The sequence below is a fragment of the Lactuca virosa genome, chromosome 2 (assembly GCF_052849685.1).
Source record: "Lactuca virosa cultivar CGN04683 chromosome 2, Lactuca_virosa_CGN04683_v6, whole genome shotgun sequence".
Taxonomy (NCBI): Eukaryota; Viridiplantae; Streptophyta; class Magnoliopsida; order Asterales; family Asteraceae; genus Lactuca; species Lactuca virosa.
The window spans coordinates 224637556-224709644 of record NC_136427.1 but is presented as its reverse complement, the minus strand read 5'-3'; the positions used below and the strand labels follow the sequence as shown (position 1 = coordinate 224709644).

The window sequence follows — 72089 nt, the reverse complement described above, 5'->3', positions numbered from 1 at the left end:
ATTTTAATCAAATTTAGTCAAAAGATATATATGGATGTTATGTTGAAAAGATTCAACATAAGGGAATTCTATATATGACAATATTATAGCAAGAAATTGGTAAAGTATCACGTTTTTCATGAATCGTGTCCCATACGCTTCTGGTATAGGATCGATTGCATATGTTGTAATATTCGATCGTTCTAAACTTTCCAAGTGCCTAGGGCATTAAGAGGAAAAAGGACTAAAACCGGAAATGACTAAAATAATTAAACAACTATCGAGGACAATCTAAGGTTCGCTAAGGGTTGGTCCTTGTGGCCAGTTGGAAGTATAGTAATGGATGGACCATATTGACATTATTATGAATAGATAGGACTCTATTTAGAATGAGTTGTAATATGGCAAATATGGAAATGTTTCCATAAATCGGAGTTGGATATCAAGAATCTATGTCTAGATTAGAAACTTTTATGCAAGAATGATGTTCAAAGGAATGTACTTTGAATGTGAGACTTCATATCTATGGAATTGACTTGTAACAATCTCCAATAGAGCACTTTATAATATCATTGGCAAAGTCTTGGTGGCTTTGGTGCTGTGACATTACGAAAGGATCGTTGCATAAAATGTTAGAATCTAACATATTCTAATAGTGGCAAGAATTTGGTATTCTTACACTTATGATAAGGATTAGGAGTTGTGAAATGAGTATCGTTGGAAATGTGTCCAATTGATCTATTTCACAAAGTATGGACCATAGGTAAACATAGTGTACATGCTTGGAGCATGTGACAACTGTTGTTATAATTCAAGTAATAAGTTGATTATCCGAAACATTATACAATGAATAATGAGTAATTAATATGGTGATTAAATAAAAGGTGTTTTATTTATACTCAAGAGTTTGGGATCATATACGATTAGTATTTATCTTGTGTTTCACTTTGCATGTTTTGACTTCCAGAATAACTAGGTTATTCAAACATCCACAGTCGATCATACGTTGGAAGTAAGTATTGAGGCAAGACTGTCATGAATCCGTCTGTAGATTGTCTAAAGTGTTTAGACATAGCACAAGTCTGCTACAGAGTTCATGAGTACTTCTGTAATAAGATTAGAGTATTGGATTAAAACCACGCTCACTTGAATCACTTCATGGGTTTTTATCACTAGTGATTAGTGAGACGATAATATCTTATATTCTTGAAACCAAGAGATATGAGTTGCAGTTTACAAGTCGGTTGCGCATTGATAATACGTAAACGCACCAGTAACTTGGTGTTATAAAACGTATTGTTGTGTGTGATTTGATGAGTAAATAGAGCAAGCATATGAGTCGAAGTTTATCCATTCCTTTTACCCAATGTGGGATAAAAGCGATATATGTGGGGCCCTCGATGACTTAGTGATGACACCCCAAAGCGCTTGGCCAAGCCTGGACTGATTTGATCTGTTCAATTAGTCAGTCGTCATAAATTGGAAATCGGGAAACAACACATGAACAGAGAGAATGGTTATAATCCATGTCTCAGTTCATACGATATCTTGTAGAATGGAGGAATATATGATCCCTTATCTAAAGGACGCGCTTCTAATAAGATCAGAGTTGACAGCGGATTTTGAAAGCAACGATTGCTAATTAGGTTCTGAAGTCGTACTTGCAAAATAGTTATTAGACTTATCCAAGTGGGAGACTGTTGGATTAGGTGTCTAAGCCCATAACTATTTTGGTATGTAATTGACCCGATTATGAGCATGGTCCTTTTGGGTTGCCTTCACTCATGCAACTTGATAGGATGATGAGAGGAGAGAGAGTAGAATTTATTATATGAATAATAAATTCGCACTAAAAATGGTTTTATTAATATGTTACAAGATTAATATATTATTTGGAAATCATATTATTTAATTAGTATTGATCAGAAATTAATTTGGTGGTCAAAAGAGACTGATTAAATAACTGGGGACTGTTATGCAAATCATTGATAGTTGTATAAATGGGCTGATGGACTCCATAGAGTGGAGTGGACGAAATTTATGGGGAAGCCCATAAGATTTCGTCCAAGGGCTCTAAGGAAGGAGTCCATGGGCTGCTTGTTTCCTAAGTTAGGTATTAGGGTTTCCACCTGAAAACCCTAGCAGCCACAACTATAAAAAGGACCCCATACAAGGGGATTTTCGTCGATGCCTTTGAAGAAACCCTAAGTGGAAAAAATCCTCCTCTCTCCTACTTCATCCTTTGCATTGAGTGTGTATGATTCCATTAGAGGTGCAACACTTGGGGCACTAAGCTTTTAGAGGTCAAGGATATTCAAGGAGTTCTTGTTATTGCTACATAACAAGTAAGGTAAGATTCCAAAGCCTTATTTACATATGATTTTCGAGATTAGTATGTTAGATTAGGGTTTATGCTTTGGAAGATTGTTTTCATGTATAACATGAGAAAAACCTAGATCCAAAGCATTAGGGTTACATGTACACCATAGGAATGATGTTATGCTCAAAACCCATCAATAGTATCCATTGGAATTACGAACAGTATTGCGAAATCAGAGCCCATATATGTATTCAACTTTCGCAAGCGCATTGAGATTTTCATCATGAAATAGAACCCAAAGTTTTGAAAAATCAGAGATTTCAGTGCAAATGTGTGCCAAATGAAAAGATAGAAGCAAATTAAAGAAAATTTGGATAAGTAGTGATATCAAAGAATCTTTAATATAAAAGCAGTTACATCCTGGGCACATATTCTCTTCCTTTAATAGTCAAAAGAGACTAAGAAGTGTTTGTGTGGTTTCCCGTTGAATGACGATCGTCAACTTGTTAAGTAGTTACAAAAGGCATCTTTTCATAAGTTTCACGGGCAGGCTCATTTCCGATCATAGAAGCAACTTAACATAAGTGCAAAAACACGAAAGGAAAAACTTGATTGACCATTGTAGCCAAGATCAAGTTCAACAAAAAAAATTGCTATGGTAATTGGAAAGTAACATCGAGATAAGAAAAATGTTCATACGAAAATCTCATAATTTGAAAAATAAAATTGGACAATATTGGGAAGAAATTAATCGAGAATTAATTAATCTCATGAAGATCTCGCAAACGAAAATTAAGAGATTTTGAACATTAAAAGATATGACATTGCGAAATGTAAGAATTCCAACCATCAATTCATTTGTTTCATGTTAGAACAAAAATGTTCACCGTCAATTTATTTTTGGAAATGGTTGTTGGGTTTCACCAAGATCATGTTAATAATGACTAAGAGATCATAAACAAAGAATTTTTGCACACTTACATCCTAGTTGTTTTAGACTAGAGATGTTTCGGGATATGTGTCATAGTGTACGCATGGTTTAAGAAAGGTAAGATTGGAAAAGAAGAGCGAGTTTTTCACATTCTCACGTTAATAATGAAAATGATCATAAAAACAATTATTGAGAAACCTAACTCCGAGTTGGTATAAACTCGAAAGATCAAGGGTTAATCAAACATTATTGTTGAAAATCCGTCAATTCATTAGGATTTAGATAGGAACCCTATGTTTGGATTTGTATATATCCAAGACATCATCGGTTTCCAAGATTGATTAAAAGAAATATAGTACCTCTTCTATGAAAGATTGACCAAGCAGAAATCTCGAAACTCCAAAATGAGTAGAGATAGGTAGCTCGATGATTTTTGTTAATACGACCTATTGGGAAGAAATTCTTAGAAGAAGAAATTTCATTAATGCCTTTTCGCAAACAAAGAATCGTTAAGACTTTGGACAACATGATGCAACATGCTTCTAGGGACACCTAACTAATTCAAACAAGAATAAAAACCAATCCCTAAGAAAATAGACATGACAACAAATACATCTTCAAAAAAAAAATCTATTTGGATTTTTGAATATTTTTGAAAAACTAAAGAAAAAAAATAAGAAAAATCTTTTTGGATTTTTGAATATTTTTAAAAAACTAAAGACAAAAATAAGAAAAATCTTTTTGTATTTTTTTTTTAAATTTTTTGAAAAACTAAAGACAAAAATAAAAAAAATATAAATAAATACCTAGAGCACTAGCCTATGAAAGATCACACCTTCTCGCAATTAAGTATGTTGTGTGAAACCAAAATGCAAAAGGGTGCGAAATTCACAACGCATCACAAGTGAACAGTAATCTTTTCATGAGATCAAGGATTTGACTTCGGAACTGATTCAATATCAATCATTCCAAGTCCTTGAAAAATCCTATTAAATGTGATTTTTGTTAAAGCTTTCTCGAAAATATCATCCATTTGATTCGTTGATCGTACAAAATGTACTTCAACATTACCTTTTATAAAACGATAATGTAACGCGATGTGATTTGTTTTTTAATGTTGAACATGATTATGACAGATATGTATGACACTTTTGGAATCACAGTGTAAAGGAATATTTTTCATGTTAATGCCATAGTCTCTAAGCTGACTTTGTATCCAGATTATTTGCGAAGTGAACGAGGCTACTGCAATATATTCAACTTCAACAGTTGATAAAGATACGTAGGTTTGTTTCTTTGATTTCCAGTTGACCAATTTTCCATCCAAGAACTGACATCCACCATATGTACTTTTGCGATCAATACCGCAACCTCCGAGATCAACATCAGAATATGCATGAACAAAAAATCCAGAGTTAGATGGATACCATAATCCAAGAGAAGTAGTCTAACAAAGATATCGGAAAATATTCTTTAAAACCATCATGTGTGGATCGCGAGGATTCGCTTGAAATTTCGCATAGTAGCCAACTGGAAACATAATGTCAGGACGACTAGATGTTAGATACAATAAAGAACCAATCATCTGCCTATATAACGTAAGATATGTCGTATGTTTATCAAGTGAAGGAGTGAGCTTTGTTCCAAACATCATCGAAACTTTAACCTTTGAGTCACCATTCATATCAAACTAAGCAAGTAAAGTCTTTGTGAAAGCTTCTTGATTGATAAATATGCCCTCCGAACTCTGTCTAATATTTAGACCAAGGAAAAAGTTAATTGGACCCATAACACTCATTTCAAATTTTGTTTCCATCAATTTACGAAATTCACCAGTCAATTAAGGACTAGTTGAACTGAAAATGATGTCATCAACATAAATTTGAACGATCATTAAATGATTACCCAATTTCTTACGAAAGAAGGTAGGGTCAACAAAACCTTGTTCAAATTTTGATTGTTTTAAGAATTTAGTTAGAGTTTCATACCATGCACATGGAGCTTGCTTTAGACCATACATTGCTTTATCTAGAACATAACAATGATTAGGAAATTTCTCATTTATGAAACCTGGAGGTTGTTCAACATAAACCCTTTCTTCCAGTTCTCCATTGAGAAATGCACACTTCACATCCATCTGAAACACTTCAAAATTTTTGTGAGCAGCATAAGCAAAAAATATGCGAACTGACTCCAGTCTTGCTACATGAGCAAATGTTTCTTCGTAATCAATTCCTTCTTGTTTACAATATCCTTTGACTACAAGTTGTGCTTTATTTCAAATCACATTACCTTCTTTGTCCATTTTGTTGTGAAATACCCACTTTAAACCAACAACTGATGCATTTTATGGAGTTGGAATTAATCTCCAGACATTGTTGCGCTCAAATTCATTTAGCTCATTTTGCATAACCTTTACCCAATCTGCACGATCAAAAGCCATTTTAACAGTTTTAGGTTCGATTTTAGATAAAAAAGAATTAAACATGCAAAATTCTTAATTAGCATTCAAAGATGTTTGTTTCTCTTTCTATTGTGAATGAGTCAAAACCCCTGAAAAAGTATCACTAATGACTTGAGTTCATAGATGATCTCGATTCCATTTTGTCAAAGGTTGAAATTTTAGATCGTAATCAGGAGTTAACTCAGCATTCATTTCCTCATCATCTGATTGAGCATCAGATTCGATTTTTAAAATTTCTTCATCTTGAGAAGTTGGAATTGAACTCTCCCCGTGCAAATTTGGATTTGAACCCTCCCCCTACACAAAACCATTAATATTTCTTTCATTCGATTGTGCAATATTTTCAATTATTGGAGAATTAAAATTTTCTCTACTCTCCCTCTCAACAGGACAAAAAGTAGAATCAACATTTTCTTCTGAATTTTGCACATTTTGAAATGTTTCATCAATTAATTTTAGCAATTCATCATCACGATTATCAGTTGCTTTGTTTTCAGAAGATATTGCCTTTTAAGGTTCATCAAACAGATTCAAAAATTCCTTATAAAGATTTGAAAGATAAATTGTTTTCTTGCAAGATTGAGGAAAAAATTATCCTATTTGAACGACTTCTTTTGGAATGGATTTCACATATTTGTCATCAAAAGTAACATAATATGTTTCTTCTATTTTCTTTGACTTCTTATTTAAAACACGATATGCTTTAGAGCTTAGAGAATATCCCAAAAATATTGCATCATCTGCTTTCGTGTCGAATTTGTTGTGATGTTCTTTGGAGTTAAAGATGAAACACCTAGAACCAAAAATATGAAAGAATTTCACATTAGTCTTTCTATTGTTCAAGATTTCGGAAGGAGTTATCAAAAAGCGTTTATTGATGTAAGAACAGTTTTTAGTAAAGCAAGCAGTTGCGATTGCATCAGTCTAAAAATATAATGGCAATTTTGCAAAATATAACATAGTTCTCGCAGCTTCACATATGGAACGATTTCTCCTTCTAACTACACCATTCTGCTATGGAGTGTGTGGAGAAGAAAAGTTGTGACTGATTCCTTTGCTAGTTAATAATTCATCAAAGACATGATTCTTGAACTCTGTTCTATTGTCACTTCGTATCTTCCGAACAAGATTTCGCAATTGAAGCTCAATTTGCTTGATAAAATCAATCATCTTCTTCGTGGTTTCTAATTTCTGTTTAAAAAAGAATACCCAAGTGAAACGAGAAAAAATCATCAACAATAACTAAAATGTATTTGTTACCGCCAATGCTTTAATCGAAGATGGACCACAAAGATCTATATGTATTAATTCCAGTGGCTCTATTATCTTGGTATTCATGATCGTAGAATGACTTTTTCTGCTGTGCTTTCCGAGTTCGTAATCAACACACAAATATTCTTTATCATATTTGAGTAAAGGTAGACCTTTGACCAAATCTCTGAGAACAAGTTTATTAATGTATTTGAAGTTAAGATGCGGAAGTCTCCTATGCCACAACCAACTATCATCTGATGATGCTTTTGCAAGCAGACACAAAGAAGGTTTTCCTTGAATAGGTTTCAAGTTGAGTGGAAACATTTCGCCTTTTCTTTTTTACTTCAAAATATTTTTCTTTGATTCTTTATGTATGATTTTTGAACCTTCTTCGTTAAAAGAAACTTTAAAATATGTACCTACAACAAGTTGAGAAACACTAATGAGATTGTGTTGTAAACCTTCTACAGAGGCTACCTTACGAATTGTGAATTCACCATTTGTAATAATTTTGTATCCTTTTATTTCTCCAGTTGCATTATTCCCATACTTCATTCTTCCTCCATCCTTCAAAGTACGATATTCTCTTAGTTGTGATTTCCTTGGAGTCATATGACGAGAACAACCACTATCAATGTACCATTCGAAATTGAACTGATCGTCACGAATCACCTACCAAATTAAACAGATTTAGGAACCCAAGCCATCTTGGGACCTGATGACAACAACTTATTATACCAATGGTCTAAGCTCCTCGAATCTCTCAACAGGTTCAAACGTTACTATCTTTGTACTTTCATGTCGCCGCCTAATACAAAGAAGTTGAGTGGGTCGGGCTTGGGAGCCTGGTGAGCACATAGGGTTTTCAACCCACACTATTATAATCTTTTAAATATATATTTCATAGCAATCAAATAACCTAATTACCCATTCCAGTTATCCTCACTTCCTGATCCTAAAATGATGATCTGGAGGGACCTATCCTAAAGGATATTTGTAAGCAATGAGTATACAATACTGCATTGGGGATTCCGTTAGCAATATGTGTCAATAAGACAATCATGTGGGGATGGAGTACGACGATTGAACGGATAATTCATTAACACCTACAGGTAATGAGCCTGCCAGTATTCCGCATGATAGTCTAGAATAGTCAGTGGTCGTCATCTATACTCTCCTAGATGACTAGGCACAACAGTACGATAATACTATGGTCACAACTTCTCATTATTATTTCGCACAACCCTTCACTACTCAATAACATTTTTAGTTATGATAAAATAAATATACGGTTTAATCAAGTAATAAATATATCATGTTGCAAATATATTTTAAACACAACCAAAGAGCACACATAGCATTTAAATCCAACCAAACGCATGAATTCGAGGGAATTGGAATCCTTTTCCCTCGAATTCCATTCATTTCCTGCCAACCAAACACACCCTTAGAATATTTGTATCTATGTGTAAGTGAAAAGTAACTAAGCACTCATTTGTAAAAAGTGGATGACTTATGATTAGGACAGAGCTTTGCCTAACACATTGGTTTTTCCTTTTGAAAGACCTAGATATAATTAGTAAGTCTTAGTCTTTGTTTCATAATTTTAGCGACTATAATAACGATAGTCTAGATTTTTCAATAATCCCAATGAATATTGATCTATACTTGATAAGGAATAACCAGGTAAGATCATATTGGAGGTAGTGTCCGTTTGGTATATAGAGTATACTGTATGGAAATCCCACTTTAAACACCTCACTAAATCTAGCATAGACATCACTCCCGTAAGTAGATCAATTAGTATTATGACATGGAATCACTGATAAATCTTATTTATATATTCATAATAATGATTATGAATATAAATACAAGTTACACTTAAATCATAATAAGTGCAACTTAACTTACAAAATTTTCCTAACAAAAGTCTGAAAAGTTTGCAGTCAGAACTCCGACCCGAAAGCTTCTATTTGTTTGACTCTCTGACGACCCAGAACCCCACTAAAACACTCCAAAAGACTAGGGAAATCAGACTCAAGAAAGGAGATTACTCTAAGAGAAAGAGACTTGAAGATATGTGGGAAATAACTGAAATTCAAGTGATATTTATAGATTGAACACGAGGCGCGTTGCGCACCAGCCCAGGGCGCGTCGTGCTCCTGGTCGACGTGTTTGGTTTCGTATGGTGCCACGTGTCAGCGAATTGTCCGTCAAGTCAGACGCCTTCTAGAACTTCGCCATGTGTCCAACTCTTGTGGCGCCACATGTCACATCCTTATTGGTCCACGTCACTCGATCGGCTGGAGGAGTCGGCTACCCTATAAGGCCATGTGGCGCGCTCTCGGGCCGCCACGTCTTCAGGCCAGGCGTTTTCCTAAAATCTTCGAACGGTCATAACTTCCACATACGAGCTCCGTTTTCAACGTTCTTTATATCTTCAGAATCCTCGACGAGCTCTACAACTTTCCTTTAGACCTCAACAGTTAATTCTCACTCTAATTTAAATTCATATTTTTATAGAGATTTGATTGTTAAAGTCTGTGCGAAAAATATAACTCTTTCATACGAACTCCGTTCTCGACTGTCTTTATATTGATAGATTCGTATTCCCGAGATCTTCAACTCTCTTTTACATTGTTTTGGCTAACAATCAGCCGATTTTAATTTCGATTTTTGTGTCGCGTACTACTGTACCGAAACTTCGAAAAATCATAACTTACTCATATGAAGTCAGATTTAGGCGTTCTTTATATGTACACTTTGGCTTTTACGATTGCTACGACTTTCGTTATATTACCTAGGCTAATAAGCAACAGATCTCTAACTCACTTTTTACGACACGCTTTGCCGTATAGGGTTGAACACAAAACTTCGAAGGATTATAATTTCTTTATACAAAGTCAGATTTAAACATTATTTATATCCATGAGATCGTTATTATGATTATTACATCTTTAGTTAAGATTATTTATTCTAAATAACCTTTAATTAAATGTTATTTATCACCCGTAACGCATATAACGAATAATTATCTTATTCGAGAATTTTAACTATAAATAATTATCATTTATTATATTTTGGTACCTCCCGTACCTCTAGCCCAAATCATTAAAGTGATTTTGATTGGAAGAAAGTAACTCTTAATCTCTAAGAGAATTTTCTATTTTGAGTTTGATTATTAGGATGATTCTTTATATTTTGAGTTTGATTATTAGGATGGCAGTTACGTTAACTAGTCAAGTCAAAGAACGATGTGTTACAGATTGTAGAATATACATTACATGCTAGTAGAAACTGCAATGTAATGGTAAATGAGGTATGCAATTTTTGAGAAACGCAGGTTGTAATGTTTGGACATAAATAAATGAAATAGATAGTGCATTCCAACTGCTTTAACCTCCGATCAAAATGTTTTATATAAAATTAACACATGATGCATAAAAATACTCTATCATCTACAAGGCATACATAAAAGACAAATTTTAATGTGATGTCGTCTTGTCATATTTTAGTCATTTGGAATCTAAATTATTTAATGCAAAGATTGAGCTTATGTAAAAAAAATGAAGTTAGAAATATAGATTATTTGATGTTTATATTATAACAAACAAATTCAAGCATTGTATGCCTTCTTTATATGATCAAGAATAAAGAAACTAAAATGTATGCACTAGTCAATATGTTGACGGAGGTGTTGTGTTTTATCCGATTTGTTTAATGTTAGAAAATCGGGGTTAAGAATACTTGGATTACTTAGAGCCGTGAAACACACTTTCAGATTAAAGCATTTCGGTGGTACATATGAAAATTTTTAATCGGATAAAACTAAGTATTCTAGAAAAGAGAATGCAAAAGATGATACAAACTTGTGTACTAGAATTCGTATATGATTAATAAGTTAGAAACAACCACCTTGTCTAAAAAACTACCAAACTGTCATATGGCGGTTTTGTAACCATTACAAAACTATAGCTAAACTGTCTTTAAAAACAGATTCAAATATAGGATCACAAAACCGGCTCGACCCTAGTCTGGGTCTTTGTCCCTTGGATCCCGCTCCCACCTCCCAGGGGTGTTGTCCCCGGATCCTCGTCAGTTTAGGGGTTTCGCCCCTAAATAACCGTATACTTTCAATCATGACAAACTTAAACAAATGTGCACTCTACACCATCCTAACTTGTTCAATATTTATCAAAGTAACATTGATCATCAAATTGATCTCATTACACAAATATACACTATGCACCATCCTAACTTGTTCAATATTTATAAAGGTAACATTGATCAACAAATTGATCTTATTACACTTAAATAATATTAATGATACAAATCACCACACCACACTTTATACATTTATACTTAGGTGGATGACGTTTGAATTATATTTTGTGTAACTACAATTTAACACGTAAATGTTAAACACAGATTCATCACCCGGCCACCACCATTATAAAAAACCTCCGACCACTAAATTTATTGCCCAAAATTCAAGAACTTGAAGCAGCTTTCATTTGCAGCTCTGCTAATCCCCACTTGATCTCCTCCATCACCGTCATTAAATGCACGACCATCACAACTTCTCCGGCTCCATCTCCAGCTAGCTATAAGTAATCAATTTAAAACTTAATCTCCTCCTTTTCTTTGTAAATTACAATAATTTTTATAGGATTTGAGTTGAATGATTAGGTACATTACCGAAGGTATTACTACCCCACCTTCATCCACCACACCAGTATCATGTATGAAAAATTGAAAACCATAATGTTCCAAAAATCTAGATAGCCATGTTCAAATTCACAATAGAATCAACTAAAAACAAGAAACAATCCAAAAAAAAAAAACAGAAAAAAAAGCAGAAGAAATAAAAAACAAATAAAAAAAAAGCAGAAGAAATAAAAAACAAATAAAAAAAGAATTGAAAAAATAAAATGAAAAAAAAAAGACAAAATTTAAAAGTTAAGTATTAGAAATGTCTTCTGCCTTTAGAAACTGCTTTTTACGTATTCTATAAATAATAACTTTTATGTCTTTTGTTTTCTTTTTAAAAAAACAAAACATTTTTTTACATATGATTATCTAACATCCATAAAGATAAATAATAAAAAGACAAAACTGCAAAAATGTCTATGTGATATGTATTTTTTTCGGGTTTTAGTCTAAACCTAAATTTTTTAGATTGGTGATCCTTTTGAACTGGTCTGTTTACGAAAGTGGTGTTCAGATAATTATGAATAGTACTGCAAGAAAGTTGTCAGAGGAAGCTGACTCTATGTTAGTTTCATTAGGAAATATCAGAACTGGGTTGCCATGCGATTTGTAGTTGGTAATGTTTAATTTTTACAATTTTAATGAATGCCTTCTACCAGTTTGTTAAAATGCCTCAAAAATGTTTCTTTTTATGTTATACTTTTGTTCAGTTGAAACATGTTTTTCATGTGTCTTTTTGACCAAAGAGAACAAAATTTGTTGAAAGATGGTTATCTTAAGCTCATCTGCAAACATGGTTGTCTTGTGATTTTTCGAACAAGCCTTTTTCGCTTTGATTTTACATGTATTCTCTACTAAAACTCATTTTAATGTTTGTTTTAGGCTATACGGTGTGGGGTGCGGTTTGGAACCGCGATGCAGCCACGTGGACCGCGAACACCGCCCCCAGGGTGCGGTTTCGTGCGGCCAAAACCGCAGTGCGGCTATAGAAGACCGTGTAATCTGATTGGCTGGGTGCTTTCTTCCATGTTTGACCGTTGAACGGTCAAGATTCGTGTAATTTTTTTTTTTTAACCATTACTCCATATATATATATATATATATATATATATATATATATATATATATATATATATATATATATATATATATATATATATATATATATATATATATGTGTGTGTGTGTGTGTTACCATTTACACCACATTCACACCACCTTTACACAAATATTTACACAATCTTTTCATCCAATTTTTTTTTTAAAAATGTTTTCTTCTAAAAGGCCTAGCAAAGAAAAAACACCAGTCAGAAACACCAACACCCAAATACCTATATTTGATCAACCGATTTTCTCACCTCCATATTACCACTACGGCAGTATGCTTCCGTATTTTCCATAACGACCAGCGCAACCACTACCACAAACACCACCACTACCACAACCCGACCCGAATTTCTATTTTTTTTTCAAGTTTTTAATCGTGTGGTGTGTGTGTGTGTGTTTTTTTTTTTTTTTTTTTTTTTTTTTTTTTTTTTAAGTTGTAGGTTTTATGTTTCTAATTTGCTTTTCTAATTTTTTAGGTTTTTTTAATTAATGTATGATATTTGTATTTTTAATTAATGAAATATTATCTTTTTAAAATTATGTTTTTTATTTAAAAAAGAAGTTTTATTAAATTAAAATAGTTAAAAAAAACAAAAAATAAAAAAGAAAATAAAAGTGTGGCACCACTCCCTTGGTGTGGCAAGAGACCACACGTGTGTGGTAAAAAATGACGTGACGCTTATGTGGCGGGGGAGGGAGTGCGGTTTCGATGACACCACTCCCTCCAACCTTAATCTAATTTTGTAGGAAATGGAGAATTTTCTGCATTGGTGGTGGTTGTGGTGTTACCGAAAAAGATGCGGATGTAGAGGAATAATGACGATGAGGAATGGGGTTGGGGTGGAGCACTTTTCTATGCTTTTCGGGAGAGAGAGAGAGAGAGAGAGAGAGAGAGAGAGAGAGAGAGAGAGAGAGAGAGAGAGAGAGAGAGAGATCTTTCGTTTTTTAATTAATAAAATATAAAAATAAGTATTAAAAAATATAAAATTTAAAATAAATGATATTTTATCTTTTTAATTTTTCGAAAGACCAAAAAACCACAAGTAAACCAACTTAAAAAAACCATCAATCGAAAAAAAATTAGGTTTTGAACTAAAGCTAAAAAAAAAATTACAGATCGCAGGAACCATTTTTACAGTTTTATCTAATAAAAATAATATTTTCAAAAAACAAACGCGACAAAAGTTCTTAAAATACGAAAAATGTCACAATACAAAATTTATGATGATACCATAATACATCAACACGAGATTACAAAATTATTTAAATAGGAGTTTTTCTAAGTATAAAGATAAATTAAAGAATTAGTGAACTATGCGTAAAAGTTATGGCACGTTACAAGTGTATAGTTGTTGGAAAGTGATAAATAAACTAATTGGTATGTCATAATAAAATCCAAAAAAGTTTTAAATTTACAACGACACACCTTTGTATAGGTTGATTAAAAACTCAACTAAAACTCTTATATATATAATCAGGGCGGAGTCAAAAAAAAATTTTAGGGTCTTCCTTATAAAAGATTTGATATATATATATATATATATATATATATATATATATATATATATATATATATATATATAGGTTCATTTGAGACCACCTATATTTTGTGAGACATGGGGACAAAATCTTGGCCTTTGATCAAAATTGATCTTGTGGCTAATAAAAAAACGTGATTAACCCTAATTAATCTAATTGATTAGTTAATGAGGGGTAGATTAGTCCCTAGGTAAAATTTAATATGATCAGATATGATATAATGTTAGTGTTATCTTCACGTCATCAAGAAATCATCTGCTTTGATTCTTCTACCAAGATATTCGTTGGATCAACATTCTTTGTTCTTCAATTCAATCTGATCGATCTTCTATCTCATTAAATCTTCTATTCTTTCAACCGATAATTAGTTTGACTTGGACATTGATCGAACAATGCTAAATAATAGCTTTTAAAGTCGCGATTTTTGTGTTTCACGAGTTCATGTTCTTCATTCTTCTGCATCTGCAATTGATAATCTGAGTGATTGAGGTTTATGTTCATCTATCGACACCAACAATTAATTACAAGATTGTTACTGATTTTAGCTCTGTGATGACCGATTTCATCCAAGGTAGAGGTTCAAGTGTTCAGTTGATTTATGCTTATCTTCATCTGCAACAATTGCTAACGATCTTTTAAACTGTGATTTGTATTCTACATCACGATTTCATCAATTGATCAAGGTTTGAGTTTTCTTCCTTGTATTTTCATCGCTTTCATTGTTACTTGCATGTAATTTGTTCAATTGTTAACCTTGTAACATGAACTGATTGAATCATCAAGCTACTAGTGATTTCTCCAATTCATATATGTATGATTTGTGATTTCAGCAATCAAACATCATATTGATTGATTGAAATCAATTATTGTTCTTGAGAAAACTCTCTTAAACTATACATGCATTCTACCTGTTTGATGAAAGTCCTGAATGAATAAAGATTCTTATGTATCACCCCCTCCTTCCCATAAATAAACTCCTCTTTAAGAATGAGTATATACTTCCAAAATATGAGTTAGAATTGGAGTAAAATATTTCAATATTGACTAATCTTATTAAATTTACCTTAGTTTTGTTAAAATTTGTAATTTTCTTTAAACACAAATTGTTAGAGATGCATTTTACCACACTTTTGTTTAAATATGCTCTTGTTAACCTGTAAGAAACAGGTTGTACTAAAAAAATATTAGATGATATTAAATAAATTATGGTTCTTATAAAGGTAGTATATGTTAACAGTGGGTTATTTTATGGCTAATTTCATAAGAATGTATATTGTTCTGATTGTATCTATTGGATACATACCATCAATGATATGTTAGTACATGATGTGATTCTCTAATAGTGTATATTATTCTGATTAGACTACCTTAATTCTAACATTGAAATGTTATGAATATAGTTTTCTAAATCTTTATCCATGTGAAGTTTGAATCACTTGTTAAAACATAGTATTTATTTTAATCCATATCGATTCTAAAATTCATTCATTTTTGTTGCAGAGAAATTTAGTTAATGAAGCCCAACTCGAAAGGAACTCAAATTAGAAGTTCTTACGACATATGTTGAGATTAAAGAACATGTAATATCTTAGTGAAAAGTTCATGTTAGTCATAGCCCTCCTTGTCAGTTGCATGTTAAGTAAAAGATGCATTGACTAGTTTTGTATGAAGTAGAACAGGTTCAGGTTAGTCATAATCCTCATTGTCATGTAATTTTTTACTCTATTCATTAAAACTTGACCGAACCTATAGTGTTGACATGATACCATATGTTAAATATATCCTACAGTACTAACCATAACTAGAATATTATGCTACAAACTAGAACATTACACCACGAAGTAGAATTTATGACTTTGTTTCAATAATAATTGACATCGTTACTATGTTTAATGTTATACGTTTGTCTTTTATCTGGTTTTCTATTGAAACCAACTCTTTAATACAATGACATGATTATTTTTTTAATATTTTATTTCAAACACAAAAGATTGGAGATGGTTTTTTAGCATAAATTTGTTTATATATATATATATATATATATATATATATATATATATATATATATATATATATATATATAGCACTACATATTTTCATAATTAGAACAATACTATGTTTAGTGTTTTATGTTAAGTATTGGTGATTCAGATATTCTCCATAATGAGGAAAATCAATCGGAAACCCAAGGTAGATTTTTTTATCAATATCAGTTATTCTTATAGACTATTGATCGTAGATTTATTAATTCCAATTATTAACATCATGTTGCTGATTAATTCATGTTACCGTATATTATTCTTATTGAATATTGAGCATACATTTATGATTAAATTCATATGAATGCACATTATTTTTATTATATGTTGATGTGGTGGTATATTATTTTTATTATATGTTGATGTGGTGGTATATTGAGCAGCACAATATGGCTCTTGCAAACAATTCATTTGACCTGATTGTTATTTCTTTTGGATTCTAGAGGTTGAAAGGAACTTGAATATTTGAATCTAGACTTTTTCAACTATAAGTATCGAGATTCATGGATATGTAATAGATTTTATTTGTCACAAACATGTAATAGACTTTTTATGGTTGTTGGTGCATTGTTATCTAACTATAACTTGATAAGAGTTTTTGAGATTCATATTCATCCCTTTGTCTAACAAGGTAACCATATGATGACGATTTATGATACTATGTTGAAATTTTGTTTTCAAAATATCAATGGTTTTCTAATTACTGAGATTCTTTGTTTTAGTTTCATCGACTTTTGGCTTTTGATTTTTCCATTTAATCAATTCATGTACATAAACAAAATTAATATAAATACTCAAGATTCAAAAATATTATGAAAAATATGCCTTTATAAACAACACATTAATAATTAAACTAACAACATTCTTGTAACATTAACTCTTAATTTTATCATATTACATATTCTAAAATCAGAATATGACACACAATTTTAGAATATGACACATAATTTTAGAATATTTTACATTACCTCATTATTAATCAAGTGCTATCACAATACTTTACAAAGAGGTTCAAAACAAATTGTTTCGAACGAAAAGCAAAATGTATAAAATCATATATTACATATTATTTAACAAAAAGTTTGAAGCAACTTGTTTCCAACAAAATCATAATGTCTAAAATGATAATATGACACCTAATTTCAGAATATTTCACATTACTTCAGAATATTGCACACAATTTCAGAATATTACATCTTAACAACATAATATTAAATATTGAATATTTAGCATTACTAGAATAATAACATATCAAAGAGTTTTAAACAAGCCTAAATTTAATTAAACATTATTCTATTAGAATATTCAACATGAATATCCTACACCATTATTATATTAGAAGATTATGCATATAACTTTTGAAAATAAATAACATATAATATTATTCTAGTAGAATATACACATTATTTTCAAGTAATTAATCAAATTATTCTATTAAAAACATAAACATTATTTAATTAGAATAGTTTAGATATACACTTTAAAAAAACAAACAACATATAATATTATTGTATTAGAATATTATACATTTACTTATTATGACATAAAACATAAAATATCACTTTAATAGAGTATTATGGACACAAACTTTAATTTAAACTCATATGATATGTGAATGATATTACTAACATTACATGAGATAAACTATAACGTTAGATGTATTATTCTTTAAAATACATAACACAAATTGAATATCAACATTTATAGATCTTATATACAAAAATTACAACTATATTGTCATATATATTTGTTTCGTATTCTGTTGGTCTGTCTTAGATCAGTTGACGATCTATCAGACGAGGTACCGTGACCTACGACTTTTTTTCCTTATCTATTTTTGATGATAAACATTGTTTTACATTCTTTCCTTTAGGACAAAAACTCATTTTGCCCTAAATTTGGTAATTTCGTCATTTCACTGCATCAACAAATAAAACAAGCTTTTGTTAAAACAATAAAACTAGGATATAAAGAAGAAATTTATTCTCAAACAAAATCATTATGTTCCGAACCTAATATAAAATAAAATAATACAACATTTCTAAAATTCTAAGAATTTGAAAGCATGAAAATCATTTAACAAGTAATTTACAATTAAGGAATTGCATGTTGTTATTTCCAGGTACAATCAGAATATTATAGAATACTTCACAAAAGGTTCAAAACATGTTATTTCCAAAAAAAATGTAAAGTCTAAAATCATATATTACACATTACATAACAAAAAGGTTCAAAACAAGTTGTTTCCAACAAAACCAGAATGTCTAAAATCATATATTACACAATACTTAACAAAAAGGTTGAAAGCAAGTTGTTTCCAACAAAATTAGAATGTTTAAAATTAGAATCCGACACACAATTTTAGAATATTTCACATAAGTTGATATTATACCAAATATTATCATAATATTATACATTACTTCACCAAAAAGGTTCAAATAAAGTAGTTTCTAACAAAATCATAATGTCTAGAATACTTCATCCATACTTGGATTGTTTATTAATATTGAATTTATCCGTCGAGCCTTACAATTATCTTTTCGTTAAGCCTTTGGCTATACCTGAATCATTCTTGGTTTCCAAATAGATCAAAATGTCTAGAATATTTATACATCAATACCTATATCACTATATTTTTACGACGTCATTTAATTAAACAACAAAATGTCTCGAAAGTTTAGTAAATAATATCATAATCTTACAAAACCAGAATACATAATGCCTAGAATATTCTAGTAATACTTGTCAAAATGATATTATTGTGTTAAAGTTTGTACCTTTTCCCTGAACTTGGTGTTCGAATGACATGCTATATTTCGAAGTTAAATCCATCTTCTTTGTTGGCTTTTCTTGCTTTTAATTTCTTCATTATTTTACTTTTATCTGCATCAATAAATTATTGTTAATATAAATAATTCCATAATATTAAAAATATAGATTCATATTAAAAGTTACAACTGCACATCAATGAAAACTAAAACAAACTAATATACTATATTGCTAAATCAATTAAAACTAAAGTAAAATATTTGAATACTAAATTAGAAATTAACATTTGACTTATAAAATCAGAATACCTAGAATATCAAGTTATCAAAAACTATTTTACTAAATGTTTTACCAAATCATCTAATTAATCAAACAGAATAACAGTTTGAATCAAATTAGGAAGTAACATCTGACTTATAAATCAAAATATCTAGAATATCAAGTTAGCAAACATTATTTTACGAAAATTTTAATAGATCATCTAATTAATCAAACAAAACAACATATGACTTATCAAAAATAGAATATGTAGAATATCAAGTTATCAAACACAAATGTACTTAATGTTTACTACATCATGTAATTAACCAAACAAAATAATATATAGAAATGAAATTATACTAATCAAAATACTTAGAATACACATATATGATAACCCATTTCACAACATTTGTATTAGTTAATAATTAATCGATTTTGTGGAACTGGGGTTTACACGATTGTTATTGTTTACGTGTTCTTACCGATATTAATATCAACTCCATAAATCGATTATGTTACAAACTATCGTAAACAAGTTTAGAACAACAAACATCAATCACTCATAACATTATCAACTAATTTATTCTACTATAGAGTAATATATTCTGTTTTTAAACTAATGTACTTATTGTAAAGTATCTTAAGTTAACAGTAAAGTTCAAACAATTACAACAAGCTAAAACATTAACAAGTAAATATTCTTTTATAAAATATCTTAAGTTAACAACAAACATTAATCACTTAGAACAACATGTTAAAAATCAAAATAAACCTAGCTGCAGTAAACAAATTTTATAAAAAAACTATAAACCTACCTACAATTAACAAGTTTTAAAAATATTCTATTAGAATAAGATTAATAGAATATAGAAAAACAATAATAGAATATACAATATTTTATTATAATACATAGAATAACATAAACAAATGAGATAAATATTTTATTAGAATAGAATAACTGATGATGTACCTTTTTTTTCTTTTTCTTTTGATGTTGTAGCTGTTAATTCATCGATCGACTTCGATGATTTTCTTTTTTGAACCAACCGTTTGTCTGTTGAAGTTTCAACTTCACTACTTCTACCCAGTGTCATCATTTTTATTTTTGATTTTTTCATTCTTGTTATAATATTAGCTGCATGAAAATAATTAATGTTAAATACATTTTAATTGTTGTCTGTAATAGAAAAACACTTACATTTATTTCAAAATTATATTCTAACTCATCATAATACTTACACCAGGGGATTGTCACCTAATTTCAACTTTCAACAAGGTATAAGTCAAAAATTCTAAAAATCTCTCAAACCAGCCATTTTTGAAACAGGGGTAAAATATTCCCATTATTAGGATCATAATACTTACTCCTACTGGTTTGATTCATAAACCGGATTTATTAATAGAAGCCTAATTTGATGTTATTTTCTACATTTTCTCTTGCTTCTTGAAGGTATGGTGTATCTTGCATCTTATTTCATTTCGTTTCACCTATTTCACTTTATGATCATAATAATGGGACTCACTAAGATACAAGAGCCCAATGCCCTAATTATTAGTATGTAGATATGGAGACTGGAGCAACAATAGAAGGTCAATTCTCGAAGCAACATCGTCGTTTTCAAACGGAAACAAGGATATAAAATGATAATTAATAGAACTATTGAAATACCTGGAATTTCTTGAGAAGTTTTGGTAATAATGACATTTAGATGATCTGATGGTGTAGATTCTGAAGCACGTGTTGATTTAGCCATTTTCGTTGATAGAAATACTCGATAAGAATGAAATTAAGTAAGTTTAGGGTTTTATCGAGGGATTAAAGACCAGAATATGAATCAAAAAGTTTAAAATCGATATGACAAGGTTTTTAGGGTTTTTATCGATGTTTTCAAGTGAAAATCTGATTCACAACATCGAAAAATGAAATCGATCCAAGGAGAAATCGAAGATGACGAGTTCAAGAGCACAAGAAGTTAGGGTTTTGATGGAGTGTTTAAAATCGAGAATGATAAGAAGTTTGGAAGAGGGTTTTGAGAATACAGATGAAGAAATTGAGTTTTTTGATTTTAATGTTCTTCCCTCGTGAATAAGGAATCCAAAACAATGATCTAGATTTGGAAGCAGAACGATGATCGAGATTTGGATCAAATGGGTTTTAGTGTTCGTATCTAGGGTTTTTAGGAAGAATACCGGGTGTTTTTGTGTGTTGAACGAAAAAGAATGCAAAATTCCATTCCTGCCCCTCCGTGTCTTGATTTAATCCCAAAGTTCCATTAATTTACAAAATTGCCACCGCCTATTTTATGGTTTAATCTAAATTAATATCAGCCTTTGATTATTCAAGATGAGTGGTCAAAATTTGGTCTCCCCGTCTCACAAAATCTAGTGGTCTCACATGAACCTAACCCTATATATATATATATATATATATATATATATATATATATATATATATATATAAAAGACGGGTCCGTTGATTTTGAAAGCCATATGGGAAAAGTGAAAATGAAACTGTGAATACAACTTTTTTTATATAGAATAAATTTAAAAAAGAAAAACTAAAAACTAAATTAAATTAGATAAAAATGTAATTATGCAAATTTATAAAATTTTAGTTGTGAAATATGTAAATTTTGAAAACTAACTTGCTAAAATAATTTAACTTCTAAATATGAAGGGCCAAAGTGTAACTTAAAAAATGAATTATTTAAAAAATAACACAGGTAACGGTATTGACCTGGTAATGTATGGAAAAGTGGTATAATTCCTTATTCCTTGTCAAGTGAACTACAAATGGTTTTTAAATAACTGGCACTAAAATATATCTTATTTCTAAATGCCAAAAAAAAATTGAAAGTTTGAGGGTGGGCCTGGGCCTACCCTGGTCCTAAGGTGGCTTCGCCCATGTATATAATTATCTTTTATAAATGCATATGTCTCAAGATCATTTAACTTTTATAACAACTAGAAGATAATTTTGCTTTGCGGCGGTTCGAGTAAATTTTTTTTTTTATGTTTACATATTTCAGTGTTTCTTTGGTTTTTTTTCTCGTTTTTTGTTTGACTTGTTTCTATTTTGTGTGTGTATTTTTTTTTAGGAAAGTAGGTTAGTGAAGTAAAATATCGAAGGTGGGGGACCAAAAGTGCCAACTCCACAAACTAATGCGGAAAAAATTTGACGTGACACATTTGGTAAATGTTAGAGACCAAAAGTGGCAAACTCTTGAAACCTTTGTGGCTAGTATAGAAGAATATCGAAGTTAGGGGACCAAAAGTGCCAACTCGACAAACTAATGTGGCAAAAACTTGAGGGGTAACATTTGTTAAATGTTATCGATCAAAAGTGGCAAACTGTTTGTTTCTATTTTATGTACTTATAATGTTTTTAGGCAAACTGTTTGGTAATAAAACTATGTTATGGACCAAAAGTGGGAAACTCTTGAAACCTTTGTGGATAGCAATGGAGAATATTGAAGAGGGGGGGGGGATCAAAAGTGTCAGCTCCACAAACTAATGTGACAACAACTTAAGGAGTGACATTTGGTAAATGTCAGAAACCAAAAGTAGCAAACTCTTGAAACTTTTGTGACTAAATTCGAAATCACCAAAAAGCTATTGTTCATAAAGGCTATATATATATATATATATATATATATATATATATATATATATATATATATATATATATATATATATATATATATATATATGAGATAGTTCAAATAAAAACAGTAAACATTGTGAGAATGTAAAAACACTATTTTTATGTTATTATTCTACAATGAAATTTTGTATTCACAGTTTTATGTCGTTATTCAGCAATGAATAAATGAATATTCACAGGTTAAAACTAAAATTAGAATTTACTACAAAAATGTATATACATAAATTTATAATAGAATAATAACATTCTAATGAATATATGAATAATCAAATGTTAATATTCATATTAGAATTACTTCAATAATACACATATACAACATTCATTACAGAATAACAACATAAACATAGTGTTTTTACGTTATCACACTATTTACAGGAAGAATAAAATTCCTAAGGCCCTATTTATAACATTGGATCCCTTCCTAGGTTTTGTACTCATTTCCATGTGGGATAGAATACCTAGAACGAATTTCACTCATTTTCCCATGTGGGATGGAGTAATTTTCGTCCTACCCTAATTCCATATGGGTTCTGAAATATTCCTGATCAACCAACTATTGATTAATTGAATATTCAACCCTTTAATTAATTAAACTGTTAATTAACTCCCAAAATATATTTCCAATTAGTTTCTAATTAATTATTAACCATAATAATTAATAAACTAGTTTCTCCTTTATTTATTCTACTTAATTTGGGTCTTGAGGGCAACCCAAAAGGACTCTGTTATTATTAGAAATATCACCAATAGTTAATGACCATGGACACTCTTTCCAATAGGTAAATCATTATAACTTATTCTCAAATAATGGACAAATAGATGTAGGGAACTTGAATAATTGAATACCATGAAGAGTTTAAATAGTATTAAAATATTTTTTTTGCTATTAACAACTGTTGATCAGAAACGCAATTAACGGTCATACCTCTGATTTCTGCTTAATATGATACAGGTTTGAAGAATCAGAAGTTTTAGGCAGAGGGTATGGTGGTCGGGTTGAGCAGAAACTGAGCAGAAACGGACTTAAGATTTCTTTTTATGTAGATTTTATAATAGAGGAATGAAGGAGATATAGGAAACAAATCGGTGTGCATTTATTCAAATTTGAAAGATTAGGATGTTTGATCATATTATCCCGATAAAAATGCCATATTTAATGCTATTCATTTTAAAATAGTAAATGTATCTTGGTTTATTTACAGTAACGATATGTGTACATATTTTGAAATCCTAAATTTAAGTATCACAGTTAAAAATTAATTGTGAAACTGCTGAAAAAAGGGGCAGTATATATTATCGATCTCAAGGGCAATCTTGAAAATTCACATAACTTGTTTGAGCGGGAAAATTCGATTGGGGGGTGCTCAGCAATTGCCACATGGCGTCTAAATACTATTTTATTAGGATATATATATATATATATATATATATATATATATATATATATATATATATATATATATATATATATATATATATATATATATTAATTACAAAGTTGTTATGAATAATATTGTTATGGAGTTTTTTACTTTTGCCACTAAAATTTTTTATTTTGGAGTTTTGCTCCTTTTAATGTTTTTAGTTTTAAAATTTTGCCATAAAGCTTTTACATTTTGGCATATTGTAATTTAGTAAGTATAGAAAAGAGCCCCGTAGAGTTTTTTTTTTCTTCTTTTTTTTACAAAAATATTCTATATGTTTAAGATTTTCGTATGTTGCATGTTTGGCCCTTATATATAAAATAAATAATAAAATTGTCCCCGTACTTTACAGAAAGGTCATTGTGCAGTTTTTTTACAGAAACGGCCCATGTGTTTAAAAAAATACAAAAATAGTCCTACCTAACAGAAAATTTGCAAATTACACCCCTCACACTAGTCCTACCTAACAGAAAATTTGCAAATTACACCCCTCGCACGCACCCGCAATATATTGTCATGTTTCGTCCCTACATTTTTTTGGTTTCACGCTTTTGCCACATAAAACTTCTAAGTATTTCATGTACAATTAGCAAATCATACTAAGTTCTCCAAAGTTCACAACGTACTATTGTAGAGTTCGTAGTTTATGTTGTGTCAAATTGTATTGGTCTTGTTCGTAATGTCTTTACTTTGTGTGGGTCAAGTTGCGATCTCGCACATTTTTGTTACCTTAAGTTCACAGCTTAGCTGTGTGACTTGATATGCATTTCTTATATTACTGTGATGCCTATATAAACGAATATTAGATAGAAGAACGAGTAAGAGTTTTTCATATATAATAGTTCTTTACAGTTGTATCAAATTGTTCTGACCTGCTCGTTAATGAAATTGAAATCTTATTTACATCGTGTATTCTTGTGAATCTTATCTTTGTTTGAATCATGAATCTATATCTTCCTTCAATTGGTATCAGAGCAATTTGATACCAATTGAATCTTCAAAAATCAATTTGTTTGTGTACCCGGGGCGTACATCCTTGTACGCTTAGCGTAATGGTTTCCGTGTGAGTACGTGGTGTGTACTCCAGTACGCAGGGCGTACGTGGCCCATACCAAAACCCTAAGAATTAGAGTTTGTGCACCATTTAAACCTCATTATGGCCCAAGACCCTCCCCTACCTCAGCCTCCATCCCCTTTCTCGACCCTCTTAGTAAACCCTAGTGCATATTGATCTTTTTGGAGCTTTTTGAGTAATAGTGGGTGCTTTCGGTTGTGAAGAAGGTTGTTCAAGAAGGAAGCTTTGCCTTCAAGACTTTGGATCCAACATCTCCTCTTCATTTTGCACCACTAGAAGGTATAAAGCTCCAAACTTGGGTTGTGTTTCATTAAGTTCTATTTTGAGGCTAGTTTCTTCCTTTTGCCCCTAAAGTTTAGATCTTGGTGAGTATGAGCTAATTCTAAGCCTCCAAGTTGTATTTTTAGATGTTTCTAATCGTTTTACATAATAAAGGTGAAAGCTTGAACCTTGTTGAGCCCCCATTCATGTGTTAGAGTGTAGGTTGGGGTGAGATAAGCTAGGTTTTAGAGTTTGGGCTCTTTGTATCCACCCAAAGTTTATGGCCTTAATGGTCTTAAGGGTCCAAATCTGAGTTTTAGTCTGTAACGACCCGAAAATTCTACCATAAACGACGTTAGTTTTTCCGTTAGTCAAAGGACTATTTAAGCAAAATATTTTAGCTTTATGAGGTTAAAATAGAATAAATTAATTAAGAATAGTATTATTTAATATTTAAAAGAATTAGGTAATCATTAAAATGTTAAAGAAAGTGCAAGGGGGTTAAGTCGCAAATATGGCAAAGTATATAAACAAGTCTTATAAAATGCGGGGGTTTGGAATAATTCAAATATAAGTAAAAGGTTATTTGTGAATAAAAGGAGAGAGTCAAGGGTTAACTTTTGTAAATTGGTCACTAAAATGAATTCATATGATTCGTTATGTATCCTCCTGATAAACGCTTTCATACCAAAGTATTGTCACGATAAATATCGACGCTTTGTTGTTCATAATTGACACACCAAAATAATTAATTGGAAATAAGTTGAGGGGTAGGAAATGAAAAGAAAAATACTTAATAAAACCTCAAAATTCATAACTTACGGGAGTAATGGAAAATTGAATTGAAACCTCAATCAATTTCGTGCGTTTCTTTTTCTGCATGCGTTTCTCTTCTACTATGCATTCGGTCAGTCAATAAGCCTCATACCCACTTGTTCGGTATTGCTTGTGGATCAGCAGTAGGAGCCAAGAGAAAACAAAAAAAAAAAAGAATCGATCCTCAATAAGAAAATAGACGTCTATCAGTGTGAGGAAGGAAAAAAAAAACGATTGGCTAGGGAGGAGAAAGAGGGCAGCGAACCGGGAAGATAAGGGGGGAGAGAAGAATTTGTTCTTGTCGATCCTAGGAGGGGTAGAAGCTGCGAAATTAAATCCAATCTTTGGTAAAACTCTACTTCTTTTTCTTGTCAAGTTTACACCTCAATTGCTTGTCAATTGGGTGAGTTTTGGTATCGAATTCCTCCTCATTTGATGTTAATTATTGTGTCTTCTTCTTCCTAGAAACCTTGAAGGTTCATATAGTTCAATTTCACTTTTATTGGGTGTTTATGATGGCTCAATTGCTGTCAAAATTGCTTATGAACACCTTCATTAAGTTTATTACTCAAGTTTATGTTTTGATCAAAGTTTTGGAGTCACAATTATTCTTGTTGATTTCTAAAACTTATGATAAATTCCACCATGAATCAAATGGATATGTTTCTGTGATTAAATCATGCTATTTCTGTTAAGAAGTTAATTTTTACCCTTATAGGTGTTTTTAGTGATGGCTTAATGCGTCAAGTGGTCAAAAAGCCTTTGAAATCCAAAGCTGGGAAATTCAGCAAGAATTACCAATCTGTCCCTGTATTGGAAAAATTATAGAAAAATCACCAGGAATCGAATTGATGATCTGTAAACTCTCAAAGTTTCCATTTTGAGTCTAGTTTATCCTTGAAATTTTCCAGAACCTGTTGTTGCCTCTAACTTAGGTGAAAATCGCCTTTTTCACCAGCTGGTCAGAATTTAGCTGCATTGATAAGCAGTTTTGTAAAAATCATATAAAATTGTAGAAAAATTGTTTGGACCTTCAAAAGTACATTCTGAAAAGATAAAAGTCTAAACTTCTGGAATATGAAATAAAAACGGAAGTTATACAGGTTTCAAGTGTGCTAAATCAGCTCTAAGCAGGTGGCTGTTTTGGGTTCAAAACTGAGAATTTTAATTGTTAGTTGATTTATGTGTTTGGATTATAAATTGGTCATCTTTGGCATTATAGAACTCCAATAACCTTGTTATTTGAAATTTAATAGGGGAAAGGGTGATATTTTAACCAATACTAGATTTGAAGTGTGAGTTGGTCACATCTTTGGCAAAGGTGAGTTAACTTGTGTTTTAAAAGTACATTGTTAGGAGTATCCCATATTTTAGATGGATTGGGATGAACCTAGTTATCTAGAATGCATGTGCCCTTTTGATGATTGATTGTTATGTCATTATTGTTGAAATGTTTTATGTGTAATGATATCTAGGGTGTTGCATGCTAGACTCTTCCTTGTTTGGTGTGAGATGTGAGTTAGGGTCATACTAGATTGAGTGAAGTGTATGAACATTATGTGATGTGAGCATGTTAATTATTGTTTGAAAATATTTGTTTAAAATGTTTTAGGACAAGCATGCTAGTGTTGTTTCAACTTCATTGATGTGTTGTGTATGGAAGTAGTGTGTGATGTAAAATGTAATAACTTCATGAAATTACATGTTTGCATGAAAATAACCCTTAAAGAGGTAATATGTTATTAAAAGAATATTCATAATAATTACATGATTACTTGAAAGGGTAAAAGTGTAACTCCTTATTTAATTAATCATTATTAAATTAAAAAGGGGAACACTAGCGGGGCGAAGGGTAGAAACCTAGACAAAGGTATATATACCCAATCCGAATATTATGATGGCCTAGTGGGTTGAAAGATACATATAGGAAAAAGAGCTTAAGCAAACTTTGACGCCGACTGGTTTTTCTAGACAACCACTCGGGGCATGGTCTTGGTACACCTTGGTATACCGGGACTGGAGTGATGTTGGTCAAGCGGTGGGACCAGCGCAAACATCATGTGGGATTTGGGAGGTGTATCTGTTGGAATTGGCACCGCTCGTACCAATCCTGAACGACAACGCATCTATACACAGTCGGAGTAGCAAACGCAGCGCACCGGGAGCAATGATTACGCGTGAGAGTCGCGCCTCACTTAGTGCATTGGGTCGTGCCGGTCACGTTAGTAGCGAACGAGGTCTAGTTTTGGGGAGGTTTTTGCGGTGAATAGAAAGACCCTAACTAGGAGGTAGTACTTTAATAATTACAGCGGTGAGCGGTGAGTAATTATTAATGTAAAGCGGAGAAACAAAATATTATATAATAATATTCAAGCGGTGAATCGATAAGATTAAATTAGTTACAACGGCGTTGAGGAGAGTAACTAATAAAACAAGCTCTAACTGAAAACCTAAAGTAAAATGAGCTAAACCCGTGTTTGTTATGTGGTGTGATGTTGCATGTCTTGCTAGTGAGTCTTTGACTGTGTGTGGATGTTTTGTGTGATTCTGTCTATGATATGTGTGTTCTCTTGACATTGTACTATATTGACTCACTTAGCTTATGCTAACACTTGTTCTTTGCTTGTTGGCTTTCCTTATGTGTTGGAACAGGTAGCTTGACATGATGCTTTGGTGAGGATGGGAACTTTTGGGTAGTCTTAGTTAGTATCTTTAGTTATGATACCATTTGGACATGTGGAGTTTCATCATTATATTTTTGTGAACTTTAAATTTTGATGGGTGTGTTTTGACACGAAAATAACTTTGGTGATGTTTTTGAAATAAAACTAATAAGTCTTCTGCAACGTATTCTGATAAATAAATGTTTTTAATAAAAAAAAATTGGGTGAAAAATCACGATGTTACATAGTCGTTTGGTCTTAAGTGATTAAGAGGTCTTTGCATGGCTTGCATGGGGGCCACATACACCGTGCGTACTTCCTGTACGCCTTGTGTATTGCCTTATTAGTCGCGATTTCCCGCTTCAGCCTTGTATGCTGCGCGTACCATTATGTACACCGAACGTACGACCCAGATAAGGTTGATTTGTGTTTTGGGCCCAAATAGATGTGCTTGTTTGTTGGGATTAGGCGTTGGACGTTTTTCCGATGGGCCACTCCAGTTGGTTGAATCCATGTGGGCCTTAGTTGATCCTTGGATGGGGCCTAGGATTTTATTGGGCTTTAGGTCTAGTTTGGCCCATCTCACTTTGGACATTAGTCTTATGTTGTAAGTCTTAGTTTGGATTTTGACCCAATTGTTTTGGGACCTTATTGTTTAGTTAGCTTGAGAATTTATCCAACCTAGAAGCCCGAATGTTTGTTTGGGATTTCTGTAGTTGAGGTGAGTCTTCTCACCATGTTCGTGGGTCGAATACACCAATACCGACCCATTTCTTATTACGTAGAATGCTGTTGACTTTTGTGATAATTGTATGGAAGACCATGGGGATAGCCCATGACACTTGAGTGTAAGACTGGGACCTGGCCCTCGACATCATAAGGAAAGACCATGGGGGTAGCCCATGACACTCATATGTAAGACCGGGATTTGGCCCTCAGTATTGTAGGAAAAGACAATGGGGGTAGCCCATAACACTTAAATGTTTTATGTATGTGATATGATTGGGAAACTCACTAAGCTTTTGCTTACAAATTATATTTTGTGGTTTCATGTACTTCCGGTACTAAAGGGGAGGGCACGAATTGATAGCACACCGTTCACTCCTCACTATTTTCCGCATTTTGATATTATACTCTGATGATTTGACATTATTATTATTGGATGGGTTTGGACCAATGTGATGATTGTAACTTTTGTGTTTATTTAAAACGAAAAATTTTATCCTGGTTTTTGGGCTGTTACAAGGGTTAGGGTGTTTTTTAGCTTGAGGACGAAGGAGGCTATAAATGGACCCTAAAATAAGATTTATGGGGTTTAAATACGAAGGAAACTCTAAAAGATCATGGGTTTGGGTTGTAGCGCATCTCACGTCGTGAGGTCATATGGATCACGTCGTGAGCTCAGCTAAATCAACATTTTTCATTTAATCACTTGTCACGTCATGACCTCTCTTTGGTCACGCTGTGACACTTGGTTTTACCAAAAACCATGCCTTTGACTCCTTGAAGCCTTAAACCGATTCGTTCAGTAAATCGGGTGTTACACACGAAGCCCCTTCTTCAAGCTAAGTTTGAAGCTCATGCTCAAGGAATTGGACTTTGTAATTCTAGTGATTTGATTTGATCTTTGTTTTAGTATTGAATGTTGGAACATTGTAAGATGTCAACTAATGTAATGATTGTGATATATGGAATATGATTTTTTACATCAATTACTTGTTGTGTTCTATATTAACATTTTTAATTCTTGAGTAACTTAATCATTCTAAAATCCATAGCCGGTCATTATTATGGGAATAATAATGAAGTAAGACTAATATGAATTGGATTGGTTCACACATCGTTGTAACCAAGTTCATAGGATACGACCTGTTCAATATCACTTCATGGATAGCTACCACGAATGATACTTGGCAAAGTTAATATATTTGTATCCTTAATACATGAGATGCATATTTGGGACTTAAGTATGGGGAATGTTGTGCATTAAAGTAGTCAAATGATGTTCTTTAAACATACATTTATAAAGGTTATTATTAGGTATAATATGAACCATGCAGGAGGCATATATACCCGAGATGGGGTTTATTCATCTTATGTGTTGAGAGTTAGACATTTAAGGCGTCTTACCAAAAGTTGAACACTTAATGAGAATGATTACGATACGTATCTCATGTTCAACATGATGTCTGTAACAAAGGGATAATTGATAACTTACCTTATACATTAATTGTAGCTTTGAACTTTTAGAATTGGATGTTGATGAATGGCACTTCTTCGTGTTTTATTATGGACAGTGAAATGTTGCTAGACGTTCGCCACTGTCTATATCAATTCATAATGACACTTATGCAAGTGGGAGATTGAAAGATCTTTATGCTTAAGAGTCATTATGAAATGATATTTTTTATTAATATATGATCCTATAGGGCCACACCTTAGAACTAGTAAACATTACTTGATTATTTATTAAGTAACTAGGTGTGAGACTCATGTATTACATGAGTTTATTTAAAATAAATTAAATATGAAATTTTAACAATTTGAAAAGTTTGAATTTATAAGAAAAATGAAAAAAAAATTGAATTATTAAAATTAATGAGACTTTAATGTATTGAATACATTACATATATAAACTCTTTCTAATAAATACCTTACATATATATTACCTTACATATTAAATGTAGAATTTTAATTTAATAAAATGAAAAATACAATAAAATGACAAGTGGAAAATAAAAAATTCAAAAATTCTAGAAAATGCCATGTGTCCAAATGAATAAGAAGAGGACATGTGTCAAAAAGTTCTTTATTTATTAGGGAGGATATGATTATTAATAAATACTATCAACACTTGTATTTACGTAAATTATTTAAAAAAATAATAATAAAAGATAGTATAACTATTTATTTATACCATATGGTATGATTAGATAAGTAGTTGTAGCACCCGATTCCTAGTACGTATTTAAATTCAAGAAATGCTGCAATTTACCTTGGGACTCGGCGAGTTGGGGGCCCAACTTGTCGAGTAGACTCGACTGTTGATCGGGGGTTTAAGTGACCTACTCGACGAGTCGGAAGACCAACTCGACGAGTAGGAGCTGTCTGGACAAAACCCTAATATTTAGGGTTTGCACCCTATTTAAACAACTTAACTCGTCCCAAACCAGCCTCCATCGTCCCTCTCACTTCCAGAAAACTCTAACTCGAAACCCTAACCATTATTGAGTGTTCTTGAGCTTGTAGGGCCCTCTTTGTGTGTGTTTGAAGTTGGAGAAGAAGAAGGAAGCTTGGAAGTTCAAGTAGAAGCAAGGAGATCCAGAAGTTTTACTACATTCTCAGCTCATTCAAGGTAAAAAGCTGGAACCTTGACCATTTATCTCTTAGACTTTGTTTTGGGGTTATTTCCACCCTTTTAATGAGTATAGAGAAGCAAAAATCGAATTTTTTGGGTGTGCTTAGAGTTGCACTTCGGATCTGGGGCTATTGGGGGTCTTTATGGCATAAAGGTGCCAACTTTGTTGCCATAAACACCCCATGCATATTGTAGACCTCCTTTTATGGCTTTTTGAGCCAAATGCCCCATGCATGTACATCAAGTTTGAAGCTTTACGTATAAAATGGACCCTAGGAGGCCAGATCTATGGTTTTGACGCGTTAAGATCTATTATAGTCGACATTATAGTTTTGGACAAAGAGGGACTCGGCGAGTCACTTGGGTGACTCGGCGAGTCGGGACGCTTTTCCCCCAAAACGTCTTCTGGAAATGGTTTAGATTGAGTGGGAGGAACACTCAGCCTGCTAGGGGTTTGTCTTGGACCTGGAAATCATAAGACTCGGCGAGTGTATGAATAGACTCGGCGAGTCCAAGGCAATCTCCCAACTCATGAAGACGGACTCGACGAGTTCTTGCTAGACTCGACGAGTAGAGTCGGGGGTTGTATCATTTTGAAAGAATAGGGACTCGACGAGTTGGTGGACCAACTCGGCGAGTCAAGTCAACTGGATGTTGACTTTGACCAGGGTTTGACCTTGACTTTGACTTGGATTTGGGTTGACCCTTGTAAGGGTTATGAGTATGCATTAGTAATCGGAAAAGGTCGTTGTGTAGGGATTGAGGAGTAGAGATGAGTCGATTCCCGTGCCGAGGACTTTGTGGATACTACACGACATCGAGGTGAGTTACCTTCCAGTAGGAGTGGGTCTACGGCCACAATGTCGGCCCACTAGTAGGATTTGTTTGTTAGATGATTGTCTTTGTGACAATTATCTGATGTGGTTATCTGATATGCTTTATGTGCTAGGATGCTATGACATATGTGTTAGTAGTGGTAGGGGTGATATAGCCCTAGTTATCGATTGAAAGATACCGAAGGGGTAGATAGTACCCATGCATACCTAGCAGTATGATCATGATATGTTATAATGCGATCATTATGCTTATGATATGTTATTATGTGATAGTGGTAGGGGTGAAATAGTCCCCGGTTACCGGTTGGAAGATACCGAAGGGGAGGTTAGCTCCCGGTTACCGGTTGAAAGATACCGAGGGGGAGGTTAGTTCCCGGTTACCGGTTGAAAGATACCGAAGGGGAGCCCAGCTCCCAGTTATGCCAGACAGATATCGGTTGAAAGATACCGAGGAATAGGCATTATGTGGTATGTGGTATGATGGGGGAACTCACTAAGCTTCGTGCTTACAGTTTTCAGTTTTGTTTCAGGTACCTCTTCAGCGAAGGGGAAGGAGCCGGCGCGGTAGCGGCACATCACACACACGCAGGATTTCCGCACTATGAGATTTCTTGGGATTGTACTTTGACATTATTACTATTTTTACGATATGATTTTGAGACATGAGATTATGGTTTTATGAAATGATATGACTCAATTATGTTTTCTTATAAATGTTTTCTAAATTGTTATATCAAAAATGAAATTTTTGGTCTTGAAATTTGGGATGTTACACTAGTGTACACCATTTTGGACTTATGAAAGACCACTAGCATATGTTATGTACATTTAAATAATAAGAAGAAGTGTTAGGCACTCCTTTTCTTTCTCTCTCATGAAACCGTCCATACCTAGTACTAGGTATGGTTAATTTCTTGCTTTGACTACTTCTTACATCTCTTAGATTACTTGCAAGTCATGAAGTCATTTTATGAATGTATGGGAGTTCATATGCATGTATAATTATAAATAGAAGAGAAAGGACCAAAGCTAGTTTTGTTGTTCTTCTTCTCTTTATGTAAAAGTTGAGAGCCCCTTCTCTCCCCTCTCCTATTTCTCTTGCAAATTGTTATGAGTTATTGGGCCTTTGAAGACTTATTTAGTACAAGTCTTTGAAGCTTAAGAACAAATATATATAAGTGATAGACTAGCATCTTACAGTGGCTTGGTTACTTGTTAGTGAATACACATAGAGAGATTATACTTTAGATCTTTTCAATCTTCATCAACTTTAAAGTCTCTCCTTGAGGACTTAAAGGACTACAAAGGTTGTTAATCTTTTCCCTTTCTATGGTTGTTGTTTTCTTTCCAAACTTTGCAAATGGATCCTTTGGTGGGAATAAAACTAGTTTATGTTGTTCAAATTTTAAATTCTTATGTTGCTAATCTTGTGTTTTAGAAACAAACTTTTGAATAACATCCCAACACGAGCACGCATTCAGACTCGACTTCTAATCAAGGTTGTGAAAGATCAACTCATCTGGTAATATTGAATTTTAGGATGAATATCGATTACCAAAATCGCATGTGAAACTAGTGAAAATCCAATGAATTTTAGGATAAACAAAGGGGGTGTTTGGGAAGGCGAGGCTTTCTAACTTTTGGAATTTCATTTTCCCGCTATTAGCTACTAAGGAGAAGGATGCGCGTTCCCTAAAAATTTATATAACGACACCTAGTTTTTGGACACACAAAAATGTATGTCGTAGATCCTTCAAAATTTATAAGAGATGTCATTCTTTTAAGACACCCACTTTTGCGTGTCATTAATCCAACACATGTCATCGTTCACGTGTCATTAAAGGTCTTTATTCTAGTAGTGAATTACTTTTTTTTTTTATTGTTTTTAGTGTGCAGTTTGATCTTGGAGATGAAGGACACCAACGATTTCTAGGATATAATGGACACAAATGAAGTTACAAGAGAGGAGATTGTGTTGAGTTATTTAAATTTTACTCTCTTGTAAGCATTTCAAATTCTCAATTACTTGTTATATGTGAGTTTTGTGATTTTGTTTAGTTTTTTCAGGGTGACAAGCTACCTTGCTTCTTACCGAAGGAGACATTGATCTATAGTACTTGATGATAATTTTGTTAACCAAGAAAAAATTAAGAGTGTAAAAGGTATATATAAATTGCATGTAATATATATCTTCCTGAATGTTTTTCTTGTTTCTATTGACATGGTGAAGTGATTTGGGATCTTGATTAATCTTGTATTATACAATCTCTCTTTTTTGGTTAAATACATACTAGTTTTTTGTTTTTTTTCTTAAATTGGATAATGGGTATTTTGATTTTATGATATTCTTTTTTAATAGAGCTTGATTATGGAAAAGACCTGAGGTATCATGATGTTAATATTAATTTTCGTACTTGTATGGAGTTTTGGACCTTTTACTGTCATGACAAGCTAATGCTGGAAAGACACAAAGTTAATTTAAATCAGGAGCTTGAGAGGCTCATACTTGATACTTCCCAGGTGGCATATATATATATATATATATATATATATATATATATATATATATATATATATATATATATATATATATATATATATATATATTCTTTTTCTTATAGAAGTTGGTGCTTCATGTTTCTTATGTTTTCTACATAATAAATGTTAGATGGAAAGTACACAAACAAATCCGCTACCATCGTTGAATGTTGATCAAGATAATGCGATGTTTCCCTTTCCCAAAATAGATACATTATGAAAGTGAGTCATTTGAATCTTATTATTGCATAATGCTAATTGGTTTGAATGAATATGAAGTTAGTGATGATACTAAAAAAATGATTTTGATGTGTCATTTAGATTAGACAATTACTAATTAGTTGTTATGTGATTTTGTTTTGGTTAGGATAAGCCAATACATTGGTTAGTACGCCAGGATAAATTTCATTTTTTGCCATGTAGCCGATCATTTTTCGGAAAATGGAGACAACCCTATGCTATATATGTCTTGACATACTGCATTTAATTTTTTTTTTTATGGTGAAATGATTTAGATCATAATTGTTCATATCTTCTTGGGTGGATGTTTTATTGGTTTATTATGAATGTTATGTTGTGACTCATTATTTTATAATCATGACATGTTAAAAATGTATTTTTATTTTGGGTTGGATCCAGAAAAGGCAAACAAAGTGATGAGAAATGTAGAAATCTTGAAAAACAAAAGTGGTACCTGAAAATTTAGAATGGCAAGTTAGACACATTCATTCATTCTTGTTCTTTATTTGTAATTAAGTCTTGAGATATCTTTCTTTCAAGTCCTTGTGGTTTTTCAATTCCTAGTTTGTGACTACTCTGTTAATAGCACATCCTAACACTCCCATAATCGATGGATGAATGTATGATTGATAGATAGTTTATAAATATTCACTTATATTGAAGCAGCAAGTAAAGCTGATAAGTCTTAACATACACGTATATATAAAATTACAAGTTAACCGTCATTCTAATTTTTTTAGAACGTAAAGACTATATAAATATAACTCATTGCTTTTTATATAGATCTAAGTTTTCTTTTTTGAATTTAATTAATAGGATGCGGATTGCCATAACCATCATCCTAATAATCAAACTTAGAAGAAAAAATATTTAGATATTAAAACAGGGAGTTGTCAGTTATATTGTTTTTGGTAGTGCAACAATGATAAAAAGATTATGAGGAAAATAGCGATAATCATTCATCTACATTATAATCAATGACTCATAGTACATGATGGTGGGAATTAATATGAGATTTCAACTACAACATTTAATCCAAATAGAGACTCACAGTCTCTTCAAGGACAACTTATTTCACACAGTTCCAAGTTTCATTTTCAAAATAACTCATTGTCGATATATATCTAATTTACATTAAATCCGAATTTGGACTGTACAACATTGTTAAGAAGCTCTCTTAAAGGAGAATATAACCATTAAATATTACATAAACCATAAGCAAATCATAAATATCTATATTTATGTGTCCAAAGTCGCCCAAACATATATTTTCTAATAAAAAATATCATCTTGTCCGAACACCATTTTGTCAAAGGTTACAAAGTGCCAAAGCAAGATTTTAGTTGCCATGCCTATATGAAGGACATAGATGTTGACCTTTATGGTATTCCAAAAGCAAAGTAGCCTATATTTTTTAATATCATCTACTTTAGCAAGTGGGTATTCGGTACCGAAACTGGTTCTGACAGGTCCAGGAGCGGTTCCAAAACTCTATGATCCAATGTAATGTGTTCTGGTTCCAACACTAAAAGAATCACCGGTTATGGTTCTAGTAAAATTGGTATAGTACCCACCTATACTCATCCCCAATGATTTCCCACTTAGAGTTAGGATGCACATATGGCACCAAAATCGCCATGGGAAAATGATGTTACCGACATATAATGACACTTCATCACTTTTAAAATGTCAAAACTAGATACATAAAGAATCAAGTATAGCTGACTTTTTGCAAATTTGGTTCCAAAAGGTTTTATCTTTCTTCTGAAGTTGATTTCAAATATGCTTGAAGCTTTGTTAATGGAGGGAAATTGGATGAATGACGGACCTACCATTGGTGATGCTCATGCCTTTAAGCTCGACACACTTCTCAAGCTTGTACACGTGAAGGGTACCGAAGGAAAAACTACACTCCATTTTGTTGTACAGAAGATCATTCAAGCCGAAGGTTTTTGCATTTCGGGGAGGAGGAATTAATTAGAAACCTGAGCTTTCTGATGAGGTAAAGTTTAGGAAATGGGATCTTGATGTCATTTCGAGCCTTGGTGGGGAACTCTCGAATGTTAAGAAGGTTGCAGCCATGGATTCCGACCTCCTTTTTATGGTGGTGCAAAAGTTTTTGTTTTGTTTAAATTCTTTACTTTGATGGTAGTTTTAGGAAGGTTGGTAATGCTGCCCCATTACTTTTGTGCTTGTTGACGTCCGTTTTTAACGAAAAACAAAGGACTTTTATGAAATTGTATTATTTTCATTTTGATCATTTTGATCTTTAAAATATAGTTTTGTAATACCAGTGATGGTAATCGGTACTGGGGAAAGTGATTTCAATTATTTGAATAGAGGTGGTGAGGGAAGGAGTGTGGGGTGGGTGGTAGGCAGATTGGTGGTTTGACGGCGAGATGTCGCCGAAGGATCACAATAGGAGGTAGGCGACGAGATGTCACCGATCGCAAGTGAAATTGTTGGGTCGTGAAAGGAAGACTACGATGTGGGGGGTATTTATTTAATAAATTTTTTTAAAATAGTTTTAATTAAATAAAAATATAAAATAAATTAAAAAGGGTATCAATATCTTTCTATATGTGTGAAATACTAACCATTATGGAAATTCAAACCATATCAACTTTTCTTGAGGACAAAAAAAAAACTAGGAACTAAATCCAAATTTAAAAAAAAAAACCACATGGACCATTTATAAATTAAATATATAAAGTGAATTGAAATTTTAAATTTTAAAAATTACATTTTAAAAGTTTTATTTTTTAGATCATTATATCATACTCATGCAATGCTCTATTGAAACGTAAAGAAAAATATTTTTAAAAATTCATCTACTAAGGTTTGTTTGTTTGTTTGTTTGTTTGTTTTTTTTTTTTTTTTTTTTTTTTGTTTTTGTTTTTTAATTTGACTATGTTTAGAGCCGACAAAAAACTGACAAACCATGTTAACCCGACATAAGATAAAGAGTTTATGCAACAAATTTAAACTTGTTTAATCAAACGAGTAGACATTACACAAGTACTTTAACCTGAAAACTGCTTTTCATATGCAAGTTTCTTTTTTATTGTTTATGTATACTAGATAGAGCCAAAACCAAAACATATATAAAAGAAATTCTTTAGGCTGAACCTTTTTATAACGTGGATGTTGTTTAACCGTTTAGGTTAAGAATTGATTTTCACATTTTCACATTTTCATTTTCTGAAACTCCTATTACTTCCACTTTAACTACTTAACATAGCTTGAATTCCACACTTTCATCTCCCCAACTCGTAGCCCTTCATATTTCAACATGATTCAACATAACATATTTATCTGGTTTAAAACTTTAACCCGCTGAACCGAAAATAAACTTGAAGTACGACCCAATCAATCTCTACCGGTCCACTCTCAATGTAATATTAATAACCCGACAACACCTTAAGTTGATTTGAGAAAGATCTTCATCCCACACGGTCCAAGTACGGCCCAATTAATATCTTCCAGTCCACTGTCGTAGGAATAGCTTGGTCATAATAAAACCCCACCCGCTTTAAGGCCCCTTCCCTAATTTATGTTCTTTCTTTTTTACTCCGCAAAATAGAGTTACAGAGCTATGGCCTATGGATTATTTTGTTTCAAACAATTTATTTACCACTTCCAAGTTCCAACAAATGTTTTAAAAACCGGTTTTTTAGTTGAACCAGTATGATGACCGGTTTCCGGTTCAATACGGTCGAACCGGTTTCTATATTTTTTTTATGTTTTTTCATACTTTTTTTTCTATCTATACATTTTTTTTAAACAACAAATCTAACCTACTCCTAAACTACACCTTAAATCCACATATGTCCACGACGGAACTTGAACCCTCAACCTCAAGAAGGGAGGGCAACACCAGATACTATTGGGCTAGAAGCCCTTTGGTTTCTACACATACATACATATATAAATCATGAATTTGATGTTTACAAGTTCAAACATTAAAAATACACGTAAAAGTAAGTTATAGATGAATCTAAATACATTAAAATAACACATAACCATATATGTTTTGGTGTTTTATATCAATCTATATACGTCAAAAATAAAATAAACTATAATACCGAAACGAAATATAGTTTTAGAGGAATACAAACACATCAAAAAACTTTATAATATTACCATATGTTTTTATTTAGAGAAAACTAAATAGATTTGATAAAAAAAATCATCAATGTTTATTATGTAAATGGTTCATTTTCATGTGTTTTTATTCGGTTTAACCGGTTCAACTGGTTTATTTTGACCGGTTCAACCGGATTTTTCTAAAAACCGGCCGGTTCAATCCGGTTCAAAAATCAATGTAAAACCGGTGATAGTTGAACCGTTCCCTCCCCCAGTTCCCGGTCCAACCGGTTCAAACCGGTTTTTAAAACATTGGTTCCAACAACTACACAACATTAGTTTATTGACAAATGTGTAGTTGTCATAACTTTTACACAAACTTCTCGAATTCTCTCTACTTGAAAAAAATCTCATATTTTCACTATTTTTAAGTATTCCCGTATTCTCATAAATTTTGTATTGTGATATTTTTCTTATTTTAAGAAAACTAATACCTTACTAAATACTAAGTATGGTCATTGGTCAATTCTGTATTCGTCCACAAATTAGGATTGTATTCTAAGTTATGAGAAATTAAATAGGGAAAATGACTCTTCAGAGTAACTAACTGTTGCGTTTGTTTTCATTTGGTCCCTTTCATTTTTTTTTTGTACTCAATATACCATCGAACTTGTTGTTTGTGCTCACCATAACCCTTTTGACCGGCTTTTGACCTGTGATAGCCGGTTAAAGGGTTATGGTGAACACAAACAAGTTCGATGGTATATTGAATACAAAAAAAAAGGAAAGTGACCAAATAAGAACAAACTTAACAGTTGGTTACCATCCTGATGCATTTTCCCCGAAAAGTTAAATGAAATTAAAGTTGCAAAATTATCAAAGATTGCAACCTTCTTGGGCCATAACGTATATGAAGAGCGTTTCGGAAGGGTAACTTCGTTAAAACATGGTCTATGCTATGTTTACTGTGGTTAGCTGCCAACACCTCTCTGCAAAAGGATATGAATGTATATGAGAGGTATATTTATCAACATAAACGTTTACCTCAAGGTATATTATGGTGATGTGTCTGCAAAAGCTGCATGATATTATACATATTAATGTTGTATCTTATCCCATGAATTCGATCTTAAAGCTAAGTAAACTCAAAAATCACAGCACTTGTGATTCCACTCGTTTGTAGACTTGTCTAGAATCCATGATACGATAAATCATTTGATTAGAATTGTAAATATAGTCATGAAATGCACCTGCTTAGTCAAGATTCCCCTAATAAATATTCAAATGCATTACAAAGTTGTACTCGTTTGTAGACTTGTCTAGAATCCATGATACGATAAATCATTTGATTGGAAATGTAAATATAGTCATCAAATGTAAATATGTATGAATAATGTTTTTTCGTAGGTTATGTTTTGAAGAGAAACAAGAATGAATCTCATAAAGTCATTAATATCAGCAGGAGATGACGTGGGATTTGCTGTAAATGAGTAAAGGGAAAATGAATCAGGAGGGTAACCAACTATTGTATTTGTTCTCATTTGGTCCTTTTTCCTTTTTTTGTACTCAATATACCATCAAACTTGTTGTTTGTGTTCATCATAACCCTTTGACCGACTATCAAATGTCAAAAGCCGGTCAAAAGGGTTATGGTGAACACAAACAACAAGTTCGATGGTATATTGAGTACAAAAAAAAGAAAAGGGACCAAATGAAAACAAACACAACAGTTAGTTACCCTCAAAAGTCATTTTCCCAAATTAAATATCCTCCTATTTTTTTCCTACAAATTCTCCTACCCAGTTAAATAGTGACATGCGTAACATTTAATGAAAGTTAATGATATTTTAGTATACTAAAATTGACAATTTGTCGCATGCATTTTATGAAATTATTATTTTTACTTTAACATTTATAGATCCTAAATGTACCACCCAATTAACCCAGAACATAAACTAAAATTATAACAATAATTAAGTTTTAAGATTTAAGGACACTTGTATGTGCCTTTAGTGTTCTTTAGATCATGGTAGCAAGGACACCGAGCTTGCCTTGTCGGCGTAAGGACCCAAAGACACACAACCTTGCATTTTCTCCCACAATATTTATGGCATCTGTCTTTCCAACCAGATTTCAAACACTTGTATGCACATTTCCCATTGCAATATCCCAGTAATGTACTACCTCATCATTCAAATCGATAAAATCCCATAAGTATTAACAGTAAACACCGCATAAATTAACGAAGAAAATGGTGGGGATTGATTTAAGTCAGAAAGTGATTACTTATCGCTGGAGATGGAGTTGGGGAAGCTCCGATGGTTGTGGATTCAATGGTGGCGGTGGAGATCAGGAGTGGAGTGGTGATTACTAGAGCTGCAAATAAAAGTGAAAGGTGGCTCATGTTGTTTGATTATGATTTATGGGCGATAGGTTTGGTGATCATTCAGAGGGTATTTATAGTGGTACTGGTGGTGCATGGCTGACGGTGATTCATGTGAAATTTTGGGTTTCACATGCACTGGACATATTAAATTGTAGTATAACGACTTGTGTTTCAAACGTATTCTCCCGCATCAAATGTGTTCGATCATATGTCCATATTGGTTCACTATTTTAATTTTAAAATAATATATAAATGAAAATAAATGTCTTGAAAAACAATAAAAACATGTATTAATAAAAATTATACTACATCAACTGTTCTTAACATAAATTATATCTTTTTCAACGACATATTTAAACGAAGGAATAACAACTTTTTAACATGGACTAGCTTGGTGCATACCTTAGTCTTAGTTTCTTGATCATGTGAAGGAGCCATATAATTGGGCTTATTCTAGTGGTATTATTTGAAAACTCTTCCTATCCACATGATTTTTTTTAAAGTTCAACGTATGTTATTTTGGTACGTTGTTCAGCGGACCAAATTTGATTAATTACTTGTTAATGCGCTGGAAACTGATTTTTAATAGCCGAGATGTAGGGAACGCATTACAAGAAATGTGCGTGATACCGGCGAAAGTATTAGCGGCGACAAAGACATTACCGGCGACATATTTGATTTGTCGCCGGTAATGTCTCTGTTGCCGCTAATACCGTCGTCGGTAATGATAAAAAAACAAAGATCCGTACAAGAAATAGCAATGTAATTTGGTATATCTTGTATTTAAGGTTCTTTACACAAAAAAGTAGATTATTTAATTTCAAAGTCTCGTGTATCTATATAATGATCAATAACTGCATGTTGATTTGGTAATTGTGTTTATGTTTTAAGTGCAAGAAATATCAATATACTTTTGTTTTTTGTCCATAGTTTAAAAATAGCAATGTACTTTGGCATTAATAAATGCATGTTGATTTGGTAATTGTGTTTTTTCCCAAGTGCAAGAAATAACAATGTATTTTTGGTATTTCTGGTATTTAAGTGCAAGAAATAGCAATTTACTTTCGTATTTCTTGTATTTATGGTTCTTTAGCACAAAAAAAGTCGATTATTTAATTTCAATGTTTCATATATCTATATAATGACCAATAAATGCATATTGATTTGGTATATAATGATCAATAAAGTTTCATGTATCTATATAATGATCAATAAATGTAATTGTGTTTATGTTTTAAGTGTAAGAAATAGCTATGTAATTTAGTTTTTTGTCCATAGTTTAAAAATAACAATGTACTTTGGCATCAATAAATGCATGTTGATTTGGTAGTTTTTGTTTATGTTTGATAATTTAACTTATAAGTTTATATATGTTGTTATTTATTATGTAGTTGGAAAATCTTCGGGCAATGCTCAACGACCCGGCATGTAGGGATGAGCTTTATGCGTTTTTTCAATCAGGGAAAGATCAATGAGTAAACGACGTGAACGGAGGCGATGGTTCATCGGATAATTAGTTTGTGTTTTGTATGTTAGATTTTTCGTGACACTTTGGTACTTGTTGAAATTATAAAACATTCGTTGTTTATTTTGGTATGAAATTATTTATAACACTATCTGGTACCTAATTGGATGTTATTATGTAATTTTTTTCTGCATTTAATGTCGTTATGTATCGGTTTTTTTTGCACCCAAAATCGTTAATTTAAAAAATAAATAAAAAAAAATGAAAAATATTATTACCGGTACATTATTACCAGCGACATAGGCTATTACCGGTGACAAGAGCATTAACGGCGACAAAGGCTATTATCGGCGACAAGAGCATTAGCGGCGACAAGGGCTATTACTGGCGACAAGAGCATTAGCGGCGACATAGGATATTACCGACGACATTTTGAACAATAGCGACAGAGCAGTACCAACGACTTTTTACCGGTGACATGTCGCCGCTATTAGCTTTATCGGCGACTTTGCCAACCTTTTTTTTAGAACAACAGCGAAATAAAATTAAAGAAACCAAAACTAGCTAGGAGCTAGCAAATACAAGATCAAGGCATAGTTGGATTGATTAACCAAGCAATCCAATTGATCCTAGAGTTAGAATTTCGAAAAGTAAACCAACGAAAAGAAAAATCAACAATATTATCAAAGATAAACTGTTTCCGATACTTTGAAGACCGAAAGACAAGCGCATTCCTATACGTCCAAAGCACCCAAATGGTAGTCATAAACACCGATTCCACAATAACTCTTTCCATTCTAAAAACCGGACGAACATCAATGCAACTAATCATCTCCGAAGGCATAGAGAAACAAGGAACCTGCAAGTCTAGCCACAAAGAAATATGATTCCACACTTGAGTAGCCAAAGGACAAAGAAAAAACAAATGATTAATAGTCTCTGTCCCAGCCTGACAACAAGGGCAAAGAATCGACTCCAAATCCACTCCTCTATTAACCATATTTGTTCTTAGAGGAAGTCTATCTAACATAAAATGCCAAAAGAAAACATTAACTTTAATTGGAACACACTTATTCCATCTTGTAACCGTCCTACCCACGGGCAGCATGTGGTCATCAATATGTTTTCTAGCAGATTTAACAGCAAAAAATCCCAGACGAATTAAGATCCCACTTCCATTTATCCGGATCATGCGCCAAAGAAATGGAACTCAAAAGCTCCAATAAAATATCATATTGCAACGACTCGACTCCACCTCTAATAGGGCGCCGCCAAGAGAACCGACATCTATTATCATACCAAAAACCACAAACATAAGCATTCTTCATTATAGACAAAGCAAACAACCTGTGAAACTGAGAACAGAGAACCAAACCTCCACACCAAATATCACTCCAAAAACTAGTCAACAACCCATTACCAATATCAATGGACATATAATTGGAAGGAATCAGACCTCTATCATGCAACCTATTTATAGACCTAACAATTTTATTCCAAACGCCACTCCCCCCTAAAGAACACCGAGAAGCACTCCTCAAACCACCATCACTACCATGTTAGACTTAATGATTTTAACCCATAACGAATTAGGTTCATTTAAAAACCTCCACCGCCATTTATATAACAAGGCAAGATTAAACGCATCCAAGCTGTCAATATCTAGCCCACCATTCTCTTTAGAATTTAAAATAACGTCCCATTTCACCCAGTGTATACGACGTTGACTTTCTTCAGCCCCCCAAAAGAACCGAGCTCTACATGCCTCCAACAAATGAGAAACAGTAGAAGGAACTCTAAAAAGAGAGAAAAAATTAATTCCCAAACTACCCAACACAGTTTTAGTAAGAGTTAAACGACCTCCAATGGACAATCACTTAATTTTCCACGAAGATAACCTCTTACGAAAACGTTCAATAATAGATCACCAACCTTTAACGCGCACCATGGACTCCTCCACCGGCAATCCTGGATAGGAGAAAGGAAGAGAAGCCATAGAACACCCAGTAAAATAAGCCAACGAAGAGACCTCAGAATGAGCCACCCTAACACCCAAAAGATTAGATTTAAGAAGGTTAATTCTTAATCCCGAAACCATATAAAAACACCAAAGAATGCGGATAACACATAAAAGGAGAGACAAGATCCCTCCTGTCTCAACCCTCTAAACAACTGGAATTCATCTGTCGGATTACCATTAATAAGAACCGAAGATCGAGCATTCTTGAACATACCTCTAATCCAAGACCTCCATCTATCTCCAAAACCCAAAAAACCCATGACTTGATCAAAATATTCCCAACTAATCGAGTCATACGCCTTCTCAAAATCCACCTTAAAGATTAAGAGTTTCTTTTTCTTTTTTTGAACCATGAAACAATCTCATTAACCATCAACGACCCATCCAAAATCTATCTCTCCTTAAGAAAGGCAGGTTGCTCGATCCCAATGACATCATGAAGAACCAAAGAAAGCCTTTTAGCTAAGATTTTTGCCACAACTTTAAATTGCAAACCGATAAGGCTAATAGGTCTAAAGTCATTAACCAACAAGGGATTATCCACCTTTGGAATTAAAGTAATAAAAGAGGAGTTGCAACCAACAGGAATGACCGGTTTGTGAAAAAATTCATGCACAAAAGCTACGCATCATAGCCCAAAATATCCCAATAATGTTTCAGAAATTGAAAAGAGAACTCATCCGGACCAGGAGCTCGATCTCCACCACAATCCCAAACAGCTTCCTTGATTTCATCCGTTGAAAACACCGCCTCAAGAGACTCCATAGCTTCAAAACTGAGAGTAGCAAACTTATTGCTACAAGAAGCCAATTTAATTCCTTCAAACGGTTGGAATTTTGCTACGTAAAAATCAAAGAATTCTTTTTTAACAGCCACAGGAGTCGTCACCCACTCACCTTCTGCTGAAATACCTCAGATCATTATCTGGCGCCTTCTTTTTTCAGGATACGATGAAAAAAGCTCGAGTTTTCATCCTCTTCAACCGACCAATTGACTTTAGATTTCTGAGCAGCATCCATAGCACGAATCTTATCTAACTTTGCAACTTCAAATAAAATATGCTTTCTCTCGTTTAACAGAAAGTCGGAAGAATCGCCATCATCAATACTATTATCAATATCCTGCAACCGATTATCAAAATTAAGCTGCACAGAATCTGTTTTAGCTTTATAATCCAAATTCCAATTCCGAATCTTATTTTTAATAAATTTAAGCTTATTTTTAAATAAAACAAACTTGCTCCAGTTGTGATCTATCACAAACTCATCCACATTAGAACGAACCACCTCATCAAAACCCTCCAAGTGAAGCCAGGAATTAAAGAATTTAAAAGTAGACGGGCCGTAATCAACCGAATGATCATGAAGAAAAATAGGGCAATGGTCAGACCACTTCCTATCTAAAACTGCCACCTGTAAGCCTTGAAACATATAAAAAATCTGAGCTAAGACTAAAAAAACGATCCAACCTACTAAGCTTAAAAGCACCCGGATCAATACGAGTAAATCTCTTTCCTGTCATAGGAACATCGACAAGCCCTAACTCATCAATAAAATAATTAAAAGCTTCAGCGGACACTTGACAAAAAACCGACCCATGTCTCTCAGAAGCATTCCTGACCACATTAAAATCACCAAGAAAAACATAATTACCCTCGTGTCAACGAACAAACGAAGAAAGAAAATTCCATAAATCTTGCTTCCCGGCTAAATCTTGCAGCGCATAAACATTAACCATATAACAATCAAGATTAAAAGGGATCCACTTACCCCCAACAATAACCACATTATTAGTACAAACCACAAAAGATTTAGAAAAAAACATTAGGATCCCAAACCGACAAAATCCCACCCGAATGGCCTCGAGCACTGCTACACGCAAAATCAAAGTTATAATTACCCCACATACTCCAAATTTGAAACAACTCAACTTGTAACATCCTTTGTTTCTTGCAAACCTAAAAAAGAAATCCCATTCTGAAAACAAAGAGACTTGACCCGGTTCCTTTTAGAGAAAGAACACACACTACATATATTCAATGAAAGACAATTCATTGATCCACCTGAATCACACCAATACTCGATAAAATTTGACGGACCTTGTTCTTGCTATTTTCCATATCATACCCCAACAATCCACCCATTTCAAAGTATTGTTTACTTCTGTTGGAACACGTTTCTTTAAAAGTTTGCCAACCTTTATCAATGACTTTCGTCGACGCTAATTCTCTTTTTTCTTGTAGTGAAGTTTTAACCAATATTGTAGTTGTAAAACATATTTACCAACTATCTAATACTAATAGTAAAATATATTTACCAACTAACTAATACTAATATTGTAGTGATAGAAACTTCCATCGAGAGACGACGAATTTACGTTTCAATCTCTCCTTTTTAACAAATAATGTGGGTTCTACATGTATTTACCGATTACCATCTTTTGGTAAATAATTTGCAAACTACAATAGCTTTGTAATTACATTTTCAAACTATACCATTGTCTAGAAAAAAAAGTAAAAAACTCAAAGGGGAAAGTTTAGGAAAATACCATGCGTAACGTTTGCATGTAACAATGTCTACTATAAGCAATGAAACCGTTGGTATAATCATTAAAACTAGACATTGATTTATACTTTTCATTAATCGTAGTGACTTACGGTAGCCAAAAGATAATAAGTTTTAAATTATATTCATTTGTTAATATTTGGAGAGGTTAAATACCCTCCTATTAACACTACTAGAAAAAAGTGGGCTTTCCTACAAAAATTTCATAGGATCAAAACTTTCTCGCTACTTTCTACACATTACCGATGAACTATCGAGGAAACCGTGTTTCTGATAATTCCTTATGCCAAAGAGCCTCCCAGTTACGTTAGAAGTGTTTCGTTTAAGTGGTTTCTAGGAAGTTTCTCAGAACTTCGGAGTGATTTCCTAGGAAATTTTTGAACCAAGGTTTCTCATAAACATGTCAAACTTTTACCAATTGTCCTAGGGTCCAAGTCATTAATTTGATATTAAAAAAAACTTATAAACTAAAAAAATGGCGTTTGAACCCCGAAAGATGAAAAAAGAAATTATGTTCCTAGAAAATCCCTCAGAATTCCTACGCATTTCCGAGGAAACTGAATATTATTTATTATTTTTCCAACTATTTTATACCGTAATCTACATTTTTCAACACATATCTTGCTATGAAATTATTATTATTATTATTATTAACAACATTGTTATTAATACACATACGTACATACTATAAACAATCCTAATATTAAAAATAACAAATTTTGTAACTAATCTGTTAGAAATGTGTAAGTAATTCCGAAGGATTTTCTAGGACCAAAATTCGTTTTTTGTTTTTTCAAAGTTCAAAGTTGTTTTTTTGTTCCATATTTTGTACAACTTTGGTTCCATATTTTGTAAATCTATATGTACACATACATATAGATTTACAATGGTAAACAAATGTTTTGAGTAATGGATTCTGATGGTGCACACACATGTATGTATATATGTATATATAGTGAATAACTTGGTGAAATAAAAGTAATTCATGTATAATGAAGTCGAACAAAATATAGAACGAAAAAACGTCGTTTGAACATCAAAAAATGAAAAACAAATTATGTTCCTAGGAAATCTCTTGGAAATTTGTAGGTAGTGACGAAGCTTGAAGTTTTGATCTGGGGGAAGGGGGGGCAAAGTTAATTTTTATAGTTTTAGGCTAAATATGTAATTTTTTTTTATAGTTATGGACTAATTATTAAAAAGGGGGGGGGGGGGGGGGGGCACAACCCCTCCTAGCCCTATATAAGATCCATCCCTGTATGTAGGAAATACCGAGGGATTTCCTATGCAATACAAATTTTATCATTAATCCATTGGAAATGCATAGTTATTTCTAAGGAATTTCCTAGGACCAAAACCCGTTTTTTTATTTTTTCGAGGTTCAAATGTTGTTTTTTTGGTTTCATATAGGGATGAGATTTAGAACCGGAAAAACCGGACCGGGACCGTTAGAACCGGAACATGTAAAACCGGTTCGGGTCCCGGGTTTAAAGAATAGCTCTATCCGGGTTCCGGGTAATCCGGGCTTCGGGTCCATCGGGTCCGGGTAAACTGGGTTTAAGAACTGGAACCGTGTTAGGAACTGGAACCGGTTTCTGTGAAAAGTTTAAAACATGCATATCTCATTCGTTTAAAGTCAAATTGGCATGAGGTTTTTTCCAGAGTGTAGTTTATAGTTTGTACATGATTTTAGACTATAATTTTGTCATTTTTGGGTTTATATTCATTGACTTACAGTCTCTCAAAGTCGGGATATCAAAACTGGAAATTTTAGGTTTTTCAGCTTTTTTGTATTATGTGATAGTATTAAAACATGTATATCTAATTCGTTTGAAGTCAGAATACCATGCGGTTTTTTCCAAAGTGTAGTATAGAGTTTGTACATGATTTTAGACTCTAATTTTGTCATTTTTGGTTTCATATTCATTGATTTATAGTCTCCCAAATTCGGGATATCAAAGTTGCGAATTTTCTGTTTTTCAGCTTTATTTTTGTATTTTGTGAAATTTTAATACGTGCATATCTAATTCGTTTGAAGTCGAATTATCATGAGGTTTTTTGCAGCGTGTAGTTTAGAGTTTGTACATGATTTTAGACTATAACTTTGTCATTTTTGGTTTAATATTCAATGACTTACAGTCCCCAAAGTTGGGATATCAAAGTTGAAAATTTCAAAGTTCAACCACTAAGTAATTACCAAAAAAATTACAGTTTTCCCGGGTTTTCCGGTTCTAGACCCACTTTATCCGGTTCCATCCGACCCACTTTCATGTTTCCCGGTTTTCCGATTCTAGACTCACTTTACCCGGAACTGAATCGGAACCGTTTATTATATACCGGTCCGGTTTTCGGTCCTACAAAATTTTGTTAACCGGCCGAGTTTTTCGGGTCTGGGTCTACCGGTCCTGGTTTGGACCCACTCTCATCCCTAGTTTCAGATTTCATACAACTTTGTTATACATTAAATAATTTTATCTTACAAAGTTAGACATATTATACATATACATATACATATAGATTTATAATGGCAAACAAATTTTTTGAGTAATTGGTTCTGATGGTGTACACGAATGTATGTATGTATATATCGTGTATAACTTGTTGAAATAAAAGTAATTAATGTATAATGAAGTTGAAAAAAATGACTTTTGAACATTTAAAAATGAAAAACAGATTATGTTCTTAGGAAATCACTTGAAAATGCGTAAGAAATACCGAGGGATTTCCTACACAACACAAAATTTGTCACTAATCCCTTGGAAATACGTAGGTATTTCCAAAAGATTTCCTATGACCAAAACTCGTTTTTTGTTTTTTTCGAGATTTAAACGTTGTTTTTTTTTCGTTTCATATTTTGTACAACTTTGTTATAATTAAATACTTTTATCTTACTCAATGTGATATTAAATACATACATACATTTTCACATTCATAATCTATTACTCAAAACATTCATTTTTTATTTTATATTTATATTTGTGTGTGTATGTGGATAATAAGTATAACTTGGTAAGCTAAAAGTATTTTGTGTATACCAAAGTTGTACATAGAAAGAAACTAAAAAATGGCGTTTGAACCCCGAAAGATAAAAAAATAAATTATGTTTCTAGGAAATCCTTCAGAAGTTCCTATGCATTTCCGAGGAAACTGAATATTATTTGTTATTTTTCTTTGAACGCATATTTGGATATGAAATTATTATTATTATTATTATTATTATTATTATTATTATTGTTAATAACAAAAACTATAATAATAATAGTAAATATGAAAATATATAGGTTTTTTTTTGGTTTGGTCCTCAGAAATGCGTCGGAACTTCCGAGGAAATGAATATACATAAACATATGATCTGATTTTTAGGTTTCGTCTCTTTCGTTTTGCTTTGGGACGCCGACACAAGACAATCAGAAAATCAAAATAAAAAATCGTTCAACGTCAGTTCTTCACGACTTCACGCTTCCGACTCCTGATTTGCGACTTCACTTCTTCGTCTTCACACCCTCTCTAGCAATCGAACGACGAGAAGCGGCGACCGAAGTCTGAACTCGTCGACCATCGTGTCTCTCTCTAGCAATCGAATGGCGGGAACCTGTAATCGATCATCGCCTTCATCCTCTGTTCCCTTTCACCTACTCCGTCCGCCTGCTATCGTCTGACTGTCGACGACCTGATTTCAGATCCACTGCTCCAATCTAGACTTCTAATTTCTACTTGGTATATATTTTTAACAATCAATTTAGACTTCTGATTTTTGCTATGGTTGATAAGAAATGTGTATCAAATTTCTGTTTGGTATATGTTTTTTTTTTGTAATCTAGACTTCTGAAAGAAGGTATTTTGTTGACAATATGATGTTTTGGTTTGATGTTCTTGCTGAAATTGGATTCCTTTGCTGATTTTCTGTCTCTTTTCATTCTCCTCTCTCGTTTCTCTTTTCTTCCCTCCCTCTCGATTTGTACTATGCTAACCAGAGTATGCATTCTTCTCCTTGGATTGATGTATATCTTTATATTGTATCTAAACCCAACGTTTTTCATTATGTCCTTAGTGAATCTACTCCTTCAGTTGAATCATAATGAATAATTGCATTTAGTTTAGTTTATGAATGCATCTGTAATTGAATTAAGATTTAGGAACTTCTTATTATTGTATGTGGGGTTTTTTCTTTTCACCGGCTACATCTATACATGAAAATGTCACTGATTCATTTTTTCAAGGCAAACTAGGATATTGTAAAACAAGATTTTTGATTTATCATCTCATACAAGATGCATAAATCCATAAACAAGCATCAATTACTACATGTTAGTATTTTTTTAGACCATTTTCTCATCTTTAAGCTCAACCATGTCTACTAACTGTGCTCTCTCACTTCAGAAGCACTTGCTTCTTCTTTGATACCAACATCTGAATCATTGATTCTAAACTCACTTTGTAGTTTACGTTTTCTGTTACTTGCTTCTTCATCCAACCCATGAGGGTAAAATAGTAATTAAGGTAGTTGAAAACATAGGTATCTTTTTAAAGAAAGAAGTAGGAGGCATGAAAGACTTAGTTTAAGGTGTAGATTTGTTGCTATATAATATATAAACATGTTAAAATATACTTTGTGTTACTTTCTTTTTGTGTTTACTAATGTATGTATGTTTCTTTTAACATTTGTTTAGGTTCGGGAGTTGAAACAACGTCATACCGAAATTGAAAGAAAAATGACGGAAATGGTCGAATTCATGAGCCTACATGACTGTAATAACCCTCATGAAAATCCACCCAATCCACCTAATGCTCCTTAGGTTATTTGTTGTAAACGTTTGTATGTTATTAGACATTATGTTTGTGGTTTAGATGGTTGTTAAAATTTGTAACTGAATGCTCCTTGTGTTATGTAGTACTTTTAGATTTATGTTTATCGTTTTTGTGTACGAATTTGTAACATAAATTTGTTATTTTTATTAGATTTTTTCTGCATTTTAAGCAGAAAAAAACTGTTTTTTTTTGCATATTTAATTTTTTTTATAGCTTCTTTGGAAATTCTTAGGAACTTTCTGTCAAGAAAAGTGTCACCAAAAACTGTCAAAAAGGTACGGTCCTAGGAAATTTCTCGGAAACACATTTCCTAAGAATTCCTCAGATATATATTTCCTAGGAAATTTCTCGAAAATGTATATCCTAGAAAATTTCTCGGAAAAATATTTCCTAAGAAATTCCTCGGAAATATATTTCCTAGGAAACTTCTCGGAAAAATATAGTCTCGGAAATTCCTCAGAACTACCGATAAAACATATCTCCTCGGAAATGCCTCCCAAATTTCCTCGAAAATCCCTTACAAAATGTTTCCTAGGAAGGTTTTACCTACGCACAACTTTTTCTCGGTATTTCCTTGGAAACACCGGTTTCCTAGGCATTTCCGAGGAAAGTGTCCCTCGGAAAAGACGTGTTTTTTTTAGTAGTGTAAATATTCATACTTATCATCCTACTCATAAGATCATCACAAGTGTCAAAATCAAAGGATGAGATGAGAAAAAAAATAATAATGTTTACACATGGCAATTATTTAATTGGTAGGAGAAGCAATTTAATTGTCCTATAGTTTTACATCCTCTTTTAGTTCTCCTATTGACCAAGGGTTGATGAGATGTTTGGTAATATGCAAGCTAATGAAGTCGTGTACCAGTGCCCTAAGAAGAAGTCTTTTCTAACTTTATACTCCACTTGGAGTTGTTTATACCATGACTCATCCATCTGTTAGAACATTAATATATTCTTTTGTTTTTTACATGGGTGATTTCTTTTCCAATTCAGATCCAACATGGTTTCTGAGATTAGATGGGGGCCGGGGGAGCAAACGCATGAAAAGGGTGGAAAAGATATATATATATATATATATATATATATATATATATATATATATATATATATATATATATATATATATATATATATATATATATATATGATGGTAAAATAATGTTCTCCGGGTTGTCTTTTAATTTAAAGCTTTCTTGGAAGTTGTGAAAACCATGAGTTATCCATGGAAGGACTTTCGGATGGACGCGATCCATTCTTTGGCTCTTTAATATGCAGCTTATGATGAGGAATGTTTTGAAATATAATTAAGCTACCAATTTAAAAATTGAATGTGATATATGCGAGCTCAAACTTGATGGGATGCAAGAACTAGAAAAGGTCACATGTGATAATCGTGCCAAGTTGATTGATATTGAATGTAAAGAAACTATGAAAGAGTTACTGATTGTTAATTACTATGCAAAGTATTTTTTAATTATCCAATTGCATTTCCTGTTATTTTCTAAATGATTTCCATTCACTTACACACGAATGTGAAATGAAATCAATTGGGTCCTACATTATTCCAATATTCTAGAGGGGTATTCAAGTGAAAACACACTTTTCACAAAAGACAAAAAAACAAAATTATCCACTATATACCAACCCATCTTTGTCAAAGAGTTAGTTGTTATAATCAAAGCTAAAAGAAGACTAATCTATAGGTGGCTGCTTCTTGATGAAGGCTGTGGGCTATACAAAACCACAAGAGAGATGCTTCACATTAACAGCTAACCTCAAACTCTTCTCCAATCCAACCACTTCCTTAATTAGCTAGGATGGAAGAGAGTCTTCCTCCGGGATTTAGGTTCCATCCAACTGATGAAGAACTTATCACTTTTTATCTCAGTCAAAAGATTACTGATTCAAGTTTCACTTCCAAAGCAGTTGCTGAGGTTGATCTCAATAAATGCGAACCTTGGGACCTCCCAGGTATATATTGTACACATGTTTGGGTATATCTACTTTTTCCATTGATTTTTTTCCCGAAATACTATGATTTTATTCCAAAAGAAAACTAGCATGGTGCTAGATGGACGCTATCGGCAGACCACCAAAAGAAGGGTGGGAAAACAGAAATAACTAAGAGTACATGCAGCCCAAAATGAACCGAGGGCTGCTTGACTTGGAAAACAGCGCCGATCTTCTTCTTCAATTGATATGCCAGTTTTCTTTTTCTATATGGTCGGAAAAAGTAATGAGATTTTAATGTTTATTTTTGTTGTGTATATTATATACATGTATACAAATGAAAGCAAACGTCTTCGACGGCACACTAGACTTTTTCAATTTCCGAAACTTACACAATTTTTTCGTTGATCTTATCATGCACATAAATGGATACATTAGTCTTTGATGTGCTTTATCATATGTACCAAATAGATAGACAGTTATACTAATTTCAAGTGACAAATTAAATAAATTTGATTTAAAAATAAAAAAATATACGTAATATCATTGATGTAGGAATTTTATTTTCAATTCTGAATCTCCGCTTGGTTGGATTAGTTGCAAGAAGATGAAAAATATAAAGAAGATGTTAGGTTCTAACTTCTACGTTATCTTATTTCTTTATTTATTTACCTTTCACATTTTGATTGTGATGCTGGTCATTGGTGAGGGCACCTAATCTTTTTTACCTTCTATTTCATGATTCTATATGTTTCCAAGTCGTCTTGGTGTCGTTGGACAAAACAACTATAAAAAAATTTAATTTGATACTTTCGAATTAGTTAGTGAAAACCTAGTACGAGAAGTGATAATTAATCTAACAAGTTGTATGCAGCCAAAGCTTCTATGGGAGAAAAGGAATGGTATTTCTTCAGCATGAGAGATCGAAAATACCCAACAGGACTACGAACAAACCGTGCAACTGTGGCGGGTTATTGGAAGACAACAGGAAAGGACAAAGAAATCTTTCGTGGTGGAATCTTGGTTGGAATGAAGAAAACCCTAGTTTTTTACATGGGTAGAGCTCCTAAAGGTGAAAAAACCAACTGGGTGATGCATGAGTATAGACTTGAAACTACACATGCTTATAAACCTAATAAGGTACGTCCATAACTAGTTATCCGACATTTTATATAATCATAATATATCTGTCGATTTCTAACATCATGAAAGTGGAAAAACTAAAAATATGAATGCATATGTGATTGTTATGTTCCTTTTCTTTTAAGTGTAAAGAAATCGATGGGTAGGTTTGATGATTCTTATACCATCTTCTACAGGAGGAATGGGTAGTTTGCAGAATTTTCCAAAAAAGCACGACATCTAAAAAACCAATGGGCACCACATCTTCGCCTCAGTCGATGGATTCACCTTGTGATACCAACACGATGGCAAATGACTATGGTGATATCGAGCTGCCAAACTTAAATGACATTGCAAATTTAAGTGGTAACATTTCACTTCGTAATTACGGCATGGAAACCAACCTCAACACGAATATGAACCAGAATATTAGTTTGGTACACGGTCTTCCATTATGGCCATCTAGCATACTAAGTTCAAACCTTTCAATGAATGCGTTACTTCTTAAAGCATTGCAACTTAGAAGTTACCAACAAAGAGAAGCTGCCAATTTTGATTATCAATTCATGCCACAAGCGAATTCCAACTTTTTAGATGGGGCAAGTCCAAGCTTACAAGCATCTTCCACTAGAAATTGTGAATCTTTGCAGCATCAGGAACAACAGGAGCAACCATTCAACTTGGACTCCATGTGGTAAGCTTTAATGGATAAGATTTGGGACTAACAATTTATGATTCATCATGGGATTAGATCGAGGCTTTTGAAGATAAGAAAGAAAACGGAAATAAACCTCTGTGGTTTGAATCGTTATGAAGTAGGATAAAGGTGGAATAAATTAAGGAAAGCCGTATTGTGATTATTGTATTCTTTTAAGCTAGCGTAGTTAAGTAGTTAATTGTTGGTTAATTGGCATATATGGTGTATTTACTTTCGGATGTGATCAATGTTAACTTTTCAATTGTACAAATAAGTTTCATCTCGGGAAAAAAAAGGTGTAGCTCGCCATCAAATATTTGGAATTAATTTGTGGTATTTAGGCATATTTTCTAGATGATAATACCTATTAGCTTATGTGTTAAGAGTTCCTTTTCTGTAAACGATGTTGTAGCTCTATACGTTGGCTATATGCCTGAAATTGGAAGCTATGTAGCATAAAATATAGTGAAAGTTCTATTCCATATCATATATATCAAAATCTTTGTAGATACTTTTTAAGGACTATCTTTTTCGTATTTCTGGTAACAAATAAATAAGTATTATTTGATTTATTTTCTACCACTTATTATCTTAGGTTGCATTTTTGGATCATATGAGCAACTTCATGACTTAATGGGTGTAGTTATCTGATAAAGGAATGTTCCTAAGCTTTCTACCTCTCGCAACTCACTGGAATTTTTGGTTTAATGTGTCTTCGTAAAGCAACGACGATAAATAGCTCTTTTGACGAATAGTTTTTTAACACAGAAATAATTATTAGATTATATTATTAGTTATGATGTAATAAAAAAATAATCACTTTTAAATAAAAAATTTATGTTTAGAAATTATATTTATATTGTTTCTTTATACATTTTATGTAAATTAATTATTTCGATGTCTAATTTAAGAATATAAATTAATTTATATAATGAATTTAATATCTAAAAATTGTCAGTTTGCTCCAAATTAAATTTCTTAATAGCCTTCTTTAATTTAAGTATTTAAAATTTTTGCAAGTGTTAATTATTTGTTTATGCATAACTGATTACTACAAAAAGCTTTGTATCTTATACATCTTAAAATTCAAGATATGACTAATATGCTTTATAATATAATATAAGATTATATTATGTTATATTATATCATATTATATTATAGAGTAAATTACACGAATGATCCCTATGGTTTAGGGTAATTTGCGTGTTTGGTCCATAACTTATTTTTTAACTCGGAAGGTCCCTACTGTTTGTTTTTGGTACGCGCTTGGTCCCTGTCTTACCTAAAAAACTATTTTACCCTTGATTTTTTTAATTTATTTAAATAAACACACCCCCATTCCCATCCCCTTCATCTTACCTTACATATCCCACCATTTTTTCTTATTTAAATAATAGTCTTTTTAGATAAGATAGGGACCAAACGCGTAACAAAAACAAACAGTAGGGACCAACCGTGTAACAAAAACAAACAACATGGACTTTCCGAGTTAAAAAAAATAAGTTACGGACCAAACACGCAAATTATCCCAAACCATAAGGACCATTCGTGTAATTTACTCTATATTATATTATATATTTAAAATAAAAAAAACTTATAATAGCAATAAGGGACTTTTTTTCTGGTTCGTCCTGCACATTTGAGGATATTTAAATCCTTAAGATTGGCCTTGATGCTTATGCGAGATTGTGGAATCTCTCAAATTAGATATCTGAGGTATCTGAAAGATTGTAAGATGTGTTTATAATGTGTAACATCCGCGTTTCTGGCTAAGCATTATTATGGTGATGTAATAGTTAGGGTTAACAAATGTAACCTATTTTGAAGTAATGAAGAAGAATTATTTGAGTATTGTCTGATTTACGTGTAAATTATGTGCAATATATGTGCTTATAACGATATAATAAAATAGGAATAAAATACGCGTCTAAAATAAAATAATAATTACACCCAATATGTTTGAAGAAAGTTGAAGTAGTCGTAACAAGGATTTCGGAGATATAAGGAACGCTGAAATCCGACTTATAACGATGAAGTTATGACCCGTCGACGTTTTGCGATTAAACCGGCACGACTCCGCGTATCGTAAAAAGTAAAGTTTTGACGAAATACTTTTAGCCTTAGAGATCTAAACGAAAGCCATGGTAGATGTTAAACCGAGAGCATACATATAAAGAACGTCCAAATCTGACTTCGTTAGAAGAAGTTAAGAATTTTCTAAGATTCAACATAGCAGTACACAACCCGGAAATCGCACTTTAGATTGGTCGATTATTAGCCGACACAACTTAAACGAGATTTGAAGATCTCATTAGTAGGAGCTCAACGATATAAAGACAGTCGAAAACGGACGTCGGATGACGAAGTTATGAATTTTTAACGGACTTTAACTGTCTAAGCCTGTTAAAATATAACTTTAAAAATAAAGTCAAAATTAGTCGACGGAGTCTAAACGAGTTGTAGATCACGTAGATAGCTATGCGTGGATATAAAGAACGTCAAAAACGGAGCTCGTATACGAAAGTTACGGATTTTAAAAGATAATTAATTTTCGGATTAACCAGAAATCGACACGTGGCAAGATCTAGGCCACACCTTCTTCCCTGCGGCTTGGCACCTAATCGCGACACGTAGCATGCGTACGCCCAACGTACTGCTGAACACCCAACGTAATGCTAGAGTACGCCCAACGGACGTAGCACTCTCCAGCCTACAAATAGATGACATTTTTCACTCAAATCTTTACACCTCTTCAACCAATTTTCTCCCCCCCCCCCCCCCCCCCCCAAAGCCTCAAGGCTTTTCTCTAGCACTTCCTAGGTGTTAGTAGCGAATCCCCGGAGCGCCATAAAGTCCTGAGAAGTAGAGATTTCGACTTAGAAGTTCTACCCGCGCAAATTCTGGTTTTTCGCTAAACCACCTGTAAGTTGAGTTATGTTTATCGTACTTTAATTATAACTTATGTTTAAGCTCATTATCGTTATTATAAACCTATAAACAAGATTTATCATTGATTCCAAGTCGTTATACTGATTGATCTACTTACGGAGATGATGTCTGGGCTGGATTTAGTGAGGTGTTTAAAGTGGGATTTCCAAACAATATACTTCGTATACCAAACGGACCATACCTCTGATATGATCCTACCTTGTTGTTCCTTACTTGATAGATCATGAAGTAGAATTTGAATTAATGATGAATCTACACTACTAATTAGTCGTAATAAATATTAAACTAAGACTTAGTGATAATGACACTAGGTTACGTCAAAGGAAAAGACAATTGTTAGAAGTGAAGCGTCGCCCGAATTTCGAGTCATCACTTTATCAAGTGATTGCATAGTTACTTTCATCTTACACATAGATATGAAGTATTTAATATAAATTACATGTTATATGTGCCTATTATCTGCTTTGCTGATATTTATGCTGGATGAACGAATTATACATGTTTTACTTGATTTAAACTGTATATGTATTTTATACCTATAAATATGTTGGGTAAAAATTGGTAGATGAAAGATGATGAAAAATGAAAGATGAGATAAATGATGAGAGACCTTGATTTTAAAGCTGATCCAGTCATCTAGCAGAGTATAGATGACGACCACGGGAACGAGGATAACCCGAAGATAATCCTTAGGATATGTCCCTTTAATTAGATGCTTTAGGGACAGAAAGTGAGGATAACGGGAACGAGTAATCGGGTTGAATGATTTGATGAAAATAAAGAATTTAATTATTATGGGTTGAAAACCATATGTGCTCAAGAATTTAATTTTTATGGGTTGAAAATCATATGTACTCACCAGGCTCCCAAGCCTGACCCACTCAGTTATTGTATTACAGGTAGTGGCACAAGAGCACCGGTGTGATGATCAGATGAGATATTTATGGATTATAGGCCAATAGAATAATAGATGTTTGTAAGGCCTATGTTATTTTCCATTTATGCTTATGTACTGTATTGACGATGACATCCCAACGTTTTTAATATAATTAAAATACATTTATTCGGAAATGCTTTGATAATATTTTTATCATATTTTGGGAACAAATTCTATAATATTATTCTTCAAAATGATACTCTGATTTTTAAATAAGCATAAACAAATCGGTCTTTTCTGCCCGTGAAATTGGGGATGTCACATAATGGATTCATGTTTAACTTTGAGAGGCGAGGTAAGAGATTGGATGCAACATCTCAAGGCTATTGGAAAATGTGAGAAATGATGAAAACACCAGATATATGTTTTCATAGTAGTATGACTAGTCAAGAAAAGTTGAGCAGATAATTGGATTAAGTTTCCTAATTAAGGTCACAAGATGTGATGCTAGTCCATGTTCACATGTTTCCATTGAAGCCAATCTGAATTTGATAGTGGTGACTCAACTTTGCGAAGAAGCAATGGAGAGAAAATGGATGACAGATTGACAGTTCCCTCATACAAATTAGTAAACTACGTTGTTTTTCAAAGCTAAGGAATTTTTTGGTGCCAAAATATACTTAGCCCAATAAACAACTGAAAATGAGCCAAACAACATAACAAAGACAAAGATGATCTCTTCATGTGCCAAAATCAAAGTTCTTCAAAAAATCCCAATCCCATATGCCAAATATGGATATAATTTGCATGGAATATTATGAACGTTGGTAGAGATGTAGGTGAGAGTAATTATGTGACATCCACATAGGTTTTATTTGAAAATAACATTATACTATAAAGGATTCATTCTTTAAGAAAACATCATAAAATCTAAAAAATGAAACATTTTATAATTTGCATAAAACATTGAATAAAGTATAACAAATGTATGTCTAGGGGTCAACAACATCTCTCTCTCTATCTCTCTCTCTCTATTTCTCTCTCTCCTTCTCTCTATTTCTCTCTCTCTATCTCTCTCTTTATTTCTCTCTCTCTCTCTCTCTCTCTCTCTCAAACACCCGTCCCTAGGTGTTGTTTTAAAAACACTTATAAAATCATTTGATTTTAAACCCAAAACGTTTTTAGGTTCAAAAAGTTCGGAAAATATGGTCCCAAGTCCAAAACATGATTAATTTGTTTACAATAGTAAAGTAAAATCAATTAACATCATTACACATTCAAAGTGAAACCACAGGGCCTTCAAAATGTTGTGGTTATTTTCTATTTCTATCTTTGTGATCTTCAATCTGACCAGATGTCAAAGCATAGTTAGGCATAGAAAACCATATAAGGATACTAGAGGATGACTTATTAAGAGTATAGTAATGATGACAATCATTATCAATTAATTCAAGCCTCTAAAATCATATTAAAATCAACAAATTACCAAAAGTTCTAATACACCAAATTATAAGGTACTATATACCCAAATTTTAAAGTCAAATGGTGTATGAACCTACAAACAGAAGTTAAAACTCCTATATAAAAAAATAAGCCAACAAAGGTTATCTAAATAATATCAATAAACTTTTTATAGTTTAATAAATCAAATGTGATAATTCAATGAAGAAATAATAATGCAATATGCATCCCAATACCCAAGTCAATTTCAAAAATCCAAACACACAAAGATGGTTTGTTATGGTACATGCATGGTAGAATTGCACTACCATGGTAGCATCACAATATTTTATGGTAGCATCGTACTGATTGATAAATTTTTAATACATGTTCAACATCAAAACTAGGTGACTTGTGAAGCATCACACAATTACCACACAAGGGGATAAAGTCCCAATATTATGGATCAGTTTACGGTTTAATCTCAACATTTATTTTTTGAACATAAAAGTCCCGATTATATGATTTTATACGATAATCTGTCATTTTCTATTGAAAAAGAAAAAATGATTGTTTCGTTAATCTGGGCAAAATATAAAATAATCGGGACTTTTATGTTCAAAAAATAAAAGTTGGGATTAAACTGTAACACTCTAAATTTTCAAATAAAAAATTTCATTTTCAAATCACATAAAACTCAATATCACATTTCTCAAAACCACAAAATGTATAAGTTGTCAAACACAAATCAACATTTGTTTGATAATATCCCAGAATCCTCAAAACAACATAATCTCAAACTGGTGTGTACAATGAAGCTGACGCCTTCTCGCGATCCTGAGAGGTACCTGAAACACATATCACACAACACGGTAAGCACGAAGCTTAGTAAGTTCCCCAAAATACCACATACACAAATAATAAGCCACTCATGGCTGTAGATCAGTGTGGACCCTCCGGTCATGTGTCTTAGTGAAGACCCTCCGGTCTCACAGCTCGGGTTGGACCCTCCAGTCTTGTATCTCAGTGAAGACCCTCCGGTCTCACAACTCGGTTTGGACCCTCCGGTCCTAACTCAGTAAGGCACAAAATAATATAGCATAAATCACAAAGACAAAATGCACAATATCACATAACTCAGTATAAGCACATAGGACCCTCCGGTCGATAACTCAAATACGACCCTCCGGTCACACAGTATTACCACTCAGGTAAGTATAGTGAGAAGACTCACCTCGTAAGTAAGCAAGTAGGTCTCGTACTCAAAGATCGGTCTCGGCTCCGCCTACATATCATAATCATCTCTAATTAACACTTTGTAATATCAACTCTAAGGATATTAAGCTACCCCATTTACTAACTCTTGGAAAGGGTGAAAAGACCATTTTACCCTTCCATGACCTCCATATCCATACCTTAACCAAACCCTAAAACTCAACGGAAGTCAACTCTCGAGTCAACAGTCCATGTTGACCCAACTCGTCGAGTGCATCTATGCGACTCGTCGAGTCCCTCCTGTTCTCAGAAAAATCGGGTCAACTCCAACTCAACTCGCCGAGTTGTCTCTTCAACTCGTCGAGTTTGCACGTATCCAGACTATAGAGGAAAACCCTAACCGACTCGTCGAGTTGGCGCATCAACTCGTCGAGTCTCTACAGTCTATTTCTCACTCAGACGATTTTAAGCAGAACTAAAGTCTCATACTCTAGATCTAGCCTCCCAAGGCTGAAATGCCACGTAAAGCTGCAAGCTTTACGTCCATGCATGGTACCTAGGGCTCAAAATGTCAAAACAAAGCTCTATAGAGGGTTTAATGCATGAAACTTGGCCAATTGCTTGATAAAGCTTGAATCTTTAGGCCCAAGGGACCTCATACTGTCCAGATCTGAAGTTTCAACTTCATGTCATGCCCAAATGACTTAAAGACTCAAAAAGGAGATGGAAGTGGCCACAAACTCCCTAGAGAAGAGATCTAACCAAACAATGATCAAGGTGATAGCTTTTTACCTCCAAATAGCAGCTAGCACTGAAAGAACACTGGAACCAAGGGCTTCTTCTCGATCCAAGCCTTTTGCTCTTCTATCTCCTTCTAAGAATGCACGAAATCACACACTTTTAGCCTCTTTCTCTCTCTCTCTCTCTCTCTCTCTCTCTCTCTCTCTCACAGTTGATACCAGCTCGTTTAGGGTTTCTCTTAGGGTGCTCAAGTGATAAGGGAGGCAAAATGAAAGGCTTAAGGTCCTTTAAATAGGGCACAAACCCTGAAAATTAGGGTTTTCACACTCAGCTCCTACTCGTCAAGTTGGGGTCTCCAACTCGTCGAGTAGGCTCTAAAAACCATGTGGGTATCTCCACCTCTACTCGGCGAGTTGGGGTCTCCAACTCGTCGAGTCGCCCTAACAAAATGAATATAACTTAATTAAATATTATACCTGAGAGTCAGGATGTTACAATTCTCCCCCACTAGAATTAGACTTCTCCCTCGAAGTCATTCTCCGGAAACAACTATGGGTACTGCTCACGCATCTCGGACTCCGGCTCCCAAGTCCACTCGGATCCCTTCTGATGATGCCACTGAACCTGAACCAAGGGCACCTCTTTATTCCTCAAGACCTTCACCTTCTTATCTAAAATTGCCACCGGCTTCTCAATGTAGTTCAAGCGATCATCCACCTGAATGTCCTCCAAAGGGACCACTGTCGTCTCGTCGGCTACACACTTCTTCAACTGGGACACATGGAAGGTGTTATGAATCTGACTCAACTCCACAGGCAGCTCTAACCGATAAGCTACCTAACCCACTCGGGCGATCACTCTAAAAGGACCGATGTATCTGGGGCGCAGCTTTCCCCGTTTCCTGAATCGGATCACCCCTTTCCATGGAGATACCTTCAGGAGGACATAATCTCCGACCTGGAACTCTAGCTCTGAACGTCGTTGGTCTGCGTAACTCTTCTGACGACTCTGGGCCGTCAGTAACCTCTGTCTGACCTGCCGAATCTGCTCTATCGTCTTGAGCATTATCTCAGTGCTCCCCATCACTCTCTGCCCTACCTCTCCCCGACAGATGGGAGTCCGGCACCTCCTCCCGTATAAAAGCTCAAAGGGAGGCATACCGATACTGGAGTGATGGTTGTTGTTGTATGAAAACTCAGCCAAGGGCAAGTAAGTATCCCAACTCCCACCGAAGTCCATAACACATGCGCGTAGCAGGTCCTCGAGCGTCTGAATCGTCCGCTCTCTCTGCCCGTCTATCTGTGGGTGGTAAGCAGTGCTAAAATGCAACCGGGTACCCAACTCCTCATGCAATTTCTTCCAGAACCTGGAAGTAAAACGCACATCCCGATCTTACACTATCAATGTTGGCACCTCATGTCGTGCCACCACCTCTCGAACGTAGATCTCGGCCAATCTCTCCGCAGAATAGCTCTCACTTATAGCTAGTAAGTGAGCACTTTTCGTCAACCGATCTACAATCACCCATATCGCATCAACACCTCGTGCAGTCCTCGGTAACTTGGTAATAAAAATCCATGGAAATCTGCTCCCACTTCCATAGAGGAACCTCCAAAAGCTGCAACTTGCCATGAGGAGGCTGGTGTTCTGCCTTGACCTTGCGGCAGGTCAAACACCTCTCGACTATCCATGCCACATCTCTCTTCATACAGGGCCACCAGTATTCGCGTTTCAAATCCAAGTACATCTTAGTAGCCCCAGGGTGAATAGAAAACCTCGACTTATGGGCCTCCTCCATCAAAATCTGTCGAACTCCACCAGAATATGGCACCTATATCCGCCCATGATAGGTCATAAGCCCACGTTCATCCGTCTCAAACTCAGAATTCTGCCCAATTACCCGTTCTCTCTTGCGGTTCTCTGGTCTCATGGCCACCGCTTGGGCCTCTCGGATGGTGTCTAATATTGAAGTCGTCACTGTCATCCTCATACACACGTCTCAGATCAGAGCACTCGCTGCTCTACGACTCAGGGCATCGGCTACCACATTAGCCTTGCCAGGATGATATAAAATCTCACAGTCATAGTCTTTCACTACATCCAACCACCTCCTTTGTCTCATATTCAGTTTGGGCTGATCCATAAGGTACTTCAAACTCTTATGGTCCGTGTATATGTTACATCGGACACCATAAAGAAAGTGGCACCAAATCTTGAGGGCGAATACCACCGCCCCCAACTCCAAATCATGGTTGGGATATCTCGTCTCATGAGGCTTCAGCTGCCTCGATGCATATGCTATGATGTGCCCCCTCTGCATCAACACGTCATCCAACCCTGAAATGGATGCATCACAGTAGAGTATGAAGTCCTCTACCCCCCTCCGGAAGGGCTAACACTGGAGCTTCTCACAAACTCTGGCGAAGAGTCTCAAATGAAGCCTGTTGCTCGGGTCCCCAGACAAAAGTAACACCCTTCCTGGTCAATATAGTGAGAGGAACGGCAATCTTGTAGAAATCTCTAATAAACCTCCGATAGTAACCTGCCAGAACCAGAAAACTCCTGATCTCGGATGGGGATCTCGGCACCTCCCATCGCATAATTGCCTTAATCTTGGTTGGGTCAACCAAAATCTCATTCTGGTTAACGAGGTGTCCCAAGAACTGGACCTCTCGTAACTAGAAATCACACTTGGAGAATTTTGCGTAAAGCCTCTCTATCCTCAATACTCCAAGAGTCTCCCAAAGATGCTCCTCATGCTGTTCCCTACACCTCGAGTACACCAAAATGTCATCGATGAACACGATCACCGACCAACCCAACATGGGCCTGCACACCCGATTCATGAGGTCCATGAACACTGTCGGTGCATTGGTGAGCCCGAAAGGCATCACCACAAACGCGAAATGCCCATAACGAGTTCAGAAAGCTGTCTTCTGAATATCCTCCTCTCAGACTCTCATATGAAGATACCCAGATCTCAAATCAATCTTAGAAAACCAGGACGTCCCCTGCAACTGATCAAACAAATCGTCGATCCTCGGTAATGGACAACGGTTCTTGACCGTCAACTTGTTCAACTCCCGGTAATCGATGCACATCCAGTGTGAACCATCCTTTTTTCTTGACAAAAAGGATCGGTTCTCCCCACGGTGAGCTACTCGGTATAATAAAACCCTTCCCCAACAGCTCCTGGAGTTGCGAGGACAACTCCTGCATCTCAGGCGGCGCAAGGCGATAAAGTGCCTTGGCAATAGGCGCCGCCCCCGGAATCAGATCGATCCGGAACTCCACCTGTCTCTCAGGAGGCACACCCGGAAATTCCTCGGGGAAAACATTCGGGAACTCACATACTACTAGAACATCGAAAATAGAACTCGACCTCTCAGTGGCAACTCGCGTATCACGTACGCTAAAAAGCCCATACACCCCTGCTGTAGACTCTGCCTCACCCAGGCGGCAGAGCAGAAAGCTGATACCAATCTAGTTCCCTAGCCATACACAGTAAGTACTCTCCCACTAGGGTCTCGTATGGTCACCATCTGATTCTCACAGTCAATCACAGCTCCAAACCGGCTCAACCGGTCCATGCTTACTATGACACAGACATCACCCATTGCTATCGGCACCAGATCTATCGGAAACTCAACACCGAAAATCTCTAATACATAGCTATGGAATACATCAGTGGCAAAAACCACATGCTCTTCGGCTATAGAAACCCTCAATGGCCGACTCAACGCCTCGTGTCTGACACTAATGTGACGACTAAAAGATAAAGACACAAAAGATCGACTCGCACCCGAGTCAAATAACACCAAAGCAGGCACAGAACTCACAAGAAAGTACCTATATACAACATAGTATAAGCATAAACAAATATCAAAATAACATGAATAAGGAGATATGTACCAGCAACAACATCAGTGTTGCGCGAACCTCCTCCGCAGTCAACTGAAATGCTCTCCCACGAGTCCTCAGAGGCTCGGCCTTCCCCGGCCGACCATCAGTAACACGCAAAGCAGCAAGAGCAGAAGCCTGGGCTGATCCATGAGTGAGCTAAGGACACTCGGCCTTCTGGTGGCCAGTCTGGTTGCAATGAAAGCAAACCGAAAATCCCTTAGGCCAGTCCTTCGCCATGTGCCCCTCCTTGCCACATTTGTAGCAAATCCCTGCTCGACAAGATCCCTCATGGCTCTTGCCGTACTTGCCACAAGTGCGGCCCTTCTGGCCTCCAGCTCTCGAATCAGCGGGCTTATCTCGCTTTGTCGTCGGCTGCGACTGCATTGGTTTCCTATCTCTCCCCTGCTGCTCTCCCTCCTCTCTGGTTTGAATCTCCAGCTCAATCTTTCTCCTCTTGGAATTGGTCTGCAACTCAGCCAATGTCTGATATGATGAGTTCGCCACGAATTCCCGTATATATCTCCTCAAGATGCTCAAATACTAGCTCACACATGCCTGCTCAGTAGACACGTGCTCAGGGCAGAACAACGCCCTCTCATGAAACATCCTCGTAATCTCTGTCACTGATTCTGTCTTCTGCTTGAGAGACAGAAACTCCTGTGCCAAACGTTCCCTCTCCACCTGGGGAACATACTCATCTCTGAACAACTTTATAAACCTCTCCCAACTCACTGCAGCATGATCTGCACGGGTAAAATCAGTCGCCACGAACTTCCACCAGTCCTTCGCTCCTAAGCGAAGCTGGTTCAGTGCAAACCGAACTCTCAAGTGCTCTGGGCATGAACACGTATAGAAACACCCCTCAATGTCGGAGATCCATCTCATGGCAGCAATCGGGTCTTGGGTCCCGTCAAACTCCGGTGGCTTCGTGTTGCTGAACTCTCGGAACAACAACAAGTCACCTCCTTGTGGCCTCGCAGCAGCTATGGCTGCGGTGGCTGCAGCAGCAGCAGCAGCAGCCTCCGTGACAGCAGCGCATCGCTCATCAAATGTCTCAATCAACATGGTCTTAATTGTTGGATTTGGTGTCTAATCCCATAACTATAACTGGTATGTACTTGACCCCATTGTAGCATGGTCCTTTTGGGTTGCCTTCACCAGTGCAATTTGATAGGATGGACTTTTGAGAATAAGGTTATTTATGGTTTATTAATATATTACAAGTATAATATATTAATATGATATTATTTAATTAGTATTGATCAAGAATTAATTTGGAATTAATTTTGTGGTCAAAAGAGACTAATTAAATATATGGGGATTGGTTATGTAATCAATGATTCTTGTAGTGTTGGCCAATGATCCATGATTATTTAGATGGGCTAATCCAATGAGATAATCCACGGATAGTCCATGGAGGTTAAATCCATGTAACATGAGAATGTGGAAAGTCATGGGTCATTAGGGTTTACAAAGTGTAACCCTAGCATGTGCAACACTATAAATAGAACCCTCATGAACCAAAATCGGTTACACCTTCTCTTTGAGATAAGTAGCTTATTCTCTCAAGCCTCCTTTTGCATATTGGTGTTTGTGAACCATTAGAGGCATCACACTTGGGGTGCTCAAGCTTTCAAAGGTCAAGAACTACTAGTCCTTCTAAAGGTATGTCATCTATCTAGATGTGTTATTCATTTGGCAATTTGTATGCTAGTTAGGACAATGCTTTGAAAAAATTGAAAATATGCATGTATAATAGAGAAAACATAGATCCAAAGCATTTAGGGTTGCATGTGCACCATAGGAGTTTTATAGTGCTCAAAACCCAATAGTGGTATCAGAGCCTAGGATTGTTTTCTATTATATTTGATGCTTACTAGTTTTTCAAAGCTGAAAAAGTCGAAATTTTGGCCCCTGACTGGTGAACTCGTCGAGTACATGAACAGACTCGACGAGTCCACTCAGTAACAGAGCAACTCGTCGAGTCAAGTTCATGCACTCGACGAGTTGAAGGCTCTGTTTGCAGAATTTCGAGTTTCTTGGCCTGGTTTGGATTGGGAACACTACCACAAACTGTTTTGCATCATTGGAAATGTTTTTTATGATATAGCAGTGCTTGTACTCATCCAACCACAAGATAATTGTCAAAGTTTTTAAAAAAATAATTGTTGTTTTATATGATAAATGTAATTGCTTTCAAATTGTTGACTAGAAATTATCTTGATTATGAGTTTAGTTAGATCATAGATTATGTGATAATTTTAGTTGTTAGAAAATGATCTAAATGAATTTTAATGACCTCCATAACTTGTCCTCAAGTTATGGAAAATGAAAGGTCTCATACATTAAAATCCAATTAAACTCATAAGTTATGAATGTGAAGACTTTTGACAAGTTTCAAAACTTGCCCTCAAATTTTGGAATTTGTAAAGTCACACTAATTAAACTTTAATTCCAAACCCTAGAGTTTTAAAAGTTAAAATTCAATCCTTATACTTTATAATATTATAAGTTTAATAATATATATATATATATATATATATATATATATATAATACAAGTCGGTCTTACCGTTAGTAGGCCTCATTCACGAAGTCGGTCTATAAGGGGGGTATAAGGTTACTGCCTATAAAATGGTAGTTTAATGGGTGTCCACTCTCACCCACCGCTTCCTTGACTGGTGGAGGGTCGTTAGCTGAACGGGTAGGATAGGACATTAATTCTCCCTCATTAAAAGTATAATGATTAAAAAAATTAAGTAACTAAACTTTTATTAAAATTCCCAATCTTAGTTACTTTAGGGAAATGTGAAAATGGTGCTAATCCATGAAATTACACTTTGCACCTCGTTAAGTCGTTAGTGGAGCGTGTGTGGTTAACCGGCACATTAATCTAGGACTGACAATGTGTGGCAAAGGGTAACTTGATCTTAATAATAGATCAATGGAGCGTGTGTGGTTAACCGGCACATTGATTAGGTGATTTGTAACATTGGGTATACCAAGCTAATTTGCATGGTTATTCACACCTTGTTTGTGATCCTCGGCATCCCAGTCACAAACTTAAAGGGCACAATCGAGATCAAAACATGCCATTGAAAAGTTCAATGAATCTCAAAGGATCTAGGAATTTTAATCCAATTAAAACTTAATAATCTATTTCGTTTTTCATGGTGGAAATTGGTAAATCGTCATTTACCTACCTTCAAATTTTTACAATTGGATTACGCATCCCTTTTTGCAATTGTAGAATATTGTGTTGGGTCCTAGCCTTAATATTTCATTTGGGTGTAATATTAAGGATTATCATCTAATCTAAACTTTGTTCTTCTTCTTTTAAAAATGTCTATCCCAAACAATGCTTCCAACCCAATCCCTTCAGGCTCTTTCTCCCTCATGAACCTATGTGGGAGGGTCATTTTCGATGGCTCGAACTTCAATGACTGAATTCGAAACATCAGAATGGCTATTCGCTATGAGGACAAAGAATATGTCCTAGATAAAGAGCTCAAAGAGATTGATGTCACCACTGCTACTCCCGAACAAATCATTGAACACACTACTCATGAGAGGGATGCGACAAAGGTGACATGTCTTATGATTGGAACCATGACT

The 72089-nt window shown here is 34.0% G+C and overlaps 1 protein-coding gene and 1 long non-coding RNA gene across 2 annotated transcripts; both read left to right on the top strand.

Annotated features, from left to right (window-relative positions):
- The first annotated feature begins 52090 nt into the window (after positions 1-52090).
- Positions 52091-53779, top strand: LOC145156838 (uncharacterized). Its single transcript, XR_013736937.1, has 2 exons — positions 52091-52486; positions 53440-53779. It is a non-coding gene; the product is annotated as an uncharacterized LOC145156838 (long non-coding RNA).
- Positions 53780-55274: 1495 nt separating this feature from the next.
- Positions 55275-57624, top strand: LOC145160302 (NAC domain-containing protein 100-like). Its single transcript, XM_079079441.1, has 3 exons — positions 55275-55552; positions 56406-56671; positions 56851-57624. Exons 1-3 carry the CDS (start codon positions 55399-55401, stop codon positions 57349-57351), a joined length of 921 nt encoding a protein of 306 aa, XP_078935567.1. The 5' UTR covers positions 55275-55398; the 3' UTR covers positions 57352-57624.
- The last annotated feature ends 14465 nt before the right edge of the window (positions 57625-72089 follow it).

Excerpts from the sequence above, each read along its gene's own strand:
- LOC145160302 (XM_079079441.1), top strand. The coding sequence starts at position 55,399 with ATGGAAGAGAGTCTTCCTCCGGGATTTAGGTTCCATCCAACTGATGAA. Across the intron at positions 55,553-56,405 it reads CGAACCTTGGGACCTCCCAG|CCAAAGCTTCTATGGGAGAA; the intron begins GTATATATTGTA and ends AGTTGTATGCAG. Across the intron at positions 56,672-56,850 it reads ATGCTTATAAACCTAATAAG|GAGGAATGGGTAGTTTGCAG; the intron begins GTACGTCCATAA and ends CATCTTCTACAG.